This window comes from Pseudophryne corroboree, chromosome 10 (assembly GCF_028390025.1).
Source record: "Pseudophryne corroboree isolate aPseCor3 chromosome 10, aPseCor3.hap2, whole genome shotgun sequence".
Classification (NCBI taxonomy): Eukaryota; Metazoa; Chordata; class Amphibia; order Anura; family Myobatrachidae; genus Pseudophryne; species Pseudophryne corroboree.
The window spans coordinates 365961060-366033148 of record NC_086453.1 but is presented as its reverse complement, the minus strand read 5'-3'; the positions used below and the strand labels follow the sequence as shown (position 1 = coordinate 366033148).

Here is a 72089-nt window from a genome sequence, read left to right as displayed (position 1 = left end):
GCATGGGGTATCAGTGAAAATGCTTTCCGGAGCTTTCATCATTGGTTGAGAGGTTCCTTGGTCTTTTCTGCTGTTTATTTAAAAACTCGCCCCGACGAACATCTGAATGTGGTGAAATACAGTTTTTTTTATTAACAAGATGTTCCTAAAGATTCAGTTTGGAGGGATTATGATGAAAAATTCCATAAGAATCAGGATGGCAATCCAACATTACCTTTGGGTTTTAAGGATGTCGAGGTGTGGATGGAGGTTTTGAACCAAGGGGGTAGCGCGGTTGAGAGGCAGACCAAGAGGAAGTTTTCATGGGGGGGGGGGGGGGGGGGGAGGGGGGAAAGAGTGTCCCTGGGATGGCAGCGAAGGGCAAGTGTGTTTAACGACTCTAAATGCACTGGGGGTGTGAGCTGTCGTTTTCGTCACTCCTGCCTCATCTGTGGAGCCAATCCCCCTGCCAAGGATTGTAAGTCCAGAGGTTGGGTTAAGCTGGCCGACCAGGGTGCTGCTGCCGGCAGTGCAAAATAAGGCACCCTCGTCCATAGTTGTACCTGAGTTGGCTAAATGGTTGCACCGTTACCCCAAGGTGGCGGATGCCCAGTTCTTGTTAGCCGGTTTTAGTTGCGGTTTTCGTTTGCCCATTTCGGTATCAGTTCGGGTTGTGTCTCGCAGGAATTTGAAGTCAGCGAGGGAGTTTCCCCATGTGGTCAGACAGAAGGTGGAGGCAGAGGTGAAGTTCACATGTGAACCTTTGCCTGGGTTATGTGTATCTCCTTTGGGGGAAGTTCCCAAGAAGGTGCCGGGTAAATTCTGCTTGATCCAGCATTTGTCCTACCCGCATGGGGGCTCCGTTAACGATAGAGATGAGCGCCTGAAATTTTTCGGGTTTTGTGTTTTGGTTTTGGGTTCGGTTCCGCGGCCGTGTTTTGGGTTCGACCGCGTTTTGGCAAAACCTCACCGAATTTTTTTTGTCGGATTCGGGTGTGTTTTGGATTCGGGTGTTTTTTTCAAAAAACCCTAAAAAACAGCTTAAATCATAGAATTTGGGGGTAATTTTGATCCCAAAGTATTATTAACCTCAAAAAACATAATTTACACTCATTTTCAGCCTATTCTGAACACATCACACCTCACAATATTATTTTTAGTCCTAAAATTTGCACCGAGGTCGCTGTGTGAGTAAGATAAGCGACCCTAGTGGCCGACACAAACACCGGGCCCATCTAGGAGTGGCACTGCAGTGTCACGCAGGATGTCCCTTCCAAAAAACCCTCCCCAAACAGCACATGACGCAAAGAAAAAAAGAGGCGCAATGAGGTAGCTGACTGTGTGAGAAAGATAAGCGACCCTAGTGGCCGACACAAACACCGGGCCCATCTAGGAGTGGCACTGCAGTGTCACGCAGGATGTCCCTTCCAAAAAACCCTCCCCAATCAGCACATGATGCAAAGAAAAAGAAAAGAAAAAAGAGGTGCAAGATGGAATTATCCTTGGGCCCTCCCACCCACCCTTATGTTGTATAAACAAAACAGGACATGCACACTTTAACCAACCCATCATTTCAGTGACAGGGTCTGCCACACGACTGTGACTGATATGACGGGTTGGTTTGGACCCCCCCCCAAAAAAGAAGCAATTAATCTCTCCTTGCACAAACTGGCTCTACAGAGGCAAGATGTCCACCTCATCTTCACCCTCCGATATATCACCGTGTACATCCCCCTCCTCACAGATTATCAATTCGTCCCCACTGGAATCCACCATCTCAGCTCCCTGTGTACTTTGTGGAGGCAATTGCTGCTGGTCAATGTCTCCGCGGAGGAATTGATTATAATTCATTTTAATGAACATCATCTTCTCCACATTTTCTGGATGTAACCTCGTACGCCGATTGCTGACAAGGTGAGCGGCGGCACTAAACACTCTTTCGGAGTACACACTTGTGGGAGGGCAACTTAGGTAGAATAAAGCCAGTTTGTGCAAGGGCCTCCAAATTGCCTCTTTTTCCTGCCAGTATAAGTACGGACTGTGTGACGTGCCTACTTGGATGCGGTCACTCATATAATCCTCCACCATTCTATCAATGTTGAGAGAATCATATGCAGTGACAGTAGACGACATGTCCGTAATCGTTGTCAGGTCCTTCAGTCCGGACCAGATGTCAGCATCAGCAGTCGCTCCATACTGCCCTGCATCACCGCCAGCGGGTGGGCTCGGAATTCTGAGCCTTTTCCTCGCACCCCCAGTTGCGGGAGAATGTGAAGGAGGAGATGTTGACAGGTCGCGTTCCGCTTGACTTGACAATTTTGTCACCAGCAGGTCTTTCAACCCCAGCAGACCTGTGTCTGCCGGAAAGAGAGATCCAAGGTAGGCTTTAAATCTAGGATCGAGCACGGTGGCCAAAATGTAGTGCTCTGATTTCAACAGATTGACCACCCGTGAATCCTTGTTAAGCGAATTAAGGGCTGCATCCACAAGTCCCACATGCCTAGCGGAATCGCTCCGTGTTAGCTCCTTCTTCAATGCCTCCAGCTTCTTCTGCAAAAGCCTGATGAGGGGAATGACCTGACTCAGGCTGGCAGTGTCTGAACTGACTTCACGTGTGGCAAGTTCAAAGGGCATCAGAACCTTGCACAACGTTGAAATCATTCTCCACTGCACTTGAGACAGGTGCATTCCATCTCCTATATCGTGCTCAATTGTATAGGCTTGAATGGCCTTTTGCTGCTCCTCCAACCTCTGAAGCATATAGAGGGTTGAATTCCACCTCGTTACCACTTCTTGCTTCAGATGATGGCAGGGCAGGTTCAGTAGTTTTTGGTGGTGCTCCAGTCTTCTGTACGTGGTGCCTGTACGCCGAAAGTGTCCCGCAATTTTTCTGGCCACCGACAGCATCTCTTGCACGCCCCTGTCGTTTTTTAAAAAATTCTGCACCACCAAATTCAAGGTATGTGCAAAACATGGGACGTGCTGGAATTTGCCCATATTTAATGCACACACAATATTGCTGGCGTTGTCCGATGCCACAAATCCACAGGAGAGTCCAATTGGGGTAAGCCATTCCACGATGATCTTCCTCAGTTGCCGTAAGAGGTTTTCAGCTGTGTGCGTATTCTGGAAAGCGGTGATACAAAGCGTAGCCTGCCTAGGAAAGAGTTGGCGTTTGCGAGATGCTGCTACTGGTGCCGCCGCTGCTGTTCTTGCGGCGGGAGTCCATACATCTACCCAGTGGGCTGTCACAGTCATATAGTCCTGACCCTGCCCTGCTCCACTTGTCCACATGTCCGTGGTTAAGTGGACATTGGGTACAACTGCATTTTTTAGGACACTGGTGAGTCTTTTTCTGACGTCCGTGTACATTCTCGGTATCGCCTGCCTAGAGAAGTGGAACCTAGATGGTATTTGGTAACGGGGGCACACTGCCTCAATAAATTGTCTAGTTCCCTGTGAACTAACGGCGGATACCGGACGCACGTCTAACACCAACATAGTTGTCAAGGACTCTGTTATCCGCTTTGCAGTAGGATGACTGCTGTGATATTTCATCTTCCTCGCAAAGGACTGTTGAACAGTCAATTGCTTACTGGAAGTAGTACAAGTGGGCTTACGACTTCCCCTCTGGGATGACCATCGACTCCCAGCGGCAACAACAGCAGCGCCAGCAGCAGTAGGCGTTACACGCAAGGATGCATCGGAGGAATCACAGGCAGGAGAGGACTCGTCAGACTTGCCAGTGACATGGCCAGCAGGACTATTGGCATTCCTGGGGAAGGAGGAAATTGACACTGAGGGAGTTGGTGGGGTGGTTTGCGTGAGCTTGGTTACAAGAGGAAGGGATTTACTGGTCAGTGGACTGCTTCCGCTGTCACCCAAAGTTTTTGAACTTGTCACTGACTTATTATGAATGCGCTGCAGGTGACGTATAAGGGAGGATGTTCCGAGGTGGTTAACGTCCTTACCCCTACTTATTACAGCTTGACAAAGGGAACACACGGCTTGACACCTGTTGTCCGCATTTCTGGTGAAATACCTCCACACCGAAGAGCTGATTTTTTTGGTATTTTCACCTGGCATGTCAACGGCCATATTCCTCCCACGGACAACAGGTGTCTCCCCGGGTGCCAGACTTAAACAAACCACCTCACCATCAGAATCCTCCTGGTCAATTTCCTCCCCAGCGCCAGCAACACCCATATCCTCCTCATCCTGGTGTACTTCAACACTGACATCTTCAATCTGACTATCAGGAACTGGACTGCGGGTGCTCCTTCCAGCACTTGCAGGGGGCATGCAAATAGTGGAAGGCGCATGCTCTTCACGTCCAGTGTTGGGAAGGTCAGGCATCGCAAACGACACAATTGGACTCTCCTTGTGGATTTGGGATTTCAAAGAACGCACAGTTCTTTGCGGTGCTTTTGCCAGCTTGAGTCTTTTCAGTTTTCTAGCGAGAGGCTGAGTGCTTCCATCCTCATGTGAAGCTGAACCACTAGCCATGAACATAGGCCAGGGCCTCAGCCGTTCCTTGCCACTCCGTGTGGTAAATGGCATATTGGCAAGTTTACGCTTCTCCTCCGACAATTTTATTTTAGGTTTTGGAGTCCTTTTTTTTCTGATATTTGGTGTTTTGGATTTGACATGCTCTGTACTATGACATTGGGCATCGGCCTTGGCAGACGACGTTGCTGGCATTTCATCGTCTCGGCCATGACTAGTGGCAGCAGCTTCAGCACGAGGTGGAAGTGGATCTTGATCTTTCCCTAATTTTGGAACCTCAACTTTTTTGTTCTCCATATTTTATAGGCAGAACTAAAAGGCACCTCAGGTAAACAATGGAGATGGATGGATTGGATACTAGTATACAATTATGGACGGACTGCCACGGTTAGGTGGTATAAAAAAACCACGGTTAGGTGGTATATATTATAATAATAATACAATTATGGATGGACGGACTGCCTGCCGACTGCCGACACAGAGGTAGCCACAGCCGTGAACTACCGCACTGTACACTGGTTGATAAAGAGATAGTAGTATACTCGTAACAACTAGTATGACACTATGACGACGGTATAAAGAAAGAAAAAAAAATACCACAGTTAGGTGGTATATATTATAATAATAATACAATTATGGATGGACGGACTGCCTGCCGACTGCCGACACAGAGGTAGCCACAGCCGTGAACTACCGCACTGTACACTGGTTGATAAAGAGATAGTAGTATACTCGTAACAACTAGTATGACACTATGACGACGGTATAAAGAATGAAAAAAAAACCACGGTTAGGTGGTATATATTATAATAATAATACAATTATGGATGGACGGACTGCCTGCCGAGTGCCGACACAGAGGTAGCCACAGCCGTGAACTACCGCACTGTACACTGGTTGATAAAGAGATAGTAGTATACTCGTAACAACTAGTATGACACTATGACGACGGTATAAAGAATGAAAAAAAAACCACGGTTAGGTGGTATATATTATAATAATAATACAATTATGGATGGACGGACTGCCTGCCGACTGCCGACACAGAGGTAGCCACAGCCGTGAACTACCGCACTGTACACTGGTTGATAAAGAGATAGTAGTATACTCGTAACAACTAGTATGACACTATGACGGTATAAAGAATGAAAAAAAAACCACGGTTAGGTGGTATATATTATAATAATAATACAATTATGGATGGACGGACTGCCTGCCGACTGCCGACACAGAGGTAGCCACAGCCGTGAACTACCGCACTGTACACTGGTTGATAAAGAGATAGTAGTATACTCGTAACAACTAGTATGACACTATGACGACGGTATAAAGAATGAAAAAAAAACCACGGTTAGGTGGTATATATTATAATAATAATACAATTATGGATGGACGGACTGCCTGCCGACTGCCGACACAGAGGTAGCCACAGCCGTGAACTACCGCACTGTACACTGGTTGATAAAGAGATAGTAGTATACTCGTAACAACTAGTATGACACTATGACGACGGTATAAAGAAAGAAAAAAAAATACCACAGTTAGGTGGTATATATTATAATAATAATACAATTATGGATGGACGGACTGCCTGCCGACTGCCGACACAGAGGTAGCCACAGCCGTGAACTACCGCACTGTACACTGGTTGATAAAGAGATAGTAGTATACTCGTAACAACTAGTATGACACTATGACGACGGTATAAAGAATGAAAAAAAAACCACGGTTAGGTGGTATATATTATAATAATAATACAATTATGGATGGACGGACTGCCTGCCGACTGCCGACACAGAGGTAGCCACAGCCGTGAACTACCGCACTGTACACTGGTTGATAAAGAGATAGTAGTATACTCGTAACAACTAGTATGACACTATGACGACGGTATAAAGAATGAAAAAAAAACCACGGTTAGGTGGTATATATTATAATAATAATACAATTATGGATGGACGGACTGCCTGCCGACTGCCGACACAGAGGTAGCCACAGCCGTGAACTACCGCACTGTACACTGGTTGATAAAGAGATAGTAGTATACTCGTAACAACTAGTATGACACTATGACGGTATAAAGAATGAAAAAAAAACCACGGTTAGGTGGTATATATTATAATAATAATACAATTATGGATGGACGGACTGCCTGCCGACTGCCGACACAGAGGTAGCCACAGCCGTGAACTACCGCACTGTACACTGGTTGATAAAGAGATAGTAGTATACTCGTAACAACTAGTATGACACTATGACGACGGTATAAAGAAAGAAAAAAAAATACCACGGTTAGGTGGTATATATTGTAATACAATTATGGATGGACGGACTGCCTGCCGAGTTCCGACTGCCGACACAGAGGTAGCCACAGCCGTGAACTACCGCACTGTACTGTGTCTGCTGCTAATATAGACTGGTTGATAAAGAGATAGTATACAATACATACAACAATATACTACTATACTGGTGGTCAGGCACTGGTCACCACTAGTCACACTGGCAGTGGCACTCCTGCAGCAAAAGTGTGCACTGTTTAATTTTAAATTAATATAATATTATGTACTCCTGGGGGCTCCTGCTATAACAACCTGCAGTGCTCCCCAGTCTCCCCCACAATTATTATAAGCTTTGCCTTTTATACATTGATGTGCAGCACACTGGGCTGAGCTGAGTGCACACAGACTGAGTCACACTGTGTGACTGGCTGCTGCTGTGTATCGTTTTTTTTCAGGCAGAGAACGGATATAGCAGAGAACGGATATATTATATTAAAATAAATAAAAGTTAACTAACAACAACTGCACTGGTCACTGTGGTAAACTCTGTCTGACTCTGCACAATCTCTCTCTCTCTTCTAATCTAATTTCTAATGGAGAGGACGCCAGCCACGTCCTCTCCCTATCAATTTCAATGCACGTGTGAAAATGGCGGCGACGCGCGGCTCCTTATATAGAATCCGAGTCTCGCGAGAATCCGACAGCGTCATGATGACGTTCGGGCGCGCTCGGGTTAACCGAGCAAGGCGGGAGGATCCGAGTCTGCTCGGACCCGTAAATAAAACATGAAGTTCGTGCGGGTTCGGTTTCAGAGAAACCGAACCCGCTCATCTCTACTAAAAACCTCACACAAATGGGGAATGCATAAAACATTAAGGTGCTGTAAGAGCGGAAGTTCTCTTCTGCCCTCTCGTGCTGTCACTTCCTGGTCCTGATCACGAAGGAAATATAGACACAACCATTTGTTCACTGGCAAATCCGGCCAGCTCTCTTGCAAAGCACCACTGGGAGATCAGCCTAGAGCCTGCCTGAGGCTCCGTGAAGATGTATAAAAATAAAATCTGTCTGCTGCTCCAATGGATCAGCAGCCAGGGGGGTTTCTAGGTACTCAGAAAACCCCTTGGCATGCGCGTATGCCCTCAAGGAGATAGACAGATCCCTGAAGAATCTAATGACTATGGGGCAGATGTACTAAGCCTGGAGAAGTGATAAAGCAGTGATAAAGAAGTGATAAGTGGATGGTGATAAGCTAGTGCATTTTCACCTTCCACTTATGATTATTATTATTATTATTATTATTATTATTTTTATGGCGTAACATGGGATCTGCAGCACCCAGTTACAGAGTACATAAAAAAATAAGCAAAGCAAGAAAACAGTGACTTACAGTTCAACGCAATATAGGAAAAGTACAGGATATATAAACATAGCTGCCTTCGCAGATGACACTGAAATAAATAACAGGGCTACATAAAACTGGGGGATTTGGTGCCATTGTATGGAGTATTAAAAAGAACATAGGTTAACTCAAAGATGGAAAAGCAAATGAGGGAAGAGGTCCCTGCTCATGAAAGCTTATATTATACAGGGGAGGGGCACACATACAAGGGTGACACAGATGGGGCCAAAAGAGAGTGTGGGACAGAGGGCTTAGGATGAGAGACAGCTGGGTTTAGTGAAGAAGTGGGTTTTGAGAGCCTGTTTGAAGTTTTGTAGCGAGGTGGAGAGTCTGAGAGGGTGAGGTAGAGAATTCCAGAGAAAGTGAGCTGCACCTGAAAAAATCTTGGAGGTAGAGGTGCATTACCAGAATAAAGAGGACAGGCAGGAGTATAAAGGGAGACAAGGTCAGAGATGTAAATGGGAGAGAAGTGGATGAGGGCTTTGTAGGTAAGTGTGAAAAGCTTGAAATTAATTCTGAAGGGGAAGGGAAGCCAGTGAAGGGCTTGTAAGAGAGGGGAGGTGCATGCAGTACATTTGGTGAGGAAGATGAGCCGGGCAGCAGCATTAGGGATAGATTGGAGTGGAGAGAGGCATTTGTCAGGGATGCCAGATAGGAGGAGATTACAACAGTCTAGTCTGGAGATGAGCAGTAAGTGTATTAGTGATGAGCGGGTTCGGTTCCTCGGAATCCGAACCCGCCCGAACTTCAGGTTTTTTTACACGGGGCCGAGCGACTCGGATCTTCCCGCCCTGCTCAATTAACCCGAGCGCGCCCGAACGTCATCATCCCGCTGTCGGATTCTCGCGAGGCTCGGATTCTATCGCGAGACTCGGATTCTATATAAGGAGCCGCGCGTCACCGCCATTTTCACACGTGCATTGAGATTGATAGGGAGAGGACGTGGCTGGCGTCCTCTCCGTTTAGACTAGAGTACTAGAGAGAGACACTAATTTTGGGGAGCATATTATTAGGAGGAGTACTACTTGCTGCTGATAGTGTGACCAGTGACCACCAGTTTAATTAATCCGTTCTCTGCCTGAAAAAAAACGATACACAGTGTGACACAGTCACATACCATATCTGTGCTCAGCCCAGTGTGCTGCATCATATGTAATACTGTATATCATTATCTGACTGTGCTGAGTGCTCACTGCTCACACAGCTTAATTGTGGGGGAGACTGGGGAGCAGTTATAGCAGGAGTACATATTTTAAGTACAGTGCACACTTTTGCTGCCAGAGTGCCACCGCCAGTGTGACTGACCAGTGACCACTGACCACCAGTATATTGTGATTGTCTGCTGACCACCAGTATATTGTGATTGTCTGCCTGAAAAAGTTAAACACTCGTCGTGTGGTGTTTTTATAAACGCATTCTGCAGACAGTGTCCAGCAGGTCCGTCATTACATAATATATACCTGTCCAGCTGCAGTACTAGTGTGATATATATATATATTTTAATTTTATCTCATTATCATCCAGTCTATATTAGCAGCAGACACAGTACGGTAGTCCACGGCTGTAGCTACCTCTGTGTCGGCAGTCGCTCGTCCATCCATAATTGTATACCACCTACCCGTGGTTTTTTTTTCTTTTCTATCTTCTTGATACTAGTAGCTTACTTTAGGAGTCTGCAGTGCTGACAGACAGTGTCCAGCAGGTCCGTCATTACATAATATATACCTGTCCGGCTGCAGTACTAGTGTGATATATATATATATTTTAATTTTATCTCATTATCATCCAGTCTATATTAGCAGCAGACACAGTACGGTAGTCCACGGCTGTAGCTACCTCTGTGTCGGCAGTCGCTCGTCCATCCATAATTGTATACCACCTACCCGTGTTTTTTTTTTTTCTATCTTCTTGATACTAGTAGCTTACTTTAGGAGTCTGCAGTGCTGAGTCTGACAGACAGTGTCCAGCAGGTCCGTCATTACATAATATATACATGTCCGGCTGCAGTACTAGTGTGATATATATATATTTTAATTTTATCTCATTATCATCCAGTCTATATTAGCAGCAGACACAGTACGGTAGTCCACGGCTGTAGCTACCTCTGTGTCGGCAGTCGCTCGTCCATCCATAAGTATACTAGTATCCATCCATCTCCATTGTTCACCTGAGGTGCCTTTTAGTTGTGCCTATTAAAATATGGAGAACAAAAATGTTGAGGTTCCAAAAATAGGGAAAGATCAAGATCGACTTCCACTTCGTGCTGAAGCTGCTGCCACTAGTCATGGCCGAGACGATGAAATGCCAGCAACGTCGTCTGCCAAGGCCGATGCCCAATGTCATAGTACAGAGCATGTAAAATCCAAAACACCAAATATCAGTAAAAAAAGGACTCAAAAATCTAAAATAAAATTGTCGGAGGAGAAGCGTAAACTTGCCAATATGCCATTTACCACACGGAGTGGCAAGGAACGGCTGAGGCCCTGGCCTATGTTCATGGCTAGTGGTTCAGCTTCACATGAGGATGGAAGCACTCAGCCTCTCGCTAGAAAAATGAAAAGACTCAAGCTGGCAAAAGCACAGCAAAGAACTGTGCGTTCTTCGAAATCCCAAATCCACAAGGAGAGTCCAATTGTGTCGGTTGCGATGCCTGACCTTCCCAACACTGGACGTGAAGAGCATGCGCCTTCCACCATTTGCACGCCCCCTGCAAGTGCTGGAAGGAGCACCCGCAGTCCAGTTCCTCATAGTCAGATTGAAGATGTCAGTGTTGAAGTACACCAGGATGAGGAGGATATGGGTGTTGCTGGTGCTGGGGAGGAAATTGACCAGGAGGATTCTGATGGTGAGGTGGTTTGTTTAAGTCAGGCACCCGGGGAGACACCTGTTGTCCGTGGGAGGAATAGGGCCATTGACATGCCTGGTGAAAATACCAAAAAAATCAGCTCTTCGGTGTGTAAGTATTTCAACAGAAATGCGGACAACATTTGTCAAGCCGTGTGTTGCCTTTGTCAAGCTGTAATAAGTAGGGGTAAGGACGTTAACCACCTCGGAACATACTCCCTTATACGTCACCTGCAGCGCATTCATAATAAGTCAGTGACAAGTTCAAAAACTTTGGGCGGAAGCAGTCCACTGACCAGTAAATCCCTTCCTCTTGTAACCAAGCTCACGCAAACCACCCCACCAACTCCCTCAGTGTCAATTTCCTCCTTCCCCAGGAATGCCAATAGTCCTGCAGGCCATGTCACTGGCAATTCTGACGAGTCCTCTCCTGCCTGGGATTCCTCCGATGCATCCTTGCGTGTAACGCCTACTGCTGCTGGCGCTGCTGTTGTTGCTGCTGGGAGTCGATGGTCATCCCAGAGGGGAAGTCGTAAGACCACTTTCACTACTTCCACCAAGCAATTGACTGTCCAACAGTCCGTTGCGAGGAAGATGAAATATCACAGCAGTCATCCTGCTGCAAAGCGGATAACTGAGGCCTTGGCATCCTGGGTGGTGAGAAACGTGGTTTCGGTATCCATCATTACTGCAGAGGCAACTAGAGACTTGTTGGAGGTACTGTGTCCCCGGTACCAAATACCATCTAGGTTCCATTTCTCTAGGCAGGCGATACCGAAAATGTACACAGACCTCAGAAAAAGAGTCACCAGTGTCCTAAAAAATGCAGCTGTACCCAATGTCCACTTAACCACGGACATGTGGACAAGTGGAGCAGGGCAGGGTCAGGACTATATGACTGTGACAGCCCACTGGGTAGATGTATGGACTCCCGCCGCAAGAACAGCAGCGGCGGCACCAGTAGCAGCATCTCGCAAACGCCAACTCTTTCCTAGGCAGGCTACGCTTTGTATCACCGGTTTCCAGAATATGCACACAGCTGAAAACCTCTTACGGCAACTGAGGAAGATCATCGCGGAATGGCTTACCCCAATTGGACTCTCCTGTGGATTTGTGGCATCGGACAACGCCAGCAATATTGTGTGTGCATTAAATCTGGGCAAATTCCAGCACGTCCCATGTTTTGCACATACCTTGAATTTGGTGGTGCAGAATTATTTAAAAAACGAGAGGGACGTGCAAGAGATGCTGTCGGTGGCCAGAAGAATTGCGGGACACTTTCGGCGTACAGGCACCACGTACAGAAGACTGGAGCAACACCAAAAATGCCTGAACCTGCCCTGCCATCATCTGAAGCAAGAAGTGGTAACGAGGTGGAATTCAACCCTCTATATGCTTCAGAGGTTGGAGGAGCAGCAAAAGGCCATTCAAGCCTATACAACTGAGCACGATATAGGAGGTGGAATGCACCTGTCTCAAGCGCAGTGGAAAATGATTTCAACGTTGTGCAAGGTTCTGCAACCTTTTGAACTTGCCACACGTGAAGTCAGTTCAGACACTGCCAGCCTGAGTCAGGTCATTCCCCTCTTCAGGCTTTTGCAGAAGAAGCTGGAGACATTGAAGGAGGAGCTAACACAGAGCGATTCCGCTAGGCATGTGGGACTTGTGGATGGAGCCCTTAATTCGCTTAACAAGGATTCACGGGTGGTCAATCTGTTGAAATCAGAGCACTACATTTTGGCCACCGTGCTCGATCCTAGATTTAAAACCTACCTTGGATCTCTCTTTCCGGCAGACACAAGTCTGCTGGGGTTCAAAGACCTGCTGGTGAGAAAATTGTCAAGTCAAGCGGAACGCGACCTGTCAACATCTCCTCCTTCACATTCTCCCGCAACTGGGGGTGCGAGGAAAAGGCTCAGAATTCCGAGCCCACCCGCTGGCAGTGATGCAGGGCAGTCCGGAGCGACTGCTGATGCTGACATCTGGTCCGGACTGAAGGACCTGCCAACGATTACGGACATGTCGTCTACTGGCACTGCATATGATTCTCTCCCCATTGAAATAATGGTGGAGGATTATATGAGTGACCGCATCCAAGTAGGCACGTCAGACAGTCCGTACTTATACTGGAAGGAAAAAGAGGCAATTTGGAGGCCCTTGCACAAACTGGCTTTATTCTACCTTAGTTGCCCTCACACAAGTGTGTACTCCGAAAGAGTGTTTAGTGCCGCCGCTCACCTTGTCAGCAATCGGCGTACGAGGTTACTTCCAGAAAATGTGGAGAAGATGATGTTCATTAAAATGAATTATAATCAATTCCTCCGTGGAGACATTGACCAGCAGCAATTGCCTCCACAAAGTACACAGGGAGCTGAGATGGTGGATTCCAGTAGGGACGAATTGATAATCTGTGAGGAGCGGGATGTACACGGTGATATATCGGAGGATGATGATGAGGTGGACATCTTGCCTCTGTAGAGCCAGTTTGTGCAAGGAGAGATTAATTGCTTCTTTTTCGGTGGGGGTCCAAACCAACCCGTCATTTCAGTCACAGTCGTGTGGCAGACCCTGTCACTGAAATGATGGGTTGGTTAAAGTGTGCATGTCCTGTTTATACAACATAAGGGTGGGTGGGAGGGCCCAAGGACAATTCCATCTTGCACCTCTTTTTTCTTTCATTTTTCTTTGCGTCATGTGCTGTTTGGGGAGTGTTTTTTGGAAGGGCCATCCTGCGTGACACTGCAGTGCCACTCCTAGATGGGCCAGGTGTTTGTGTCGGCCACTAGGGTCGCTTAGCTTACTCACACAGCTACCTCATTGCGCCTCTTTTTTTCTTTGCGTCATGTGCTGTTTGGGGAGTGTTTTTTGGAAGGGCCATCCTGCGTGACACTGCAGTGCCACTCCTAGATGGGCCAGGTGTTTGTGTCGGCCACTAGGGTCGCTTAGCTTAGTCATCCAGCGACCTCGGTGCAAATTTTAGGACTAAAAATAATATTGTGAGGTGTGAGGTGTTCAGAATAGACTGAAAATGAGTGTAAATTATGGTTTTTGAGGTTAATAATACTTTGGGATCAAAATGACCCCCAAATTCTATGATTTAAGCTGTTTTTTAGTGTTTTTTGAAAAAAACACCCGAATCCAAAACACACCCGAATCCGACAAAAAAAATTCGGTGAGGTTTTGCCAAAACGCGGTCGAACCCAAAACACAGCCGCGGAACCGAACCCAAAACCAAAACACAAAACCCGAAAAATTTCAGGCGCTCATCTCTAGTGTGTGTGTGTGTGTGTGTGTGTGTGTGTGTGTGTGTGTGTGTGTGTGTGTGTGTGTGTGTGTACACATATAATTAAATATCCTCACCAGACCCCAAATGCAGATGCATTTCTCGGCACTTAGCGAAAATGTAAAATTGGCCTCAGTGAACTATACAATACCGAACATGCCGGCTAGCTTGTATACATGGGCAGAAAGAATGGTCGCCACTCTAGGATTTGAAAGTGAAAGCATACTGTGATTAAAAAGTCACAAAATGTTGTGACTTTGTTTACAATATACTTTTTCACCTTAAAAGTCCTTGAGTGTTGTCCCTTTTCTCTGTATATGTATAATGATGCAATTCACCCCAGCCCACCTAGTGGCCACCTGCATCTCCCCTCCGAGAGGTGGTGGTGTTTTTGTATTTTTGCAGGTTAGGGGGCGCCAGGCTGAAGCTTTGCCTAGGGTGCAGAGAGACCTTGCACCGGCCCTGAGCGCAGTATGGTGGTGTGGGAAGGTAGCACAATACCGTGGTGCGGGAAGGTAGCGCAATAACGTTGTGCAGGAAGGTAATGCAGTAACATGCTGTGGGAAGGTAGCGCAGTAGTGTTGTGCGGAAAGGTAATGCAGGACAGTGGTGTGGGAGGGTAGCACAGTACAATGGTGTGGGAAGGTAGTGCAGTAAGATGGTATGGGAAGGTAGCACAGTATGGTGGTGAGGGAAGATAGCACAGTAATGTGGTGCAGGAAGGTAGCGCAGTACCATTGTGTGGGACGGTAGTGCAGTATCGTGGTGTGGGAAGGTAGCACAGTACCATTGTGTGGGACGGTAGCGCAGTACCGTGGTGTGGGAAGGTAGCACAGTACCATGTTGTAGAAAGGTAGATGTTGTGTGGGAATGTAGTCTATGTAGGTAGTGCAGTGAAATAGTGTGGGGAGGTGGCGTGGTGATATTCTGTCGGTATGTAGTGCAGTGATGTAGTGTGGATAAGTATCATAGTGACATAATGTTGGGATGCAGTGTGGGTAAGTAGCACAGTATTGTAATGTGGGTTGGTAGTTCAGTGATGTAGTGTGGGGAGGTAGTTCAGTGAAATACTATGTCACCACACCCCCTCTTCCCACCTGGGAGAACCTGATCACACTAACTGCGGTGGAACACAATAGGCCAGGCATGTCCAAACTGCGGCCCTCCAGCTGTTGAGAAACTACACATCCCAGCATGCCCTGACACAGCTTTAGCATTCTCTGACAGTAAAACTGTGTCAGGGCATGCTGGAATGTGTAGTTTCTCAACAGCTGGAGGGCCGCAGTTTGGACATGCCTGCAATAGGCCCTTCCTAAAACTCATCTCCAGGCCCATGTGGTCCTTAATTTGGCACTGTGTGGGACAGAGGGCTTAGGATGAGAGACAGCTGGGTTTAGTGAAGAAGTGGGTTTTGAGAGCCTGTTTGAAGTATTGTGAAGAGACTGAGAGGGAGAGGGAGAGAATTCCAGAGAAAGTGAGAAGCACATGAAAAATCTTGGAAGTAGAGGTGCATTAGCAGAATGAAGAGGACAAGCAGGAGTATAAAGGGAGATAAGGTCAGAGATGTAAGTGGGAGATAAGTGGATGAGGGCTTTGTAGGTGAGTGTGAAAAGCTTCATATTAATTCTGAAGGGGAAGGGAAGCCAGTGAAGGGCTTGTAAAAGAGTGGAGGTGCATGCAGTACATTTGGTGAGAAAGATGAGCAGGGCAGCAGCATTAAGGATAGATTGGAGTGGAGAGAGGCATTTTTACAGTGATGCCAGATAGGAGAAGATTACAGCAGTCTAGTCTGGAGATGAACAGTGAGTGGATAAGGGTCTTTGTGGTATCCTGGGTGAGAAAGGGTCTGATCCTAGAAACATTTTTGAGATGAAAATGACGTTTGAGAGAACTGCTGAGTGTGTGGTTGGAAAAAGAGGGAGGAGTCAAGGATTACTCCAAGAAAACATACTTATATAATGAAATTGTGGGAGGTGAGAGAGTGTGAGAGGGTGGGAAGATGATCAGCTCAGTCTTAGATATTGTATGTTTAAGAAAGTGCTGGGACATCCAGGAAGAGATAAGCCCCATACACACTAGACAAGATTTTGAAAGATCTTGCTCAGAATAGCTGATCTGAGCGAGATCTTTAACAATCTCGTCCAGTGTGTACACTAAATGACTTTAATGATCCGCGCTCTATCTCAGAACTATGGTGGTCATTTTGAGTTGATCGCTAGCTGCATTCGTTCGCTGTGCAGCGATGAGGCAAAAAAACGGCACTTCTGCGCATGCGTATGCGCGACATACTATTACAATGAACGATGTAGATTCACACAGGGTCTAGCAAAGCTTTTCAGTAGCACGGGTGGCCACAGAGTGATTGACATGAAGTGGGCATTTCTGGGTGGCAACTGACCGTTTTCAGTGAGTGTTCGGAAAAACGCAGGCATGGCAGAAAAAAATGCAGGCGTGGCTGGGCGAACGCAGGGCGTGTTTGTGACATCAAAACAGGAACTGAACAGTCTGAAGTGATCGCAAGCGCTGAGTAGGTTTTGAGCTACTCTGAAACTGCACAAACTTAAAATGTAGCCACTCTGCGATCCTTTTGTTTGCATTTCTGCTAAGCTAAAATACACTCCCAGTGGGCGGCGGCATAGCGTTTGCACGGCTGCTAAAAACTGCTAGCGAGCGATCAACTCAGAATGACCACCTATATCTCAAGGAAGCCTAACATCAATTAGAGGACAAACTGTGTTACCGACACATTACCTTTAACCTCACTGAGAATTTCTCCATCATCTATAATCAGATAATCAATAAGGCCAAAGTAGTCAGCATTATAATAAAACCTGAAAATGTATTTCTCCATGTAGCACACCCCAAGATACCCACATTTTACTTCCTGCTAAAGATGTATAGATATCTCACTGGCCCACTGGGTTGGACAATTGTGTCTGCATACGAGGACTCTCCAAACAGGTGAGCATCCGTGTGGATAACATTTCAGGCATCATGTAACAATCTTACCCTTTTATGCTCAGGATACCGCAGACTTTCTCAAGAGGATAAACAACCTCGTACTGAACAAAGATCACATGCTAGCCAGTATAGACAATGACATCAAATCCCTCTACACCATCAGCATTCATCTACAGGGAATGGAAGCCATCATTTTTTCAGGATAGAGAAAAGACATCGGACTTCCATAAGTTAATTGTGGATCTACTGGAATTCATACTAAACAGGAATTATTTTGTTTTTAATATCATTTTTTTCCTCCAAACCAGGGCATTGCATGCTCACCCACTTATGCAAATCTGTTTATATGGTGGTAGGAACATGTTTATGTCTTCAATGATGCCAATTATGAATTTATCACACTTTTACCAATGTTGATTCATTACATCAATTACATTTTACTAATTTGGTATGGAACAGAACAGATATTCCATGACTTCATGATGCAGCGCAACAGGAAATTCACCTATGCCATTCATTTTCTAGACCTTTTACTTAATATTTATGAAGAGGTAATTCTCTTTTCTTACTTATATAGGAAGCCAACTGCAACAACAGCCTTTTTTTTACTACAAAAGACATCACTTTTCACCACCAATACAAAATGTCCTGAAGGGTGAGTTTATAAGATTATGGAGAAATTGCCCAATGATATCACCTTTAAAATGCAAAGCAAGGACTTATTTATTTATTTATTAGCAGTTTCTTATATAGCGCAGCATATTCCATTGCGCTTTACAATTAGAACAATTATAGAACAAAACTGGGCAAAGACAGACAGACAGACCGACAGAGGTAGGAAGGCCCTGCTCGCAAGCTTACAATCTATAGGGAAATAGGCATTGATACACAAGGATAGATGCTACCTGTCACATAATGGTTCCCCAGGTTGCTAGGTTCTTAATGGGTTGTATATGATATGTTCACCCAGCAATGTTGGAAGACAAAATGTGAGTTTATGTGGACTGTACAGAGGGGATGTAACTTGATAGGGAAGCTGTGAAGGTTATGTGTGTGGATCTGAAATTTGGTAGGCTTGTCTGAAGAGGTGAGTTTTCAGAGAACGTTTAAAGGTTTGGAGACTAGAGGAGAGTCTTATTGTGCGTGGGAGTGCATTCCACAGAGTGGGTGAAGCCCGGGTAGAGTCCTGTAATTTTGAGTGGGAACAGGTAATACATGTGGATGAGAGACGCAGATCTTGTGCAGAGCGGAGAGGTCTGGTAGGGAGATATTTTGAGATGAGTGAGGAGATGTATGATGGTGCAGTTTGGTTAATAGCCTTGTTAACAGACTTGGCTAAGATATTATGCAAGAGAGGGTACCATAGTATACTGTTCAAAAAATCCCAATGCATGGTTGCCAAAACAGCAAGGAACTCGCTTTTCTTCACTCATAAAAAGACTGCTGAGAAAAAAAATGAAGGTTTATTGATAACTACTGTAACAAACGGAAAGATTTGAAGGACTATAATTATCACTGTGATGATATTATTTGAATTATATTATTTGATTATGCACTTACTCTTTTTTTATTTCTTTTCTATTTCTACTTTCTTTTTTCATCTTACTTCTCTTTTTGCCTTTTTCTTCTTTTTTGTATTCCCCACCTGCATCCACTCTCTCTCACAATTATATACTGGTTGGATCATATAATAGGATTTTGGTACCTACCGGTAAATCCTTTTCTCGTAGTCCGTAGAGGATGCTGGCATGCACATTAGTACCATGGGGTATAGACAGGTCCACCAGGAGCCATTGGCACTTTAAGAGTTTGAGAGTGTGGTTTGGCTCCTCCCTCTATGCCCCTCCTACCAGACTCAGTCTAGAAACTGTGCCCGAGGAGATGACATACTTAGAGAGAAGGATTATACAGATAGTGGTGAGATTCATACCAGCTCACACATACAAGGCACAGCAAGCCAACTAGCTTGAACCACTCAGCAACAGCTGAAACATTACTTACCAAGTAACAACGCAGTACTCAACTAAAACAAAGTTGTACTGAACCAAATAGCATTTGCCGGCAAACAAAGCGCTGGGCGGGCACCCAGCATCCTCTATGGACTACGAGAAAAGGATTTACCAGTAGGTACCAAAATCCTATTTTCTCTTACGTCCTAGAGGATGCTGGGGTCCACATTAGTACCATGGGGATGTACCAAAGCTCCCAGAACAGGAGGGAGAGCGTGGAGGCTCCTGCAGAACTGATTGACTGAACTTCAGAATATGAGCAGCCAAAGTATCGAGGTTGTAAAACTTTGTAAACGTGTTCGACCCAGACCAAGTTGCAGCTCGGCAAAGTTGCAATGCCGAGACACCCCGGGCAGCTGCCCAGGAAGACCTCACCTTACGAGTAGAGTGGGCCTTAACAGATTTTGGACACAACAGTCCTGCCGTAGAATAAGCGTTCTGGATAGTGAACCTAATCCAGCAATAAATAGTCTGCTTAGAAGCAGGACACCCAATTTTCTTGGGATCATAGAGGACAAACAGAGAGTCCGACTTTCTGTGATGAGAAGTTCTGTTCACATATATCTTTAGAGCCCTTACAACATCCAAGGACTTTGAAGTAATTGAGGAGTCAGTAGCCGCTGACACCACATTAGGTTGGTTGATAAGGAATGCCGACACAACCTTCGGAAGAAACTGCTGACGAGTCCGGAGCTCAGCTCTATCTTCATGGAAGATTAAGTAAGGGCTTTTACATGATAAAGCCCCCAGCTCGGACACACGTCTAGCAGAAGCCAAGGCCAACAATGTGACCGCCTTCCATGTAAGAAATTTGACCTCTACCTCCTATAGAGGTTCAAACCAATCCGACTGGAGGAACTGCAACATGACATTAAGGTCCCAGGGCGCCGTAGGCAGTACAAAGGGAGCTTGGATATGCAGAACTCCCTTCAAAAAACTCTGAACCTCATTGAGGGCAGCCAATTGTTTCTGAAAGAAAATGGATAGGGCTAAGATCTGGACCTTTACAGATCCCAAAATCAGACCCATATCCACTCCTGCTTGCAGGAAGAGGAGGAAACGTCCCGGTTGAAACTACACCATAGGAAACTTCTTGGACATACACCAAGAGACATATATCTTCCAAATACGATGGTAATGTTTAGACGTTACCCCTTTCCTAGCCTGTATGAGGGTAGGAATAACCTTCTTCGGAATGCCCTTCCAAGCAAGAATCAGGCGCTCAACTTCCATGCTGTCAAACCTAGCCATGATAAGTCTTGATAGGCGAACGGCCCCTGCTGCAGCAGGTCCTCCCAAAGAGAAAGAGGCCTTGGCTCTTCTTGCAGAAGATTCAGAAGGTCTGCGTACCAAGCCCTTCTTGCCAAGTCTGGGGCTCTTATAGGAGAGTCTGCCTGAAGAAGACCGTTGCAGACGGCTCTTAGTTCCAGAATGTTGATGGGCAGGCCGGCTTCCAGGCTTGACCACCTTCCTTGGAAGATCACCCCTTGAGTGACTGCTCCCAAGCCCCGGAGGCTCCCATCCGTTGTTAGAAGGACCCAATCCTGAATTCCGAACCTGTGGCCTTCCAGGGGGTGAGGTAATTGGAGCCACCAGAGGAGTGAGATCCTTGCCCTTGGCGACAGACAAATTCTCTGATGCATGTGGAGGAGAGAACCCGAACACTTATCCAGGAGATCCAGTTGGAAGGCCTGAACATGGAACCTCCCGTACTTGAGAGCCTCGTAAGAGGCCACCATATTTCCCAATAGGTGAATGCATTGATGAACCGACACCCGGGGTGGCTTCAGGACATCCTGGACCATGGATTGGATCACCAACACCTTGTCCCGTGGAAGAAACACCCTCTGCACTTCCGTATCCAGGATCATTCTCAGAAATAACAGCCTCTGGGTTGGTTCCAAATGTGACTTTGGAAGGTTCAGAATCCACCCATGACTCTGGAGCAGTCGTGTTGGGAGAATAATGGACTGCTGTAGCTTCTCCTTGGGTGATGCTTTTATCAGCAGATCGTCCAGATACGGAATGATTTTCACACCCTGCTTGCGGAGTAGAATCATTATTTCCGCCATCACCTTGGTAAACACCCTCGGTGCTGTAGAGAGGCCGAATGGCAGGGCATGGAACTGAAAATGACAGTCCAGCAATGCGAAGCGGAGATAAGCCTGATGCGGCAGCCAGATCGGAATGTGAAGTTATGCATCCTTGATATCCAGTGATACCAGGAATTCCCCCTCTTCCAGACCTGATATTACCACCCTGAGAGACTCCATCTTGGACTTGGACTCCTTTAGAAAGGGGTTCAATGATTTTAGGTTCAGAATGGGCCTGACCGAACCATCCGGTTTCGGAACCACGAAAAGGTTAGAATAGTAACCTTTGGTCAGCATGTGAGGTGGCACTGGCACAATGACCTGTGCCTCCACCAGCTTTTGGACAGCATATTGAAGCACTGCTCTGTCCTCCAACAGAGTTGGTAAGCCTGACTTGAAAAAATGATGAGGAGGGAGACTTTGAAATTCCAGCCTGTGTCCCTGAGACACAATATCTACTAACATATATATTGGTAGATGCTCAATTAGCTTAGTGATATCATTTAGGTGCTCGAAAGGGAGGGGTATTTCTAAGCAAGAAAAAAAGGCAATTGTTTACCCCAGCACCCTGAATGATAACCATAACCAGATATAAATTCCACATGATAATAGAATTCAGAGATCTTCATTACACATATTTGCGCAAATGTGTGAATAAGCCCCAAAGCCGCATCAAGGCATCTCTGTATATTTGGGGTCCCTAGCGCTATATCTAGGTGCAGGGTGTGGCACCCCAAAACACCAGCATAAGCCAGAAAGCCCAGCGTAGCATACCAGTGAAAAAACTATAGTGTTAATAAATTAGTATTTAGGAAGCCGAAGCTATAGAGAAAGTGATACAAAAATTAAATGCAATTAAAATAGAGAAATAGTGTTAAAAAATGAATAAGTGAAAAGTGTTAATAGAATGTAAAGGTATGCCACACTAAGGCCATCCAGCTCAGCCAGTCCAGAGGCACCACACCTCACACCTCCATTACCCCAATCTGGGTCTAAGATTAACCAGCAAGGAGCCACATAATACGGTTATCATTCAGGGTGCTGGGGGAAACAAATGCCTTTTTTTCTTGCTTAGAAATACCCCTCCCTTTCGAGCACCTGAATGATATCACTAAGCTAATTGAGCATCTACCAATATATATGTCTGTTGTGAGAGGCAGAGAGGTTCCTGCATTAGGAGGAGGTGCAGGCCCTGACATGCCACATGGAGCATTATGGGGTTGCTCTAAGGTAGGTAGCTCTTAGCTTAGACAAATTGTAGTAAGGAGCCATTATCATGTGGCTCCTTGCTGGTTAATCTTAGACCCAGATTGTGGTAATGGAGGTGTGAGGTGTGGTGCCTCTGGACTGGCTGAGCTGGATGGCCTTAGTGTGGCATACCTTTACATTCTATTAACACTTTTCACTTATTCATTTTTTAACACTATTTCTCTATTTTAATTGCATTTCATTTTTGTATCACTTTCTCTATAGCTTCGGCTTCCTAAATACTAATTTATTAACACTATAGTTTTTTACACTGGTATGCCACGCTGGGCTTTCTGGCTCATTCTGGTGTTTTGGGGTGCCACACCCTGCACCTAGATATAGCGCTAGGGACCCCAAATATACAGAGAGGCCTTGATGCGGCTTTGGGGCTTAACCACACATTTGCGCAAATATGTGTAACGAAGATCTCTGAATTCTATTATCATGTGGGATTTATATCTGGTTACTGTTATCATTCAGGGTGCTGGGGAAACAATATCTACTACCCAGGGATCCAGGCTGGACGATACCCAGACATGACTGAACTGTCTGAGTCTCGCTCCCACAGGCCCCACCAACAGGCCGTACAGTCCACCGTCATGCGTAGGACTTTGGGGTACCTGAAGCAGGATTTTGTACCTGGGAACCTGCAGTGGCAGGTTTCCAGGACTTAACCCTACCTCCTCTAAAGAAGGTATTGGATGATCTGGCCTTTCAAGACTTGTTAGGCCGAAAGGACTGCTGCACAGCTGAGGAGAAGGATTTCTTCGGAGCAGGTGCTGCTGAGGGATGAAACGTAGAGTTACCCGCTGTAGCAGTGGATAACCATGCATCAAGCGCTTCCCCAAAGAGAGCCTGACCTGTATAGGGTAGCAACTCCACGCTCCTTCTGGATTCCACGTCGGACGACCACTGGCCCAGCCACTGGCCCTGATGATCTGAAACAGACATGGAAGAAATTCCCACAGCCATGGAACCCAGGTCTTTCATCGATTCTACTACAAAACCTGCAGAATCATGTACAGATGGGTCCACGTTTATCTTGACTTCTTTGCTGCGCCTAGGCATACCATGGTTTATTAACATAAGCGTTTCATCTATTGTTCTCAGCTGCAATACAATACAGAGAACAATACAGCAGGGGATTAAGTCTGACTGACCTGGCTCACTTAATCCTATTAAAGGCCAAGATAAACATGGATCCATCTGTATGTTGCGTAAATATAATGCAACGTCATCCCTATTCATCGTATCCCAATCCTCAAGCAAGGTAGCCGACCACTTCACTATTGCCTTTGCAATCCATGCATTAGCAATAGTGGTATGTAATATGGCCACAGACGCAGTATACAGTGATTTAAGTGTGTTATCAATCTTTCTATCTGCCGGCTCCTTTAAGGCGGTAGATCCCGGAAAAGATAAAACCACCTTTTTTGAGAGGCTGGATAAAGATGCGTCAACAATCGGCGGGTTTTCCCACTTTTTCCTGTCCTCTTCAGGGAAAGGAAAGGCCACCAGAACCCTCTTAGGGATCTGAAACTTATTTTCGGGGTTAACCCATGCTTTTTCAAGTATAGCATTCAGCTCCTTTGACGCAGGGAAGGTTAGCGAAGCTTTCTTATTTTCAGAGAAAAAGCCTCCTCAACCTGCTCAGGTGTGGTATCATTAACATTTAACACATCCCTGATAGCCTCTATCAACAATTGCACCCCCCTTGCAAGAGATGCGGACCCCCGCAACACATCCCCATCACCATCTGTGGTGTCAGAATCGGTATCCGTGTCGTCTTGTGTGACATGTACCAGCGCATGTTTGTGGGGGTATATAGCAGGGTGTCCTGAGGTAGCAGACATGGTCCATACAGCCATAGAGCTCTGTAATACCTGGGTTGCAGACTCATTACTGGCAACCCTGTCATAAATCTGAGAAATCCAAGTTTTGATAGAGGAAAACCACTCTGGTTCCCTTGCTGGTATCTGTGCTAAACCAGTGCTACCCTGATTACATGGAATGGGATCATCCTGGGAGGATAAATCCTCTGCAGCATATGGCACAGTGTCCCTGGACTTAGCTAAAGGAGACCTCCAAACACTCCACACACATACACAGGTGGGGGAAGACAGAGTTTCCCCCCCAAGAATGGCAAGCGAGAGAGACAGAGATTGGAGCAAACACAACACACAGCGCTTTCTAGCAAAGGGAGACCCCTTATTAGCGCTGGCTGTGCTCCTTAATAGGACACACAGTCTAATTACAACCTCCACTCCCTTCTACAACCCCCTGGTACCATATACAGTAAGCTGGAGTTGCTGTGGAGGGACCTGTTCTTCCTCCCAGTGCTGTGAAGGCAGGAAAATGGCGCTGGAACGCTGCTGGGACCGCTCTGAGGAGAAGCTCCGCCCCCTTAATGGCACTGTCTTCCGACTCTTCAGATGATTATACTGGCCTGAGGACTTTTGCTGGCTGAGATCCGTGGACCCTGACAGGCTTGCTGACCAGTGTGGGTGGTAAGCGCTGGCCTAGGGTGCCCCTCACAGCGCCGCACTATGTGCCTCTGGTACCTTCCTGGAGCGCAGTTAATACTGTGCTCCCTCCCCATTGCCGCCATCTTCACACCGGACCCCCGCTTCCTAGGGGGGTCGGTGACTCACCACTTCTTCAGCTCTGTCAGGGGTTGGCGACATGCTGCTGGGGCGAGCGTTCCCCTGTGGCGGAGAACGATCCGATCCCTCTGGAGCTCAATGTCCAGTCAGTGGAGTCAGTGGCTCAGATCCCACAGGACGGACACTGCTCCCCCCCTTAGTCCCTCGGTGCAGGCAGGTTGTTGCCAACAGCCTCCTGTAAAAAAATAAACTCTAAAATAAACTTTTCTAGAAAAGCTCTGTAGAGCTCCCCTAGCTGTGACCGGCTCCTCCGGGCACATTTTCTAAACTGAGTCTGGTAGGAGGGGCATAGAGTGACGAGCCAGCCCTCACTCCCAAACTCTTAAAGTGCCAATGGCTCCAGGTGGACCCGTCTATACCCCATGGTACTAATGTGGAACCCAGCATCCTCTAGGACATAAGAGAAATATTATTAGTATTATACATTCACTGTTCAAACTTCAAACTTGCTTTCAAACAAATGACTATGGCTTTGAATTTTAATTTCACAATGTCAGGCCCAATATCTGTATACAGTATGTGTTTGCACTAGAAATATTTAAATTAAATTGCTTCAATATTTTACAATATTTACATATAAATTAAAAAATAATTAGTATGATGATTTATTTTGCTTTAGGAGATGATCACTCTGTCACCAGCATTCTCAAGACAGCTCCTGAGGCTGATAAACCATCATGTGATAGCACTGATATCCTGGTTACTGAAGAATATAAATAACTGGATCCTGGTGCATATAAACAGAATTCCTGAGCCAGTAAATTAATACCCGTGAGCGTCAGACAACCTGTGATACAGTAATACAAAATGGATTCCAGCGCCCATAAATTCTATCCTGTACATGGCGTTGATTCTAGAGAACTTCTGGAAACATATTTTTCTAACAAACCAGACATGACCTTTGGAGACGATTCAATTAAATTTCCAATGGAATGTTTACACCGTGCATTCAGTGAGGGTATGTATATTATACTGACAGTATGTATACTATACTGACCAACTTACCTTAGTGTGAGTGATTGTATGTGCACAGGTGTGTGTTGGGGAATTTAGACTGTATTCTCTAATGGGGCAGGGACTGATGTGCATGACAAATATATTCTCTGTACAGCGCTGTATAAAATGCTTGGACTATATAAATACATTTTTATAATGATACTTTATGATGGATCTAAGATTATATATGTCTATGCAGTTGTTAAAGTGAAGAATTACTTTTTAATTTGCTAAATGCAATGCCTATGACTCTTTCTTTGATGACGGAACATGACTGTGTACAGTACATACTGATTACCATTGAGTGTTAGGAATATGCATTACATCATTATATCTGTCCACTGACATGTCTATGTAACATACAGTACTGTACAGAAAGTAGTTCTTACACTATAGTGTATTTCAATGGAGACCTCTCGCATGTGCAATGGTGATTCTTGCACTATAATATTTTATTTGACACCTTATACATGGGCAACAGTGATTTTTAAAAGCAAAATCTGGTGGATGATCACTAGTATTACACTCGCCAGTAATGCCATACGCCAAATTCCAGAGACGGATAGATGAGCGAGGCTCCATCTGTATGCATTACGTCATTAGATCTGCCCACTTACATATTGTAGTTACAGTGTATTGAGTGAGGATTGAAGAACCCTGTGTAATCACACTATCAGATGACAAGGACTAGAAGGGCAAATTGAGAACTTGAAATGGCCTCAGACAAGACCAACTAAAAAGTAGGTGGGGATGACCAGGGCCAAAACTAGGATTTTTGTCACCAAGGGTAAGGCAGCAATTTGGCACCCCCCCTTTTCTAACATAAAATTATTATCATTCCTCCTCCCTACCACACTTTTTATATAGGACAGAGTGCACTGCAAACAGAGTGGTCTTACAGTAGGGTGGGAGGATCCCTGGCAGCGATGATACCCCCAGGTCTTATAGTTGGGTGGGAGGATCACTGGCAGCCATGACACTCCCAGGTCTTACTCCAGGGTCACAGGATCCCCGGCTGCACAGCACCAGACCCCAAGACATGATGCAGGATCTCCTCACCTATGTGTAGCCACCAGCCCATGTGCAATCTACTGTAACTCACCAGCTGGTTCCCTTGTTGGATGTAATTTTTGGTCACACCATCTGTGTCCCCCCTCAGAGATCAAAGTCAGGGCAGTTGCAGTAACAGGGCCACCATGATGCTGCCAGAGCAGGATGTGGGACTGTACCATCGCTAGGGAGTACGGAGTAGAAGATAGTTTACGTAAGAGAAGGCAAATCACATGAGGGTAGAGGGCCCTGCTCATGAGAGCTTACATTCTAAATGGGAGGGGCAGCTAGACAAGGGTGACACAGATGGGGTAAACTGTGGGTGTGGGAAAGAAGGACTAGAAGGGGAGTTTGCTGGGTTAGGTAAAGAAGTAAATAAACGGGTGCAGGGTGTACAGTTTTAGCCCCCCTTAAGCTGCATGGTCCCCATAACAGAATGAAAAACAATGCTCAAAAAGATTCCTACATAGAGTAGAGCTGAGATGGGAAGAACTGGCAAAATATATGTGGGCACGGAAGATACAGGGGGTGTGGCCAAATCCTGGAGGTTTGGCCATGCACCTCTAAAAACAATGAACGAGTAACAATATGCATAAACTATGGACAGGAGCATTCATCCTTCTCAACAGCTGGCCCAGGTCTCTGCCAGTATCCTCGGACAAGTCTGTGTCCAGAAACATGTAAGAGGGAAGATTCCACACCAGTTACAAAATGTATGAAAGACCAAAATAAGACAATTGGGGGGAATATTCCCAGATAAAGTCTATGTAGCGGTGAACCCTGAGTCAACAATAGTACTGTAGAGTAGAGAAGGAGTAAGACTTTTTTTTGGGTGCACTCTTAGGCTGATTAACAGTGATCAAGAAATAGGTAAGTATATTAAAACTTGACTTTTAATGAGAATAATTAAAAGCTGGTATCCAAAATGACACACACAAACATACAAATAACATAAATATAAAAAAATATATCTTTGGTCCTCAATTATAATAGGAGGACTGACGGCACTGTGGCTGCAGAACCTGTCCGGTGGGAGATAGGGAGGCCGTGAGTCTGGGAGCCAGCTGCAGGAGGGCAGGATAGCTGATCGGTGACACTTAATTTCCACATATTAGAACAGGCATTTTTTCATTTCCCAATATTAAGGGTTGTTACCTCTAGCCATTGTGCTGCTAGCAAATGTTGATGCCGACCATTATTTGTGTCTCATTTAAGGACCTTATCAAAAAAGATTGTACATGCATTATTTTTCACAGATGAATATACTGCTTAATATTGCTATTTTCTTGAAGGTCTGAATTGCTGTATATTTGATTATACAGGCCAGCAATCATTGTGCTCATTTCTTTTGATAGATCTCTATATCTGCATACACAAGTGTACAATTTACTTTATTCTATTTGTTATCTAAAACCAGCATCTTTTCCTCCATCCATGGACTCTCACCAATGATCTGGAGTACCTATACGGGCGATTGTAATACTCCAGTCTCATCTCCGCCTAACATTGGCAGCAGATCCACCTTTATTCTATTTTCTCACTTTATCTGGTACAAATAATTTCCTTATAGTGATCTCTCATCAGTGATCCAGGGAGCTGATGAGTTCGGACAACCTACTATCATACCACACTGTAAGACGCCCAATACCGTCCGCTCTTGGAAGCTAAGCAGTGTTGGGCTTGGTCAGTACTTGGATGGGTGACCGCCAGGGAATACCGAGTTTAGTAGAACTCTCTTATTCCTTGCCTAACACTGACAGCAGAATCACTGCTCTTATCTTCCTTCAATCTATTCACTTTTCTACATTATTATTTGTCCTGCACAAAAAGCTATCATTTGTGATTTTGGGGGCTGAGCTAACTGGCACAAATCCAGTGCCTCTATTTTTGATACCAGCATGCGGAATTGGCAGCTTTGGTCTCATAACTCAATTTAGGATCATACCTCCTATCATACTTGAAGACCAAAGATATATTTTTTATATTTATGTTATTTGTATGTTTGTGTGTGTAATTTAGGATACCAGCTTTTAATTATTCTCATTAAAAGTCAAGTTTTAATATACTTACCTATATCTTGATCATTGTTTATCAGCCTAAGAGTGCACCCAAAAGAGAGTCTTACTCCTTCTCCAATCACGTTCTACAAGTCTGTGTCCAGGTAATGAGTCTCTAAATCTGTTTTATAAGTGCTACAATGCAGTGGCAACACTTTGTTTAAATGCCAAGTTCTGTTGTTCTTCACATACAGACTCATTTGCACACAGCTATACAAGTGTTGTATATCATATTACTTAGCACAGTCTCCTGGAATGGGCTAGGTGCATTGCATTGTAATAGACACTAGCAGAGGGAACTGGTAACTCACACACGCCAGGCATCAGTGATATATAAGTGTGCATGTTTCCTAAGAGTTTACATTATGGCAAATTATGGACACTTCTGAGGTCTGTAAATGTCTGTGTGAATATGCTGGAAAGGTGACTCCAGTTACTGGAAATGCTGATCAAAGAAGTACTTACATACCTCATACATTACAGTGAAGCAGCAACAGGTGTGTTGTGAGGAAGTGGCTTACCTGTATCTAGGGATGTGCAGGTTCCCACTTGTTTTGAATAACCAATAAGATAAATCTGGATAAATCCGAACTTTAAATACATTTTGCAAAAATAAAGGGTAAATCTGTACCCGCACTCCTCTACCAGTAACAGGACATTACAGAGTGATGCATAGTAGAGTGCTGTAGATGCTACATATTACAGTATATTACACTCTGTAATCACTGGGATCTTTCCCTGCAGGTTACATTAAGGGAGACCTTTTGATTGACATCAGTTTTGGATCCTTCATTCATCATCTCTATACAGCCAGTGGATATTTCAAACAGATCATTGTGCTGAAGTGCTCTGAGCGATGTATTATGGAGCTGAACAAATGGATTAACACACGTACCGGAGCATTTGATTGGTCTCACGTAATGGAATATATTAAATGTCTAGAAGGAAACAGGTAAGAAAACATATTTTCCAAAACATTTATCAAGTGTAACCCCAGTGTCAGTACTCAGTAACCTATTCCAAATGCTTTACACTGACCCTTATTTATCCTGGGATGAAATAAATATCTGTTGTACAGCTCATGCCATTGGGGGTAATTCAGATCTGATCACTGCTGTGCGTTTTCGCACAGCGGCTATCAGGTCCTAACTGTGCATGTGTATGCACCGCAATGTGCATGCGCATCGGACAGCAACAAAGGGAATCGTCTGTCAGTGACGGGATTGTGCAAAAAATCCATTTGCATGGGCGTTCGAAAGGTGATTGACAGGAGGAAGCAGTTTGTGGGTGATAACTGACTGTTTACTGGGAATAGTCTGGAAAACGCAGTCATTCCCAATCATTTTCAGTGAGGGTATCTGACATCAGCTCTGGCCCCAATCGCACTGGAAGAGTAAGTCCTGGGCTGCGCAGAGACAGCACACACAGAATTTTAGCAGCTCGGCGTACACATAGCATCGCACACTTGCACAGCAAAAATACACTCCCCCTGTAGGCGGCGACAATCTGATCGCAAGACAGCAAAAAACACAGCCCAGCGATCAGATCTGAATGACCTCCATGGTCTCCTGTTATATGTATTTCACCAGACTTAGCTAATACAGGTTGAGTATCCCATATCCAAATATTCCGAAATACGGAATATTCCGAAATACGGAATTTTTTGAGTGAGAGTGAGATAGTGAAACCTTTGTTTTTTGATGGCTCAATGTGCACAAACTTTGTTTAATACACAAAGTTATTAAAAATATTGTATTAAATGACCTTCAGGCTGTGTGTATAAGGTGTATATGAAACATAAATGAATTGTGTGAATGTAGACACACTTTGTTTAATGCACAAAGTTATAAAAAATATTGACTAAAATGACCTTCAGGCTGTGTGTATAAGGTGTATATGAAACATAAATGCATTCTGTGCTTATATTTAGGTCCCATCACCATGATATCTCATTATGGTATGCAATTATTCCAAAATACGGAAAAATCCGATATCCAAAATACCTCTGGTCCCAAGCATTTTGGATAAGGGATACTCAACCTGTATTACTAAACACATTACTGTTTAACTCTTTCATTTAAAATAAACAACTTGCCCAAATCCCTGGGTTTCTATTTCATTCATCGCCTAAATCTATATGGATTCTTCTTCTCTTCTCTCCTGAAGGAGAGCAATAGGTAAAAATAAAAAACCTTTACTGAGGGACATGAAGTTGCTCTTTGCAGAATATAGACATTAATTAACTAGAAGGAGCCTTATAGCACATACCCGTCATGAGTCTGGCTGCAGTATGGGGAACCATTCTGTTGGGTTTTCGTTATTGGTCTCTTGTGGTCAATGAATGAACATATTATTAAGTCAGATCAATTAAAATACTGGCATCTACTTTTATAGGTGGTATGCAGCCAGTGGCGGGCTGGGATGGGGGGCATGGTGCTATCTGCCATCTTAGCTCCGGGGCCACCTGCATCCACACTCTGCTTGCACATGGCCAGCTGTGGGAGGCAGGAAGGAGGTAGGTAGAGAGGATGCTCCCTGCCTGGCTGCTCTGCACTATAACACAATAAGAGAAGCTAGCCTGGTAGCTCCGCCTCCCTGAGCTCCTCTCTCTCTCACTTACAGTCAGGTGTGACTACATATATGCATCAGGCTGCTGTGTACTGCTGCTGGGGTGCTGAGCAGCAACAGGAGACTAGGCCAAAGTAGAGCAGAATAACAGGTTGGTAGGGGAAATAGAAATAGCGCACTGGGTTACTTAATTACAAGAACCGGTATCATAAATAAAATCTGAGACAAGAATTTTTAATTCTGCGATGAACACTTAATTATGAATGATCAACTTAAGCCGGCGTTGCTCCAGGAGTTGTAGAGTAAATTGATACAAACAGAAAGAAGACAACTCTCTATGTTGGGGCACTCATTATGAAGGTAAAACTTAACTTTTATTGACTTCAAAAGACTCACATAAACATTACAACATATAACATAAATAATAAGGCACCAACAGAGGCCTTATACCATTAGCCCTCTCCTGTTAATCAATTTGTATTTTACCTATAAAGGGTAATTAATCTAAACAACATTTCAGGTAATTTATTAGAAGGGTTTAAAGCATAGTAAATATTCTCTATTTGCAGATCTTCCTATGGCAAATGATTACTTTGTATCTTATATTGTAGCCACTAATGTCCTGTTGTGACAGGATGTGGCTTTTTTATCAAATTCTAAACCAATTCTCTGTAGTATGTTGCTGTTCAATAGTAACTAATATATCGTAACACTGTTACTTATTCTGCTGTTGCCTGAATAATATCTGGCAAGGATTGTTAATATATGCCATATTATTTGGAAATAACTTACTAAATTGTTGCCAAAGATATGGTAAAGTTCAGAAGGAAGAGGGTAACTGGTGTGCCCAGTTTCTGCTTTTGTAGAACTGCTAATAAGCATTGAATCCATAATGAGAGATCTGTAATTGGCACATATGTATTCCCCAAGAGCTGTATCTGCTTTCAACAAAAATATTATTACTACTGTAAAACACCTTGTTAATCATTTCAATTGCCTTGGATGATATTAATCTCTAAGTACCCCTAAAATAGGAAAACTAGAAAGAAGTTTCCCAAGGAGGTGGCATCACCGATTTCTACTGTCTGCAATCATATCAAATGACATCGAATTGCTAATGAAAGAATGTATAGTGCTTCTCCAAGGAAGAAGTGTGCTTCTACTGTTGGTGTCTCTGAATCAGATTACCAATGAGAGGGCATAGAAATAATGAGGAATTTATATCATAGGTATTGTCCACAAAGGTCCTAAGGTCCTAAAAATATGGCAAAATGACAATTGGTTGGAGGTGGGTATTACATATGAATTGTACAATTGCACAATAATTCAATTTAGAATTGTGCTATATATATTTAATACATCACGAAGAAGAGTTTGTTTCCACTTGTATGAATTATTACCCTGTTCAGGAATACCTGGATATTAGGGCAAGAAATCATTCATGATAATGCTGGAAATTATGGTACAGAAATAAGAGGCATAATTGACTGTTCCACACAGTCAAAGCTTAATGGAATCCAGGAGTTAGGGCTTACACAGTCGCTGTTCACTCCTTGAGAGTTACAGATTGGGATAGGGAGCTTTTACTTTCCTAAAATAGGACACTAAATACTGTATGAAAAAAAGGTTATGTTAAGCTTGCCGCTAATAGGGAATTTAATTTTAAGTTCTCTATACTTGTAATATCTCTCTGTACTACAATCCCTTTAATAAGTTGGTATTCACATTCAATTTATCATGAAGAAAAGATGCATGTACTTGTATGTAAATATATGAATTGTTACTCCTGAGGTCTATTCTTTTTATAGACTTAGCCAGTTGTGTCTAACTTAGGTGATGCAGTTCCTTGGTACGTTTTGACATGTGATTATCCCTAAGCATATTCCTGAAAAAACATCTATATATCAGATAACATCTGCAGGGATAAGGACGCAGAGGAAAAATATCATTTTCAGTTAGTTCCAAATATCAGCTGGAGGGGATTGATTGAGTGTTAATATTTAATGAAATCATAAAACTTCTTTCTAGTTTTCCTATCTTAGGGGTACTTGGAGATTAATTTCATCCAAGGTAATTGAAGTGATTAACAAGGTGTTTTAGTAATAATATTTTCATTGGGAACTGATTTGAATCCAATTAAGGACCCCTATTAGGGGCCTCTCCCCTGTACTCTCATCATTCTTTGCCAACTCAGGAACTCAGGGAAGGTTGAAAGCAGATACAGCTCTTGGGGAATACATATGTGCCAATCACAGTTCTCTCATTGTGGATTCAATGCTTATTAGCAGTTCTACAAAAGCAGAAACTAGGCACACCTGTTACCCTCTTCCTTCTGAACTTTACCCTATCTGTGGCAACAATTTAGTAAGTTATTTCCAAATAATATGGCATTTATTAACAATCCTTGCCAGATATTATTCAGGCAACAGCAGAATAAGTAACAGTGTTAGGATATATTAGTTACTATTGAACAGCAACATACTACAAAGAATTGGTTTAGAATTTGATAAAAAAGCCACATCCTGTCACAACAGGACATTAGTGGCTACAATATAAGATACAAAGTAATCATTTGTCATAGGAAGATCTGCAAATAGAGAATATTTACTATGCTTTAAACCCTTCTAATAAATGACCTGAAATGTTGTTTAGATCAATTACCCTTTATAGGTAAAATACAATTTGATTAACAGGGGAGGGCTAATGGTATAAGGCCTCTGTTGGTGCCTTATTATTTATGTTATATGTTGCAATGTTTATGTGAGTCTTTTGAAGTCAATAAAAGTTATGTTTTACCTTCATAATGAGTGCCCCAACATAGAGAGTTGTCTTCTTCTTTTTTACAAAGAAACATAGAAACATAGAATTTGTCGGCAGATAAGAACCACTTGGGCCATCTAGTCTGCCCTTTTTTATTTTTTTTATTTTATTATTTTTTATCTCTAACCTTATTTGATCCTTATTTCTTTGTAAGGATATCCTTATGTCTATCCCATGCATGTTTAAATTGCTCTACTGTCTTAGCCTCTACCACCTCTGATGGGAGGCTATTCCACTTGTCCACTACCCTTTCTGTGAAATAATTTTTCCGCAAATTTCCCCTGAACCTCCCCCCCTCCAGTCTCAGTGCATGTCCTCGTGTCCTTTTGCTTCTCTTCATTTGGAGAATGTTTCCCTCCTGGACTTTGTTAAAACCCTTGATATATTTGAAAGTTTCTATCATGTCCCCCCTTTCCCTTCTCTCCTCCAAACTATACATATTGAGATTTCTTAGTCTTTCTGCGTATGTTTTGTGATGTAGGCCATGCACCATTTTAGTTGCCCTCCTTTATACAGTTTCTAATGTATTAATATCCTTTTGAAGATATGGCCTCCAGAACTGAATACAGTATTCTAGATGAGGCCGTACCAATGACCTATACAGTGGCATTATTACTTTCTGTTTGTATCAAAAGTAGAGCGGGTAAGTTTGTTTGTGCTGATGATGGGTGGTTATTGGAGAAACCAGGGAGATTGCTGGTGTTGGAGAGAGGGAAAGTGCTATTGGGTGGACACTGATGGGGCCTGCTGTGGGGTGTTGATGTGAGGTGGACATTAAAAGGGTTAGGGAGTGCTGTGGGTGGTTGTTAGAAGGGGCTGTGGAAGGGTGGTGCTGTGAAGTGGATAGTAGAGGAAAGGGGAGGGCTGTGAGGAGAACTTTGAAAGGGACAAGGGTGACACATGGTAGACAGTGAAGGAGAAAGTGAATGCTGTAAGGGGACAGTGAGGGTGTCTCTGAGATGGACAGTGAGTGTTGTTGTTGTTGGTACAGTGAGGCCAGTGTGTGCTGTGTGGTCAGTGAGTGAACTGTGGGGGAGGGGGTCAGTTGGTGAGTTGTGAGGTCAGTGAGTGCTGCAAGGGGCTCATGTTATATGGAAGGAACTGACTGAGAATGAGAGCTATAGAGGGGGTAATGAGAGGCAGCTCTGGGGGAGGAAATTATGATATATGCAGGGAGGACTAAGTGGCCTATTTATCACCATATGCATCCTTGGATGCGGTTGTCATCGCCCAAAGTCGCACCACGATAATTGATTACATCGCAGGGATGTATCAATTATCGCATGTAGGTACACAGCTTGTGAGCAAAGCTCAGTCTCTGCGATGACACTCCGCAGCATCATCTGTGTATTTTTCATAAAAAATACCCCAATGTCCTGCTGTGCATTTGCTGCCCCCACCAACAGGGTCAGAGAAAGCTGGGGAAATGACTGCCTATCAAAGTGCTGCCCTGTGATCTCACCAGCCTGAGCTGGGAAAATTATCACAGGGCACACTGCGGTATTTTTTCACATTTTTTTTAGTAAATTCGGTCAAATCGCATTTTCCATTACAAGTATGGGGATTGCTATGTGGGTTATTAAAAAAAGTGATTTAAAGGGTTTGGAGTAGCTTTTCATGAAAACTGCTCCAAATGCCCTTTAATACATTCAGGTGATACTAAAATAATGTGAAAGGGTGTGAAAACAGAAAACAGCCCTTTTCACAATATTTTTGTAAAAATAATGTTAATAAATGGACCTCTAAATGAGGCAGCTATGGAAGGGACAGTCAGGAAAATATGTGGTACCCCACCAAAAGATCACTTTCCCTTTTCATATTCACTGTGGAAAGTCTTATTTGTACTCATATATTTGTCTTATGTGTTGTTGTGGTATATTTATTTATTAATATCTACAAATGCATAGAGTGTCCCTCGTACATTGGTGACAGTGGACAGGCGTGTGCAGTGCTGAAAGTAGGGTGGTACAGAGTACCATTAAGAAATATGGTGTTAGTATTCACTACCACCAGCCCAGCTGGGGCATAATTTGTAAGGGGCATTTTTGTGTGTGAGACATAAAATGGTGTCACTGGCATAACTGTGTGTGGCATAATATGTAATAGGCATTATGGTGTGTGGTATAATATGTAAGGCATTACAGTGTGTGGCATAATGTGTAATGGGTGTTACCGTGTCTGGCATAATGTGTAATGGGCTTTACGGTCTGTGGCATTATGTGTAATAAGCATTAAGGTGCGTGGCGTAATGTGTAATGGGCATTTTGATGTCTGTCATAATGTGTAATAAGCATTACGGTGTGTGGCGCAATGTGTAAGGGGCATTACGGTGTGTGGAAGTGTTGCAACTAGACATTATAGCGCTGTGTGCAAGAAACAGCATCGGCGCACCCCCCCTCCTTATTAACAACAGAGCCAGTGCACGCCTCAGATGCGCTTTAAAAATCTAGGGGTGTGGCTTCACGGTGAAGGGATGTGGCCACAAAATCATACCAATTCATATTACGCTGCACAGTAGTCTCCATTATTCAAATTACGCTGAACAGTAGTGCCACTACACCAGATAGAGTCCCTATTTTACACAGTATGGCAGACAGTGTCCCTCTTTTTACACAGTATGGTAGACAGTGCCCCCTATTTACACAGTATGGCAGACAGTGTCCCTCTTTTTACACAGTACGGCAGACAGTGTCCCTCTTTTTACACAGTACAGCAGTGTCCCCATTTTACACAGTACAGCAGAGTCCATCTTATTACACATTACAGCAGACAGAGTCCCTCTTTTTACACATTACGACTTACAGAGTCCCCATTTTACACAGTACGGCACGTAGAGTTCCTCGTTTTACAGCTTACGTCAAGCCAGGGGCGTAAGTTCATACCAGATCCCTGGAGGTGGAAGAGACAATGTTGCCTCCCTCCCCCACACACATAACCACATATATGCACACAGTCACATATATACATATACACATAACCACATATATACATATAAAATAAAAATAGAGGAATTGGCGCCCCCAGGATATGTTAACCCCAGAAATGAGAAAAACCCTTTTACGGTTCCACAACTAAGTGTCAACAGGTTTAAAACATAATGGTCAAAATGTTCCTTCATAAAAGTTATTAAAACAAAATATTAAGATTAGTGTCCATAACATGTCAATAATGGCATAGTATGAATCTCCCGCATTAATCAATTCATTGAAGACAAGGAAAGGTATGGGTAGATCTCTACTCTTCTTCCTCCTTATCAAAGAATTCGGGAGTTACATCAGATACAACAGAATGATAAACCAACGCGTTTCGTCTTGTACCAAGACTTCATCAGGGGTATATCTAAAATAGTAGGGCAACTTAATCAACACATAAAAATGTTTATACAAGTGTTAAGTTTGAAATTACATTTGGTACACTACCACATACAGAAAATATACAAGACAAGGAATAGTTGAATATTAAAATAATGAACATTTAAGATAATGATCATAAACAATATCATTTAAAATGGAGAATAAGTAAATGAAGAAGGAGAAAAAGTGGAGAGTTGGACAGTGTCACAATAGTTCGCAAGACATACCTCTGATAATGGCAAATTAGGATCGACAGACTAGAGTGGACTTGAATAATCAGTCAGGGATGTTAGAAGGAAGAATTCCACATCACTTGTAATATCAATCCAGCCTAATTGAGAATTAATTAATTTTAAAACTATCACATTATACATTAGTGCCTAATTCATAGGGCTTAATGTGACACTACATACCCAATAGGTCCAATCTTCATATATCAAAAAAGCTCCAATGTTGGAGATATTAAGACGGACAAATGGCGCAAAAGGCTCATAAATAGCGAACCTAATGGACCAATTAATTGGTATTATTAGTTACATAGTGGACCTTAATAAAAGGAAAATTAGGAGAACTACTGCTACACATTAGAAAAATTGATCACTTAAGGAAGTATGTGAACACAGAAATTATCTAGTCAAATCCAGGATGATAATTCACTCCATTAAAACTAGCGGACAAAAAGAATCTTAGAACTATGTAGGATTTCATATTATAATTAGTTTAGAATTATACTACTAATGTGTAATAATTTTTACACATTAGTAGTATAATTCTATACCAATTATAATATGAAACCCTGCATAGTTCTAAGATTTCAAGCCAGTAATTATTGTTCCAATCACGTAAGTTCAAGGAAGTGATGTCACTACCTTTTCACTATAATAGGGTGGCCAGGACCCATATGCTTCATTGCATTGATGCTGGGCCACCACTGACTTTCTTTTGGAGGGTAAGGATTTCTTTCACATTTTGAATTGAACAGGGCTCCATTTATTTAATCTATTACACATGTTTTTGGATCTATTATAGTATGTTATATGAAATCATTATAAAAAAAAAACGTATGTATGGATATGGAATTTATTATATATTGCTATTTTTAACACATTGTTCACTGTGAAAGCACTACTCATCTGATAGTTTGTGTTTTTTTCAATTCACAGTATGCCTTGTAAAGGTTTCTGGATGTTAAATATTCTGCCATTCATTTAACCCATTAGGTTCCACATCTTTATGAATTGGTGAGGATAGTTGGTGAGGATAATTTCTCTCCATATAGGAATATATACCCCTAGTTGTTTATAAGGTATGTTGGTTTTGCCTACAAATGCAAAATTGTAATTTTATGATTCCATCTAAATAGATTATTTCATAAGGATTGTTCACATATAGAGAATTTAGGTAAAAGAGGTACTCTATTCTCTAGTGCTTTGGACCATTCTTTTTGTCCGCTAGTTTTAATGGAGTGAATTATCATCCTGGATTTGACTAGATCATTTCTGTGTTCACATACTTCCTTAAGTGATCCATTTTTCTAATGTGTAGCAGTAGTTCTCCTCATTTTCCTTTTAAGGTCCAATATGTAACTAATAATACCAATTAATTGGTCCACAAGGTTCGCTATTTAAGAGCCTGTCAAGCCATTTGTCCGTCTGAATATCTCCAACATTGGAGCTTTTTTGATATATGAGGATTGGACCTATTGGGTATGTAGTGTCACATTAAGCCCTATGAATTAGGCACTAATGCATAATGTGATAGTTTTAAAATGAATTAATTCTCAATTAGGCTGGATTGATATCATTACAAGTGATGTGGAATTCTTCCTTCTAACATCCCTGACTGATTATTCAAGTCCATTCTAGTCTGTAGATCCTAATTTGCCATTATCAGAGGTATGTCTTGTGAACTATTATGACACCGTCCAACTCTCCACTTTTTCTCCTTCTTCATTTACTTATTCTCCGTTTTAAATTATATTGTTTATGATCATTATCTTAAATGTTCATTATTTTAATATTCAACTATTCCATGTCTTGTATATTTTCTGTATGTGGTAGTGTACCAAATGTAATATCATACTTAACACTTGTATAAACATTTTTATGTGTTGATTAAGCTGTCCTACTATTTTAGATATACCCCTGATGAAGTCTTGGTACAAGACGAAACGCGTTGGATTATCATTCTGTTGTATCTGATGTAACTCCCGAATTCTTTGATAAGGAGGAAGAAGATTAAAGATCTACCCATACCTTTCCTTGTCTTCAATGAATTGATTAATGCGGGAGATTCGTACTATGCCATTATTGACATGTTATGGACACTAATCTTCTTAATATTTTGTTTTAATACATTTTATGAAGGAACATTTTGACCGTTATGTTTTAAACCTGTTGACACTTAGTTGTGGAACCATAAAAGGGTTTTTCTAATTTCTGGGGTTAACATATCCTGGAGGTGCCAATACCTCTATTTATATTCTATTTTACACTTCTAGTTCCTCCTAACAAGGAACTTAGCCGAATTAGACAGCGATCCTTTAGAACCTTTTCTACTAGTCTTATCTTTCTATATATCGAATTGCGCAGGAGGGGAGTATCCATTCTTCTATAACATATATACATATATGCACAGTGCACATAGCCACATACATTATATATACATACACAACAAGACATACAAACACACACACACACACACACACACACACACACAGCCACATGTACTCATATAGAGGTAAATCCCACATCACTCACCCCCGTCAGTCCTCTCTCTTCTCTCACCAGATCCTCCTCATGTCTGCAGCCACTGTTTTCGCTGCTGGACCGCCTCTGCATGCGGGAGCCGCTGCTGGACCTGTCTTTGCCAACGTGTCAGGATGCAGGAGCCAGAGAGTGGGTGCGGGGATCCATAAAGCGGGATCCAGGCCGCCAGAATGGCAGGAGGTAGGAAGCTGGAGACAGGAAGTGGGAGCCGGACAGTAGGGGACAGGAAGCAGGAGACAGGCAGCGGGGAATCAGGAGGTGGGAGTCAGGCAACAGGGGTCAGGATGCGGGAGCTGGGCAGAGGAAGATCTGGAGGCGGGAGCCGGGCAGTTGGGGATCAGGAAGCGGGGGTCAGGAGGTGGGCACACTAACACTGCAAACATCACCTCCCCTGTAGATGCTGGCTGCGGCTGCTGCCCACAGTACAGGCGGGTTGTAATGAGTCAGTCTGACTCATTACAATGCTGCAAACTTTGGGGTAGCAGGCAGTTGCACCCTCAGGGCAACTGTGCTGTGTGCCAGGCACACCTGGCACACACATAGTTACAGCCCTGGTGTGTGGCATAATGTGGCCATGCCCTATTGTCATGTAGCCTCTCCTCTAGTTTTGTGTGGCCATGCCCCCTCATGACATGTGACCACGCCCATTTTTACTATAAGTACCACTAAGAAAAAAATTCTACTTGGAGCACTGGTAGTGTAACCCGTGTTATATGCACTGTACATTGGTGGCAGTGGACGGGCAGGAGCAGGAGCTGGCACGTGATTGAAACTGGTAGACTCTACATGCACGTTGGCAGTTCCGAAACACGTGGCCCCCTGAAAAATCAGTTGGGGGAGCTATGCACTTACCACTGGAATGGGGAATGGCCATGGAGGTGTGTGCTGCGCCAGCTACGACCTGGCTGCACAAGTTGTGCGGCTACGGTAACCAGGGTCGGACTGGCTCACAGGGGTACCAGGGAAACCACCAGTAGGCCCCACTGCCTAAGAGCCCACTCTTTCCTCTAGGGATCAGGTTCCAGACTGTGCACTTTTATTATACATGGTAGATATGTTGCATTACACTGCACTAAACTATTGTGTATTGCAAGCCTCTTGGGAGGCTGGCAACACCACGTTTGTAGGCTGGCCACAACCATAAGTATGGCCCCCAATAACTGCATTCCCCCGGTGGGCCCTTCATGCCCCTGTCTTACACTGACAGTAACCCTGGTAAATGAGGCTCAGAGCGGTAGGACTTAAGTATCACCCTGGCAGCATGAGAGAGAGCAACTCCAGTGACAGTTAGGCGGGGCTTCCCTGATTGGTGGCAGCGGTGAGAAGCTGCCATGGTGATCGGCCAGTGGGGAGGAGAGGAGGCACAGATTTACGGCAGTAGTCACACTACGAGGCGGTGAAAAGGCGGTGCCCTCTTTGCCTAAGCCATCCCAGAGGTGTGGCCCACCAGATATTGACAGTGGAGGGAGAAGTAAGCCTAAGGGATATCTTATCTCCATACAGCTGAGGCAGACTGTGAGACAAGGCTGGGAACGCCATATAAGGGCATTGCTGTCTACAGAAGAGGTAGTACAATAAGCACCACACATCACACCTGCACAGCTTAGTGGAGGAGAGAGACGGTGATCTATCACCTATTACGTTATAAAGCTATCTTAGTCAGCACTAGTACTATTGCAGACAATATTCTCAGCTAATAACTAGGCTGTAGTAAGGTAAGATAAGGAGAGTGCCTGGCTAGGCACGAAATCTATATAAGAGTCTTACATTTTTATGTTTAGTTGAAGATGTCCTCTGTTGCTAGGCATATCAGAGTTTTGAGTGAGTTGTAATTGGTTATGGCCAGCCTATCAGTGAGTGTAGGGGAGGTTATTAAGTGCATGTAGAGTAGAAGCTTCCAGATTTGCTTCCTCGTGTCGGTTGGAAGTGATAAGTGAAGGCTGTATTATTGCTGTCTCTCTCACTCTTTCTCCCCTTGAGTTTTTTTGTTTTTATTCTCTCTATTTCCTGTTTCAGTTTATTCTTTATTCCTCATTTCTTTATTCTATCCCTTTTCTTATCTACTTTCCTTATATACTTTTATACATTGTTAATATCATTTGTTCCCCCCTGCTGCCTTCTTTTTGCCTCACTCCCTGCCAGTTTCACTCGCCCAGTGTGTGTCCTCCTCACCACTTCAGCATGCCCAGGCGCTCTGCTCCCCGTCCCCAGTGGCTGGTGGACACAACTCCCACACAGGGTGCTGTGCGCCTCTGCCGCCCTGCTGCTCTCCCTGCCAGGCCCGCTGCCAGCTCGGGAGCGGGAGGTGCGACGGTGACTGATCCATCAGCGCATCCCGTCTCTGCGCACACTGCAGCGCCAGGCGGCTCTGTGCGTTACACTGTCAGCAGGTCTGGCACAGCGGCCACCAGCGCTGGGGGGCTGGTGTCTCGCAGAGGGGATTCGGCACCACCAGCCGCGAGTGTCTCTGGTGGTGCGAAAAAGTGGGTTGTACCAGCGTACTGGGAGCTAGTGGTTTGGCGAGCTGTTAACAACTAGGGGTGACTAACCTCTGAGGTACAAATTAGCAGGGGAATACAGCGCTCAACCTGGGAGAAATTGTATCTAGTGCTCAAAAAAATCACTATGTATAACCGTAGGATGAAATGTAACTATTGGTTTTTATTGATCCCGATAGTAAGTAATTACTACCGTCTAGAATGCTAACGAGTAAGGATAATTGTATGATTGCCACTATATGACTGTTGGCAAACCATCATAATCCATATTATTAAACACAATATAACATACAATGATAGAAATGAAGTAAATGAATTGCAGGTATTACTAAAAAGCATAGATCACCATTTATACTCGCCGTCAGAGAGTCTTACTATGAACTTTCAATTGCGACTGATCTACCATTGCGATCACAGCACAGTGCACAAAACTGTTTAAACTGTCTATGCTTTTTAGTAAAACCTTCAATCCATTTACTTCATTCCCATCATTGGGGGTCATTCCGACCCATTCGCACACAGCGGTTTATCGCTGCGGTGCGAACGGGTGCAGAATGCACATGTGCGTCGCCCCCAGTGCGCGTACGGGAGGTTGCCCAGCAACAGGGGTCGCTGGGTTACGTCGCGTCTAGAGAACAAAGCGGTTGCAGAGCGGACAGCTAAGAAGATTGACAGGAAGAAGGCGGACCTGGGCGTCTCCACAGCGTTGTTGGACATTTCGGGGAGTGCATTGGAAAATGCAGGCGTGTCCAGAACAACAGTGGGTGGATGTCTGACATCAGAAGCAGCTTCAGTATCGCAGGGATCATCACACAGGGTAAGTAGGTATAGGGCTGGTCAAGTTCTGCTTGAATTTTTTTAAGCTTAGCAGGGCAGCACAAGCGATCGCAGCCCTGCTAAGCTAAAACACACTCCCCCATAGGCGTGGACTATTGATCGCAGCAGCAGCTAAAAGTTGCTGGCTGCGATCAACTCGGAATGACCACCATTGTATGTTATATTATGTTTAATAATATGGATTATGACGGTTTGCCAATAGTCATATAGTGGTTTGCCAATAGTCTGATTCCTCTGTTGTATCATCATCTGAATCCTCTGCTAGCAGCGAGGGGTCTGATTCTCCCAAGCACCCGCGTAAGCTTGCAAAATTAGTTGCGCGCGAGGTTGACAATGTGGTGGGCAAGGCCATGGTGCCGAAAAAGGCGGCGGCTTCTGACGAACCGCTGTTGTTTTCAGAGATGGTGCGCTGCACCAACACTGCTGTTACTTGGGGCTTACGGAAGAGGATGAAGGAAAAAATAGTTAAAGGGAAATTTGTCGACCTGTTCACCCTCACGGACGACATGAGAAAGGACTTCGATAAGGCTAAGAAGGCATGGGGTATCAGTGAAAATGCTTTCCGGAGCTTTCATCATTGGTTGAGAGGTTCCTTGGTCTTTTCTGCTGTTTATTTAAAAACTCGCCCCGTCGAACATCTGAATGTGGTGAAATACAGTTTTTTTATTAACGAGAAGTTCCTAAAGATTCAGTTTGGAGGGATTATGATGAAAAATTCCATAAGAATCAGGATGGCAATCCAACATTACCTTTGGGTTTTAAGGATGTCGAGGTGTGGATGGAGGTTTTGAACCAAGGGGGTAGTGCGGTTGAGAGGCAGACCAAGAGGAAGTTTTCAGGGGGGGGGGGGGTAAGAGTGTCCCTGGGATGGCAGCGAAGGGCAAGTGTGTTTAACGACTCTAAATGCACTAGGGATGTGAGCTGTCGTTTTCGTCACTCCTGCCTCATCTGTGGAGCCAATCCCCCTGCCAAGGATTGTAAGTCCAGAGGTTGGGTTAAGCTGGCCGACCAGGGTGCTGCTGCCGGCAGTGCAAAATAAGGCACTCTCGTCCATAGTTGTACCTGAGTTGGCTAAATGGTTGCACCGTTACCCCAAGGTGGAGGATGCCCAGTTCTTGTTAGCCGGTTTTAGTTGCGGTTTTCATTTGCCCATTTCGGAATCAGTTCGGGTTGTGTCTCGCAGGAATTTGAAGTCAGCGAGGGAGTTTCCCCATGTGGTCAGACAGAAGGTGGAGGCAGAGGTGAAGTTCACATGTGAACCTTTGCCTGGGTTATGTGTATCTCCTTTGGGGGAAGTTCCCAAGAAGGTGCCGGGTAAATTCTGCTTGATCCAGCATTTGTCCTACCCGCATGGGGGCTCCGTTAACGATGCTATTCCTGAGGAGTTTTGCACAGTCAGGTATCAGTTATTTGATGAGGCACTGGAGTTGATTCAGGGTTTTGAGCCTGCAGCACTGTTAGCCAAGTTAGATGTCGAGTCCGCTTTTCTCCTTCTTCTCCTTCACCCCGACTCGTTCAGGTTTATGGGTTTTCGGTTAGGCGTTTTGTTTCTATGTTGACAAATGTTTGCCGATGGGTTGTTCTGTCTCTTGTGCCTATTTCAAGAAATTTAGCTTGTTCCTGCATTGGTACATTTCTGCTGGAACTGGGCACGAGGGCATCGCCCACTATCTCGATGACTTTCTCTTTGTAAGTCCAAGAGACAGCAACATTTGACAGGAGCTCCTTTTTTTGGCGGGCGCGTTGTTCAGAGTTCTTGGAGTGTCTGTTGCCCACAATAAGATGGAGGTACCCATGTGTTACCATTCTTATCTGGGTATTAAGGTTGACACTAGCGCGAGTTGTTGTCGCATCCCTGTGGACAAGGTGAGGAAGCTGTTGTGACAGATCGAGGACTGCTTGAGTAAGCATAGAGTTAGACTTCGTCAAGTGCAGTCTCTTTTAGGCTCCTTTAATTTTGCTTGCCAGGTCATCCCTATGGGGAGGTTTTTTGCTGTAAGCTTGAGAGGGCAACAGCTGGAGTGAGCGCATCAGACTATTCGTTCTTTCTCGGGAAATTAAGGACGACCTTAGAACTTGGTCGACCTTTTTGGTTACTTTTAATTCAGAATTGTTGTGGCCCCTCCGGCCTGTTGCTAATTCTTTCCTAGAGCTGTTCACAGACGCTGCAGGTTCTACAGGTTTTGGTGCTTTTTTCCAAGGTGAGTGGTGTGTTACGGCCTGGCCCCAGTCTTGGGTATCTCGTGGTTTTACTGCTAACCTTTTATTGGAACTGTTTCCGATAATTGTGGCAGTGGAGTTGTGGGCCTCCAAGTTGGCGAACCGGACGATTGTATTTTGGTGCAACAATTTGGGGGTTGTGCAGGCGGTGAACATTCAACGTGCATCATCGCCACAGGCTTTGCGGCTGTTGAGGTTTTTGGTGTTACAATGTCTCTGTTTTAACATCAATTTCATGGCGAGGCATGTGCCTGGGGTCGATAACGGCATCACTGATGCGCTGTCGCATTTTGACTTTGCCAGGTTTTGCATGTTGGCCCCCCCAGGGTAGAGGCCCTGGGCTTGACATGACCAACTTCTGTCTGGCAGATTATAGAACTGGCATAGCCGGCTTGGCGCTGAACTCCTTGGCTCCTTCGACCCTTCGGGCATATGCTGCGGCTTGGCGTGATTGGCAGGCACACCAGCTTGGGTGTGGGGCCGAGGGTAAGTCAGAGGAGGATGTTTTGTTGGCCTTTGTTTGGGAGTGTTACCAGAGTGGTAGGTCCAAGGCATCCATGTGCGTGGCTTTAGTGGGGATTTCATTCCATGCTCGGTTGCAGCATGGGATGGACCCCACCAGGTCATTTACTTTATCCAAGGCACTCCGGGGCTGGGCGAGGTTAAGTCTGTCCCAGCCAGACAAGCGCAGACCTATTGACACGCAATTGTTGCGCAAGCTCATGTCGATTCTGCCTGCGTTTACTGATTCCGCATTTGCGGTGTCCCTTTTCCGTGCAGCCTTTTCCTATGCATTTTTTGGGGCTTATTGGGTTGGGGAGCTGGTAGCTGCTAATAAACAGTCCACTGATACGGGCAGGCTTTTCAGGGACCTGGTGCTCAAGGAAGGTGTTGTTATGTGTAGGTTGCCCCGTTCCAAGACCGACCAGCTGGGGCGAGGACGCTGGGTGACATTGAAGGCTCAGGAGGATGACAAATTATGCCCTGTACTGCTTGCGCAAATTTATTTGCCCTTACGGCCTAAATGTGGTGCTCAAGTACTGCTGCACGGGGATGCATTGCCTCTTACTCTGTTTCAGTTTGCCACTGTGTTGAAGCACTGTTTGGCTGCCCTGGGGCTTAATAGTGTGGAATACGGGATGCAATCCTTCCGCATCGTGGCCTTTCACCGTCAGCCATTCAAGAAATGGGTTGTTGGAAGTCTGCTGCATTTAAGTATTAGATTGGATAAGGTTTAATGTTGCGATACTTGCGCTAACCCAAATAGTTGTTTATCTGCCAATTTTGGAATGGTTAGCGTTCCACAATTGGAGGTGTGAAGGGATTTTTTTTATTTTTCCTCCAAGGGGGCCTAATTACAATTGGCTGACACTTCAGGTCCATTGGACGTTTTTTAAGTTTCATCCTTCACTTGGGTTTGTTTCCATTACTAACTGTTCGGTTCGGTGTAACTTTCCTACTTTCCCATTTTTTGTGCAATGTCTGACAGCTAGGTTACATTTTCTATTACAATGTCCACTGATTCCACCGAACAGATTTGGGTAGTTGGCCATTCTTACGTGTTTTGGGCCGAGCGTCATCCCCTTGATGATAGGGCGTCTGAATTGTTAGGTGGTCGCAGAGTACGATGGTTAGGTGTGAGAGGTCTCAGATGGTCTGGACTTTTGGTTTTGTTGTTTCAGCAGGAGCAGCGTTGGGGGCATCCACAATGGTTGCTGCTGCACCTGGGTGGTAACGATGTAGGTCACCTTAAGGGTATAGATCTTATCTTTAGGATTCAAGCGGATTTGGGTGAACTTAGCTTGCTTTGTCCTGGTGTACGTTTGGTTTGGTCTGACATTATTCCTTGGTTTGTCTGGAGGGGATCCCGGAACATCACAGCACTTGACAGGCCTAGGAAGAAGATTAACTTTGCTGTGTCGAAGTGTGGGTTGGCTGCTGGTGGTTTGGATGTTAGACATCCACTCTTGGTGCTCCAGAGTCTCTTTTATTTTAGGAAGGATGGTATGCATCTCTCCCATCTAGGAATTGGAGTTTTTCTGAGGGCTCTTTTTTCTTGTCTGGATTAGTTTGTTGTCTTTGCAGTTAGGGATGGGAGTTGTTTTGATGGGTCTTTTGTTCTTGTTTGGTTGGTTTCATTTGGTTGGATTTCATTTCATATTTGGTTGGCGGGCTGCGTTTCTCTGAAACTGGCAGTGGCGGGAAGGCGCTACTGGCCAGCAGTCACTTGTAGCATAAGTGGTGTTGTGGAGCACTTACCCCTTTTGAAGGATGGCGAGTGTGTCCTGCCCTTGTGGGGGGGATGGGGAGCATCCTCACTCTACTATAGGAAGGGATGGTGAGACCTTCACAACACAGGTTATGCTGATATATATAAAGATGGGGTGTTTCAGTCGTACTCATTCCAGTTGGGGCGTTTAGCTGCTGCCATTTTGTAAGATCTGTGACTAGAGCTGGTTAGTGGTAGCGTCTACCTTGCCACCCACTACGAGTGAGGTCATTCCAATTAATAAATTCAATGACCATTTAATCCAACGCAGTTGTGTCCGTGTCTTTATTTTAGTTGATAAGCTAGTTTCAAGTGTATAGTTAATCTCAAGCACAATAAATTAATAGATGGCATTTATACTATCTCCATTTCACAATAGCAGCACAGAAATAGTAACATCAGTAAGATTACAGAAGAAGCAATTAACAGACTACAGGTTATAATTAGTGATGAGTGGGTTCGGTTCCTCGGCATCCGAACCCCACCGAACTTCACCCTTTTTTGCACGGTTCCGAGCAGACTCGGATCCTCCCGCCTTGCTCGGTTAACTCGAGCGCGCCCGAACGTCATCATTTCGCGGTTGGTTTCTCGCGAGATTCATATTCTATATAAGGAGCCGCGCATCGCCGCCATTTTTCACTCGTGCATTGGAGATGATAGTGAGAGTACGTGGCTGGCGTTCTCTCAGTTTCTATGTTCAGTGTGCTGCAAATATCTGTGCTCAGTGTGCTGCAAATATCTACGTTCTCTGCCTGAAAAATGCTCCATATCTGTGCTCAGTGTGCTGCAAATATCTGTGATCAGTGTGCTTTATTCTGGGGACTGGGGACCACCAGTATTATATAGTAGGAGGACAGTGCAGAGTTTTGCTGACCAGTTTTGGTTCCGCGGACGTTTTTTGGATTCGGACGCATTATGGCAAAACCTCCCTGAAAATGTTTTTGTCGGATTTGGGTGTGTTTTGGATTCGGGTGTTTTTTTACTAAAAACCATCAAAAACAGCTTAAATCATAGAATTTGGCGGTCATTTTGATCCCATAGTATTATTAACTTCAATAACCATAATTTACACTCATTTTCAGTCTATTCTGAACACCTCTCACCTCACAATATTATTTTTAGTCTTAAAATTTGCAACAAGGTCGCTGGATGACTAAGCTAAGCGACCCAAGTGGCCGACACAAACACCTGGCCCATCTAGGAGTGGCACTGCAGTGTCAGACAGGATGGTACTTCAAAAAAATAGTCCCCAAACAGCACATGATGCAAAGAAAAAAAGAGGCGCAATGAGGTAGCTGTGTGACTAAGCTAAACGACCCAAGTGGCCGACACAAACACCTGGCCTATCTAGGAGTGGCACTGCAGTGTCAGACAGGATGGCACTTCAAAAAAATAGTCCCCAAACAGCACATGATGCAAAGAAAAAAAGAGGCGCAATGAGGTAGCTGTTTGACTAAGCTAAGCGACCCAAGTGGCCGACACAAACACCTGGCCCATCTAGGAGTGGCACTGCAGTGTCAGACAGGATGGCACTTAAAAAAAATTGTCCCCAAACAGCACATGATGCAAAGAAAAAAAGAGGCGCAATGAGGTAGTTGTGTGACTAAGCTAAGCGACCCAAGTGGCCGACACAAACACCTGGCCCATCTAGGAGTGGCACTGCAGTGTCAGACAGGATGGCACTTAAAAAAAATTGTCCCCAAACAGCACATGATGCAAAGAAAAAAAGAGGCGCAATGAGGTAGGTGTGTGACTAAGCTAAGCGACCCAAGTGGCCGACACAAACACCTGGCCCATCTAGGAGTGGCACTGCAGTTTTCTAGTGAGAGGATGAGTGCTTCCATCCTCATGTGAAGCTGAACCACTAGCCATGAACATAGGCCAGGGCCTCAGCCATTCCTTGCCACTCCGTGTCGTAAATGGCATATTGGCAAGTTTACTCTTCTCCTCAGACGCTTTTAAATTTGATTTTTAGGTCATTTTACTGAACTTTTGTTTTTTGGATTCTACATGCTCTCTACTATGACATTGGGCATCGGCCTTGGCAGACGAAGTTGATGGCATTTCATCGTCTCGGCCATGACTAGTGGCAGCAGCTTCAGCACGAGGTGGAAGTGGATCTTGATCTTTCCCTATTTTACCCTCCACATTTTTATTCTCCATTTTTTAATGTGTGGAATTATATGCCAGTATCAATAGCAATGGCCTACTACTATATATACTGCGCACAACTGAAATGCACCACAGGTATGGATCGATAGTATACTTGACGACACTAAGGTAGGTAGAGAAGTGGCCTACTGTACCGTACTGCTATATATTATATACTGGTGGTCAGCAAACTGTGCAAAACTGAAATGCACCACAGGTATGGATGGATAGTATACTTGATGACACAGAGGTAGGTAGAGCAGTGACCTACTGTACCGTACTGCTATATATTATATACTGGTGGTCAGCAAAATTATGCACTGTACTACTATATACTACAATGCAGCACAGATATGGAGCGTTTTTCAGGCAGACAACGTATAATACAGGTGGTCACTGGTCAGCAAAACTCTGCACTGTACTCCTCCTATATAATATACTGGTGGTAACCAGTACCCACAATAAAGCAGTGTGAGCACAAATATATGCAGCACACTGAGCACAGATATGGACCATTTTTCAGGCAGACAACGTATACTGGTGGTCACTGGTCAGCAAAACTCTGCACTGTACTCCTCCTATATAATATACTGGTGGTCCCCAGTACCCACAATAAAGCAGTGTGAGCAAAGATATATGCAGCACACTGAGCACAGATATGGAGCGTTTTTCAGGCAGACAACGTATACTAGTGTTCACTGGTCAGCAAAACTCTGCACTGTACTCCTCCTATATAATACTGCTGGTCCCCAGTCCCCACAATAAAGCAGTGTGAGCACAGATATATGCAGCACACTGAGCACAGATATGGACCATTTTTCAGGCAGACAACGTATACTGGTGGTCACTGGTCAGCAAAACTCTGCACTGTACTCCTCCTATATAATATACTGGTGGTCCCCAGTACCCACAATAAAGCAGTGTGAGCACAGATATATGCAGCACACTAAGCACAGATATGGAGCGTTTTTCAGGCAGACAACGTATACTGGTGGTCACTGGTCAGCAAAACTCTGCACTGTACTCCTCCTATATAATATACTGGTGGTCACCAGTACCCACAATAAAGCAGTGTGAGCACAGATATATGCAGCACACTGAGCACAGATATGGAGCATTTTTCAGGCAGACAACGTATAATACTGGTGGTCACTGGTCAGCAAAACTCTTCACTGTACTCCTCCTATAATACTGCTGGTCCCCAGAATAAAGATATTTGCACTGCAGCCCCCTGAAACAAAGTGAGAGGACACCAGCCACGTCCTCGCACTATCATTTCCAATGCACGAGTGAAAAATAGTGGCAACGCGCGGCTTTACATAGAATCCGAGTCTCGTGAGAATCCGACAGCGGGATGACGACGTTCGGGCACGCTCGGGTTAACCGAGCAAGGCGGGAGGATCCGAGTCTGGCTCGGACCCGTGTAAAGAGGGTGAAGTTCAGGGGGATTCGGATTCCGACGAACCGAACCCGCTCATCACTACTCTTTTATTACATTCCAGCTTTCATCCAGCACCTTTGAAAAAGGGTTTGCCTTTCTCCCAATTGCTGAGGGTGATACGCATCACCTCTAACCCAACTGAATTACCAGGGGCCCTGGCATCTATGTGCCAGAGATTCTTGAACAGAGGGTACTCTAAGAACGAAATTGACAATGCTTTATCTAGGACTGAGAAACTCAACAGAACTGAACTTCTACATGCAAAGACTGACCCTACCAATAAAGATCGGGATAGGCTCAACTTTTAGGGTTAACTGTGACTGGCCAGTCAGACTTAATCCCCTGCTGTAATGACATAATCCCCTGCTGTATTGTTCTCTGTATTTTATTGCAGTTGAGAACAATAGATGAAGAGTTTATGCTAATAAATCATGTTGTGACTTGGATCAGAAAACTAGTCAAGATAATTGTGGACACATCTGTATGTTCACCACGGCATCAGCCTTTATTCGTTACCAAATCAGAGAACATTGGCACTTGATCTCCAGTGATCCAATATTGAAAAAAGACTTATCTTCAATACCAAGATTTGCTTATAGACGAGGACCGAATCTCAAGGACCTCTTGGTCAAAACCGTCTTTTCTGTCTTCCACTTTTGGTGTTCACAATTTAGTAGCACCAAAATCCAGCTGCCTGTATGAGGTTCCCCAGCACAAAATATTTGTTGGTTTAGTGATATTTACAGCCACACCACACTGGCAAACGTCCAATTCCGGCCGATCTTGGAAACGAAGCAATGTTGAGCCCAGTCAGTACCAGCTCTAGCGACGGTCTGGGAATACTGGGTGTTGTACATCACTCACTTAATACCACAATGGACCGGGCATTGTGCTTCGTGTGGGGTTTCCCTTCAACAGCCAGGCTGCTGAGACCACCCGCTGCTTTTTATGCCGTGTTTTGGAGCCGTTGCTAAGCACGGCGCCGGGTTTGTGTACCTTGGTTACCAGCATCACGGAGCGGGAGGAGGAGATGCATTAGGCATGTTATGTTCTGTCTCCGCCCACGTCATGACGCTTCTGTGTTGATTTTGGCGCCATTTTAGGTTTATATGCATACTCTGAGAACAGTGCGGTTAACCCCTGAGGAAGACCAGTCAGTTGAAACAGCTGTCGGGCTGTGTTTGCTGTATTTGCTGTACTTCAACGTGCCGTTTGGTTAAGGAATAAATCCTATTTTTCTTTTCATCTACACGTGAGTGCTGGCTTGTTTACTTTTTCTGCATCGCTTGAGAAGTGAGTATCTTTGTATATATATATATATATATATTATATATATATATATATACACATATACATACTTCCGGCACTCGGCCCTCTCCTTTCCTTTGGTTCAATGTAGCCGGGTGCCCTCAGTGAAATTTGTATAAGCAGATATTGTGGAGCGGCACTCACAATATTATTTAGAAAGAAATAACTAAACTCAAGGTTTCTCTATATAGTTTCTGTTAGGATCTCCTGTTCTGTGCTGCCACGTCGCCATGGCAACCGGGAGGCAAGTGTTAGCAAAGTAACCTGAGCGCAGCTTATACTCCGGTCTGGGTTTTTACTGTGTAGTGATTACAGGCTTTGTGCACGGCAGGGAATCCGGCGCTGGTTTTTTGCTCACAGTCTGTGAGGTCTGAGTGGGGCGTGGACAGCACCTGCTATATAAACCATCCTCTCAGGCTAGGCAAATGCTGCTGAATCTTTGTTTGTTAGTCAGTTCCAGAGAGTTAGCTAGTACTGTGTGACTTTGTATTTACTTGTTGCTTACTGCGAATAGGCCTTGGGATTCGGTACTTCATTCTGCCAATCCGGACCTAGCAGTAAGACTGGAGTCAGTTGTTTAACCTGCTGGGGTTCTTTTGCTATTCTGTGAACCCAGCAGGTTTGCGGCTGTACTCTCAGACCTGTTTGCTTAATCCTCCCTCACTGTGCAGGGCGTCCAGGTGTCAGTTTAGTGGCAGTAAGCTGAACCTGTACCCTGCAAGTGGGGGTAAGGATTGTGTATACTCTCCTTGTGTATTTATTTCTATCTCTGACCAAGGAGTTTATTCCCACACCCGTTGGTAACCCTTTGGGTTTTTTTCTGTTGCTCTTAGCAACATCATTTTGGGTGCTCCACATGTTAAATCACTACATCTCGCTTCATTGTCCGCTCTATTCCATCTGAGCATTCCTGACACTAGGGAGACACCCAATTCCTGAGCCCTTGGGCTTCCCCGTTCACTTTGTGTTTATTAGTTATTCCATCACCTCCTGTGTATGTTGTGTTATACTGTCTGTAAGTTCGTTTGCTTTGCATCCCTCTCTGTTCATACACCGGTATACTCCTGTAAGCACTGGTGCGCGTAACAGTTTCCTTCTTGTTTCTTCCTAAATAATGCTGTGAGTACCGCTCCACAATATCTGCTTTTATATATAGTCTTTAGAAAAAAGAGGGCACTCACCAAATTTTCATAAAAGAAAGTCAGAAGGTCATTTATTAGTACATCCGCAGGTCAACGTTTCGATCACATCCAAGTGATCTTTGTCAAGATAGCAAAACAGTGTTGTTTGGTGACAGAGCACCAGAAGCAGCATGTTCAGCAAGTTCACATACACAGGTATTTATACCATCACCAATCTGAGTTAGCCAGCCCCACCCACATATGTCACTTCCTGTCAGGTTATGAGCTGTAATAGAGCATTACATAGCAAACAGACATACATTTTATAGTCACAAGTGAAGTATATATTGGTCCTGAACGCTACACCCAAAAACGAAGGCACCATGTACTTTAAAAATGTGTTTACATCCCTAATAGAATCGGGCAGATAGAAACAGGAAGTGTATGTGCGTTCCATACACCAGATTGGTGATGGTATAAATACCTGTGTATGTGAACTTGCTGAACATGCTGCTTCTGGTGCTCTGTCACCAAACAACACTGTTTTGCTGTCTTGACAAAGATCACTTGGATGTGATCGAAACGTTGACCTGCGGATGTACTAATAAATGACCTTCTGACTTTCTTTTATGAAAATTTGGTGAGTGCCCTCTTTTTTCTAAAGACTATTATCAGGAACCCAAAATTCCTTGGAGTTGAGCACCACCGTGTTGTCTTCTACTAATACAGCTCTGTGCGGATGTCCACAATCTCTGCTTTTATATATATATATATATATATATATATATGTACCTGTATAAAGGTATCCTGGAATATTTCCCTTTCAGTGGGGAGAAGTGAGAAGCTGTGGAAACAGGCAGCATGGAGCAGCAGTGGCCAGTGGGCGAGCAGACATGAATCTGATGTGCGGTGCATGGCCAGGCCTGCTCTCATGGAAGTGCAGAGCTATGCTACCCATGCTGATTACTAATGGCGGCAGCCGGGCAGGCATCTCTGGCCAGAGGGAGCAGCGGGTCTCTCTGGTGGATGATGGTGGCAGGCATCACGGGCGGGCCACAGAGACTCCAGTGCTTCCAGCATTCAACATGTCTCTCAGCCACAGAGACTCCAGTGCTTCCAGCATTCAACGTGTCTCTCACACACAGAGACTCCAGTGCTTCCAGCATACAGCGTGTCTCTCAGCCACAGAGACTCCAGTGCTTCCAGCATTCAACGTGTCTCTCAGCCACAGAAACTCCAGTGCTTCCAGCATTCAACGTGTCTCTCAGCCACAGAGACTCCAGTGCTTCCAGCATTCAACGTGTTTCTCAGCCACAGAGACTCCATTGCTTCCACCATTCAACGTGTCTCTCAGCCACAGAGACTCCAGTGCTTCCAGTATTCAGCGTGTTTCTCAGCCACAGAGACTCCAGTGCTTCCAGCATTCAACGTGTCTCTCAGCCACAGAGACTCCAGTGCTTCCAGCATTCAACGTGTCTCTCAGCCACAGAGACTCCAGTGCTTCCAGCATTCAACGTGTCTCTCAGCCACAGAGACTCCAGTGCTTCCAGCATTCAACGTGTCTCTCAGCCACAGAGACTCCAGTGCTTCCAACATTCAACGTGTCTCTCAACCACAGAGACTCCAGTGCTTCCAGCATTCAACGTGTTTCTCAGCCACAGAGACTCCAGTGCTTCCAGCATTCAACGTGTCTCTCAGCCACAGAGACTCCAGTGCTTCCAGCGTTCAACGTGTCTCTCAGCCACAGAGACTCCAGTGCTTCCAGCGTTCAACGTGTCTCTCAGCCACAGGGACTCCAGTGCTTCCAGCATTCAACGTGTCTCTCAGCCACAGATACTCCAGTGCTTCCAGCATTCAACGTGTCTCTCAGACACAGAGACTCCAGTGTTTCCAGCATTCAATGTGTCTCTCAGCCACAGAGACTCCAGTGCTTCCAACATTCAACGTGTCTCTCAGCCACAGAGACTCCAGTGCTTCCAGCATTCAACGTGTCTCTCAGCCACAGAGACTCCATTGCTTCCAGCATTCAACGTGTCTCTCAGACACAGATGGGTATATTTACTAAGATTCGTAGTTGTCGGGATTTGGAGGGAGATTAAACACGAATGACATCGGTAGTGTGAATTTGCAACTTTTGTTTTTTTTACGCCTCATTTACTATGCTGTCGTATTTTGAATTTTCGTGTTTTCTGATATCGATGTCATTCGTAATATCAGGCAGTGTTTTATGGGAGTGATTAGTAAAACACTGCCGGACTTAACACAATGAATCCCGGACGGATCAGTGAGATCCGTGCAGGGCATCATTATGTACCTTAAAAGAAGTCTATAAAGTGTTAAAAATGTAAAAAAAAATTGTGTGGGGTCCCCCCTCCTTAGCATAACCAGCCTCGGGCTCTTTGAGCCGGTCCTGGTTGTAAAAATACATGGAAAAAACTGACTGGGGTTCCCCCATATTTAAACAACCAGCACCGGGCTCTGGTCCTGGTGCCAAAAATACGGGGGACAAAAGATGTAGGGGTCCCTCGTATTTTTAACACCAGCACCGGGCTCCACTAGTCAGAGAGATAATGCCACAGCTGGGGGACACTTTTATATTGGTCCCTGCAGCCCTGGCATTAAATCCTCAACTAGTCATCCCTGGCCTGGGTACCCTGGAGGAGTGGGGACACCTTAAATCAAGGGGTACCCCCCTCCAGCCACCCAAGGACCAGGGGTGAAGCCCGAGGCTGTCCCCCCATCCGTGGTGTGGATGGGAGGCTGATAGCCTTTTGTGTAAAAAATAATAATAATTTGTAGCAGAACTACAAGTCCCAGCAAGACTCTCCCACAAGCTGGTACTTGGAGAACAACAAATACCAGCATGCGGGGGGGAATGGGCCCGCTGGTACCTGTAGTTCTACTACAAAAAATACTTAAATAAAAACAAAACACAGACACCGTGAAAGTAAAAGTTTAATGCACATACATGCACACTTACATACACACATACTTACCTATGTTGACCCGAAAGCAGTCGGTCCCCTTGTCCAGTAGAATCCACGGGGTACCTGTAAATAAACTTATACTTACAAAGAATCCAGTGTAAATCGCTCCTCTTCTTAAAAGTTATAATCCACGTACTTGGCAAAAAAACAAACAGCTCACCCGACCCACAAACTGAAAGGGGATCTATGTTTACACACGGATCCCCTTTCCCCGAATGTCGGAACCCCTCATGACTCCTGTCAAAGAGGGTCCCTTAAGCCAATCAGGGAGCGCCACATCATGGCACTCTCCTGATTGGCTGTGCGCTCCTGCACTGTCAGTCAGGCGGAGTACTGTGGATACAATGTATCGTAGCTGCGCTACATTATATCCAATGGTGGGAACTTTGCGGTCTGCAGTAGACCGCGAGGTTAAGTGGGGTCACTCTTGTGGTTACCATGATACCATATGGCACATTTTTCCGAACTCCGTAGAAGACATAAAAGGCAACTTGTCTGAATGGAAGACACTACTAATCTTGTGGTTCATGACATACCTCAGCTGTCAAATTAGATATTAGACTCAATTAATGTGCACAGTGGGTTGTGGGTGTGATTGCCACCGCGGCCCTTTGTGGAGTTTGTATGTTCTCCCCGTACTTGCATGAGTTTCCTCCAGGTGCTCCGGTTTCCTCCCACACCCCAAAAATATATTGGTTGGTTAATTAGCTCCAAACCAAAATTAACCCTAGTGTGTGTGTGTGTGTGTGTGTGTGTGTGTGTGTGTGTGTGTGTGTGTGCATGTGTGTGTGTGTACATGGTAGATGAGATGGGCCAAGTGCTCCTTATCTGTCATCACAATTCTACAAGAGGCTGTCTAGCGCTTGCTTTGCTGCCGGCATAATGGTGGCCAGGATGCTGCTGTCGGTATCTTGGCAGCCGGCATCCCAGCCGCCGGTAACGCTACATATTTTGTCACAACGTATTCACATTTTCTATGTGTAAATAGTGCCATTTAATATTTAATAAGTGGGACAAACATAAGAAAATATACTGAATTAGTTACTGCAGATGGTAATAATAAATCACAGCAAATGTAATACCACATGTGGAACAGCAAGTTCAGCAACAGGCTACATTATGTAATACATTTTCAGATAAAGATATTATTGCATTATTTCAAAGTAGCAAACTGCATAATTAAAGATACTACCATGTAATCAGCAGATGTCACAGAAATCTAGATAAGTGAGCAAGGAAATTCATTTATGAACTAAAAATAAAAATACAAAAGCCACAGATATGGTGTAAAGAACAGGTTCCTGTGCATGTGCGGATCTGGGACAGCGACTGCACTTAGGGGGTAATTCAGACCTGAACGCACGCTAGATTTTTTTGCTGTGCTGCAATCAGGTCAGAACTGCGCATGCATATGCACCGCAATATGCAGGCGCGTCGCTCGGGTACAAAGCGGATCATTGCTGTGCGATGGGTTTGACAAACAATCTTTTTCGCACAGCCGATCACAAGGAGATTGACAGGAAGAAGGCATTTGTGTGTGGCAACTGAACATTTTAAGGGTGAGGTTGGAAAAATGCAGGTGTGTCCAAGCGTTTGCTGGGCGGGTGTCTGACGTCAATTCCAGTCCTGGACAGGCTGAAGTGATCGCAGCGACTGAGTAAGTCCTGGGCTACTCAGAAACTGCAAAAGATCTTTTTGTACCGCTTGGCTGCAGATGCGATCGCACACTTGCACAGCTAAAATATACTCCCCTGTAGGTGGCGACTATCTGATCGCAGCGCTGCAAAAGACCGCTACCGAGCGATCAGGTCTGAATTAGGCCCTTAATCTCAGGGGAAAAAAACAATTCCCAGATAACTTCCACAATCCCACATCAGCCACTTGCATTTCAAAATGAAAATATATTTGGTTTGGGTTTGATATGCCGGCAGTGAGGATGTCAGCAGTCAGAATACCAACTGCAGCTTCCCAATGGTGTGATCCTGACAGGAGCAAGGTAAGCACACAGCCTAAACCTAACCCTCCCTCCCCTCAGCCTTAACTCTCTGGTGGCCTAGCAGTTACTCTTTCAGGATCCCAGCTGTCAGAGTGCTGGCACCAGGAATGTGATGCCATTCGGGATGTTGGCACTGGCATTCCGAGAAGTGTCGGGGATTCCGGCATCAGTATTTTGGATAAATGGGATCTCAACTGTTGGGAACCTGATTGGATCCTCTATCTTCTTTATCTTTCATATGCAACTCAGACACTGCCCTATCCCTAAAATCCTTCCACATGCCCTCAAATCACCACTGAACACAAATGCCCCCACATATAGGGGCTAAACTTCCATTAAGCAGGTTTAGGCAGCTGCCTAAGGGCACTAGTACCTGAAAGTGCAGCCTGTTGAGGCTGCCTCCTTCCCTTTCCCTTTCCTCCCCTTTCCTCTCGCACAGCCAATTGTTAAACTCTGACCCATAGGCTGTAAAAGAATGAGGAGCTGAATAAACAGCCAGAGCTAGGCAGGTAAGGGAACCTTTAATGGGTTCTTCATGAGTGACTGAAGTTAATGGCTGCTGTGAGAAGAGGAGTTAATGAGTGGTGGGGGTGAATTGATTAATAAGTGCTAGATAACAGGGTTAATTGGTGTTGAGCATGAATGGATAAATAGGTGCTGGGAGGGGTAATTTTTGCTGTAAGGGGGATTAATGTGTGCTTGGAGTGAAATGATTAATATGTGCTGGGAGGGTGTTTGGTAGGAGGTAATTTGTGGTTTGAGAGGCTTAATGAATTCTCAGGGTGAATGGATTAGTAGGTGCTGGGTAGCGGGAGGATAGGGGTTGCAGACAGTGTTTACAAATGTGTTAATGGGTGCTGTGAGGGTGAGTTGATAAATGGATGTGCATATGAAAAATGACTCCACCCCAACTGTCATAGATGAAGTGTGGTTTTATGTAAATGGACTGAAGGATTGTATTGGGGAATTAGGGCAGTAATGTAAATCTTTGTCTAGGGTGCCTAAAACCCTCACACCAACCCACAGGCCTATCTTAATTGTACATGCCATTAAATGCATCCACTAACCCAAAAGTGGCACAAATGCTCTGAGATCCACATACACTCCTTGTATTGTATGAGGCTAAGCAATAAAGAAATCTGATGCTCTGATCATCTTCAGTCTTATTCTCTGCTTTATAATTGATTCTAGATGGGTTTTATGCAGAGAATAAGTCTGAGCAAAGGAATAGAGCTGGAAGGAGATGAGTGTTCCAGATAGAGGTATCCAATGGCCACCTGTTTCCCACCACTGCCATATAAAATGCACCTGAAAGATTAAAGGGGTGTCTGATTGAAAATGTAGAATAATGTCCAATCTCAGACACTTTCAAGGAACCCTTCTAGAAAACAAACAATGCCTCTCTAAGTTATACCTTCCCACCCATTCAATCTCCATATAAAACTATATTATATTTCTCATATGGCGGCATGTCTAGTCCTAGATCCCAGTCAACCTTATTGTGTTTGTATATTTCAGTGACCAGTGTCAGGATAAACATATGACATTGAAGACGGCAATAACAAACATCATGAAATATGTCATTGACAATGAGAATCTCACAGACCCGGAGGTGCTCCCACCAGCAGACTGTGTCATCAGTGCATGGATTTTGGATTACATCAGCAAAGACGAAGATGATTATATAGGGAATTTCAGAAAATTTGTGAAGCTGCTAAAACCTGAAGGACACCTGATATTGTTGGGGATTTTAAATACAACTTATGCGATGATTGGGCAGGACAAGATACATGTGTTCAAATATGATGAGAACTTTGCAATAAAAGTTCTCACTGATGAAGGATTTGTCATTGATCACTGTGCAGTCCAGAAAAGAACATCAGTGATTGACCATATAGACTATGAGGCTGTTATATTTATCACAGCTCACAGAGAGTAATAAGGGCCTGATTCTGAGTCACATGCTGTGTCGGGTGCAGTTGAGCATTTTCTTTATACTGTGCATGTGTCTAAATTGCACTGTGTATACATCCTGATTGTGTTTGTACAGAGATGATGTAGCGCTGACACACTTAGAAGTGTATTGAAAATGCATTGGGTTTTCCCAGGGGTGGTTTCAGAGAGGATGGGGCCCGTGTGCAGCTTCTGTGTGGGACACCTCCTCTCTGGCAGTGCAGTAGACTCTGGCTTTGTGCCTTAATTTACTCTGCATGCACAGGTCTCTGGGAACATGGCACCTGCGCCTTGTTCCCAGGGAAAATCTCTACTGTGCGTGCGCAAATCACAAGGATAATGGCCATGGTGGACACTTTCACAGTGATTTCTGCAGCTCTGCAGCCAGTGCGGGGATAGGGGAGTGATAAGTATAATTATATGGGTGCAGGGTGTGCGGTGTGTGGGCTTGAAAACAGGGGGCGTGGCTCATGATCACATCATTCCTGTGAAGCCATGCCCCCTTTTTGCCCAGTCCATGTTGCCTTTTTGAGTGCAGAAGTCCTTTCTTCACCATGGAGAGTGTTGGATGGTATGTATGAGAGCGTCATGGAAGTGTTGCAGGCATATTACTAAAGTAGCAGCATACACAGACATTTAGTCGCTCACATTGGAAGTCACACTTCGATGGAAACTCTGCACTTAGCATGGGGCTGGGGTAAGTGTCTATGGTGAGACTGATGGTGACATGTAATGATGTACTGAGAGGTGTTACAGTGTCTACAGCTGCTGGAGGTCAGCGTCTCAGTCCTGGCACAGTCAGACGCAGCTTGTACACCAGGGGAAGGGCTATTACCCGCATTAGCATATAGTCACAGATACAACTACACCAACAGAAGCGGCCGCAGCGTGTGACTCAGATCAGCCCCTACTGTAAGTCTGAGATGCAAATTGACATAGATATACTAGTTCTTCTTGTCAATTTTCATATGATAAACTTTAACATAGAATACTGTACATTTATATTGAGCTGATCAACAGATAAAGTGATTCATAATTTTTTTGATGTTTACTGTTTGATTAAAGAGTCTGAGATTCATGTGTGATCTGTGAGTGGTTCGGTAACCCAGGAATCGGCTGTCGGGATCCTGGTGCTTAGCATACTGGAGCTGGGATATCGGTCGCCAGGATACCAACAAATATTCTCCCTCTTGGGGTGTCCACAACAACCCTAAATGGAGAATAAATAGCTAGCCACTGTGCCCACAGCGTGCGAGCACAGTGAGCCCACAATAGGCTCTTTTGAAATCACCCCAATGCGGGAATTCCGGCGGTCGGGATCACGGTGCCAGTATGCTGGGCACTGGCATCCCGACAACAGGGTTATCATAGTAGACCCCTGTCAAACACCAGGGATCATTGTTGTCATTCGCACAGCAGACTCGTAGTTACTACAATAACCAACATATCATTTTATTCTCCCCCTGATGGGTGTAGTATGGTATGCCAGCGGCCGGGCTCCCGGAGACCAGCATACCAGCGCAGGGAGGCTGACCACTGGCATACCGACAGCTTGGCGAGCGCAAATGAGCCCCTTGCAGGCTTGCTGCACTCACCACGCTGCGGGCATGGTGGGTCATGGACCCCCATGAGGGAGAATATGTGTCGGTATGCTGGGTGTCGGGATTCCGGTGCCGGTATATTGTGCGCCGGGATCCCGACATTTGGCATCCTGAAGACCACCCTTGCTGATATATGACATAGAGACCAGCAATAGTGAGGATTCATGTCACAGAGAACAAGAGACTGTTTGTGGATTACTGTAATGTAACCTTATAATATTTTCAATTGAAATATGTTGTCAAAACAAACTGTAGAACTTTGATTCTTCTAAGTAACTCCCCGGTTCTTCCAGCCAACGTACATTTACAGCAAGACCCCACGTCTTTATTTATTTTTTCCTGCAATTTTTTTTAAAAATGAATAATGGAAAGATGTAATATACAATGATACATGGTATTGATCATTTCAATGTTTACAGCCAATCATAACATAAAAAAAGATATGTAACAATAGTACAGACATTTGAAACACTATGCGTAATAAAATATTAGAAAACGTTTCAATACAGTATATGTGACATGGTAATGTGTGAAAAACCAATTAAATCATCAAGTATCTGAATACCTAGTGGAGTAGAAAAGAGGATAAATAGTAACTTACAGATGTGTCCACTATTACCTTTCTGAAAACAGAGCTATGGTAGTAAATTTGGCATGACATATATTCCTTGTGCTTTTGTGCCGTCATATTGTGCCGTGACAATTCGTGACAATTGATAGTTTCACCACTGGGTGGCCAGTGCATCACGTAACATAGCTTTGCACTAACATTGCTGTTAAATAGACACTGTAATCAGTATGGCCAGCTTTAAAGTCTAATTGCTAATTGTGTAGGTGTGAAAATCTCAGTGTGAGAGGCCTTTGAAGTAGACTCCTTGGGGGGTACAGATTTTATCCTGGCTGGGGGATGTTACTATCAGTGACGTGCGGTGGGCACGTCCCTGCTTACTATACAGTATGTTGCTCAAAGCACAGAGGTGAATGAAATCTAAAGTGAAATTAAATAATAAGTTAATAAAAACCTTAGTGCTATAGAGTAAAAGAACATATTATAAGATTTTACAATGATAAAATATTTCCAAATAAAGGGCCTCATTACGAGTTGATCAGACGAAGATGCTTTTTTCAGCCCGTGCGACAAACTAACCTCCGCCTATGGGGGTTGTTTTTTTCCCCATACCAAGGCTTTGATCACTTGTGCAGGCCTGTTATGGTAAAAAATGTTGTGCAGTTTCTAAGTAGTTCTGGACTTAGGTGGTCATTATGACCCAATCGCAGCGTGTTGTCGTTCGCACAGCTGCAATCGGGTCCCTACTGCACATGTGCGACGGGAAACGACGCTGGAACCGAAAAAAGCGATCGCTGCAATGATCGCACGAAGATTGACAGGCTGAGGGGGTACCTGGGCATCAACTCACCGTTTGCAGCCGTTTTCGGGGAGGGGGGGTAAGAAAACGCGGGTGTAGTGAGAGAAACGTAGGCGTGTCCAGGACGGGTGTTTGACGTCAGAGCCAGGACCGAACAGGCTGAAAACGTTGCAGCAGGTAAGTAAGTCACCGGCACCCCTGCACTGAGGACACCGCTGGCACTGCCCACACTGCCGGCACCCCTGCACTGGGGATGCTGCCAGCACTCCTGCGCTGAGGACACCCCCTGCACTGCCGACACTGCCGGCACTTTTGCACCGAGGACACTTCCGGCACTCCCACACTGCCTGCACCCCTGACTGCTGACACTTCTGGCACCCCTGCGCTGGGGATACTGCCAGCACTCCTGCACTGAAGACACCTCTCGCACCAAGGACACTTCTGGCACTCCCACACTGCCGACACCCTTGAACTCCTGCACTAAGGACACCTCCAGTACTCCCGCACTGCCGACACTGCCGGTACCCCTGCACTGAGGACACCGCCGGCACTTCCCGCACTGCCGACACTCCTGCACTGGGTATACTGCTAGCATTCCTGCACTGAGGACACCTCCTGCACTGCCGACACTGCCGGCACCCCTGCACAGAGGACACTTCCGGCACTCCCACACTGCTGGCACCCCTGAACTCCTGCAATGAGGACACCGCCCTCACTGCCAGCACTCCTGCAATGAGGACACCTTTTGCACTGCCGACACCCCTGCCCTGCCGGCACACCTATTGCTAGCACTCATGGACTGAGGACACCTCCAGCACTGCCGGCACTTCTACACCGAGGACACTTCCGGCAACCCCACACTGCCGGCACCCCTGAATTCCTGCAATGAGGACACCTCCCGCACTGTCGACACTGCCGGCACACCTGCACTGGGGATACTGCCAGCGCTCCTAGACTGAGGACACCTCCCGCACTGCTGGCACCCCTGCACAGAGGACACTTCCGACACTCCCACACTGCCGACACTGCCAGCACCCCTGAACTCCTGCACTGGGGACACCTCCCACACTGCCAACACTGCTGGAACCCCTGCACTGAGGACACTTCAGGCACTCCCAAACTGCCGACACCCCTGAACTCTTGCACTAAGGACACCTCCAGTACTCCCGCACTGCCGACACTGCTGACACCCCTGCACTGAGGACACCACCGGCACTGCCTGCACTGCTGACACTCCTGCACTGGGGATACTGTCAGAATTCCTGCACTAAGGACACCTCCCGCACTGTCGACACTGCCGGCACACCTGCACTGGGGATACTGCCAGCACTCCTAGACTGAGGACACCTCCCGCACTGCTGGCACCCCTGCACCGAGGACACTTCCGACACTCCCACACTGCCGACACTGCCAGCACCCCTGAACTCCTGCACTGGGGACACCTCCCACACTGCCAACACTGCTGGAACCCCTGCACCGAGAACACTTCTGGCACTCCCAAACTGCCGACACCCCTGAACTCTTGCACTAAGGACACCTCCAGTACTCCGACACTGCCGACACCCCTGCACTGAGGACACCACCGGCACTGCCTGCACTGCTGACACTCCTGCACTGGGGATACTGTCAGAATTCCTGCACTAAGGACACCTCCCGCACTGTCGACACTGCCGGCACACCTGCACTGGGGATACTGCCAGCACTCCTAGACTGAGGACACCTCCCGCACTGCTGGCACCCCAGCACCGAGGACACTTCAGACACTCCCACACTGCCGACACTGCCAGCACCCTTGAACTCTTGCACTGAGGACACCTCCCACACTGCCAACACTGCTGGAACCCCTGCACCAAGGACACTTCTGGCACTCCCAAACTGCCGACACCCCTGAACTCCTGCACTAAGGACACCTCCAGTACTCCCACACTGCCGACACTCCTGCACTGAGGACACCACTGGCACTGCCTGCACTGCTGACTCTCCTGCACTGGGGATACTGCCAGAATTCCTGCACTAAGGACACCTCCTGCACTGCCGACACTGCCGGCACCCCTGCACTGAGGACACTTCCGGCACTCCCACACTGTTGGCACCCCTGAACTCCTGCAATGAGGACACCGCCCTCACTGCCGGCACTCCTGCAATGAGGACACCTTTTGCACTGCCGACACCCCTGCCCTGCCGGCACACCTATTGCTAGCACTCATGGACTGAGGACACCTCCCGCACTGTAAAGCATGAAATGCCAAATATTCCATTTTTAAATTCTCTCCCTTTATTGACTTTTCACAGATCACCGGACATGAATCCTATCGAGCTAGTGTGGTCTCAAATGAAAAGTTATATTCGTTCTCAATGTAAGCCAAGGACAAAAGAGCAACTGATTGATGGCATCAATACATTTTGGAAAAACGTACTTACATTGGAGACCTGTAATAATTATGTAGACCATTTATTTTCTGTGCTGCCAGTGATTATAGAAAGAAATGGACAAGCCAGCTGCATGTAATTGGAATGGATCATATTGTCGACAAAAAGAAGGTCAACAGTCATTAGGTCGACCAATATTGGTCGACAGGCCATATGTCGACACATCAAAAAAGACAGTACGCAAACGAATAATGCATAGAATTTGCATAAAGGGCCCTTTACCTATCGTACTCATCCTTTCTGCAAATGCTTGAAATATCAAAATTAGACTACCTGCTTAAATTAATTAATTTGTTATATTTTATCTGTAACATGTACTTCACCCTAGTATTACATTTGTTATGCAATCTTGAAAATTGTTTAAAAAAAAAGTAGTCACCTCTGCAACACTGTATACTGTAATTGTGTATTGTACAAAGCATCCAAGTGATTGCATTCAGTTTTGTCTAACTTACAGTATATTTATACTATTTAGTTGGAATTATTTTATCATTGCAAAGTCTTATAATATGTTCCGTTACCTTGTAGCACTATTAGGTTTTAATTAACTTATTCTTTAATGTCACTTTAGACTTCATTCACCTCTGTGCTCTGAGTAACAAATAACTCCAATTTTTGCATTAATAAACTGAGGCTCTGAATTGCTAAAAGTTCACTGTTTATTTCAAATTCCAGGACAGCAGCCCTTCCCCCACCCAGAATACATGTTACTGTGCTGTATCTCTATTCCCCAAGGAATCTACTTCAAAGGCCTCTCACACTGAGATTTTCACACCTACACAATTAAGAACTGGACTCTAAAGCTGGCAATACTGTACATCAGAACGACCTGAATACAATCACACACACAGAGCGATTTGGGCTGCTTTTCTAATTGATTTGCTGAGTCACTTAGAAATACAGCACAAATCGCTATGTGTGTATGGACTATAGCGATAGTGATGTGCATCCCTGCATGCTTGAAAGATCTAGTAATCACCCATGTTTTCTCTATTGCAAACACGGGCAGTGACAGATCGCTCAGCACACATCGCTGGTGCAGCTCTGTGTGCTGAGTGATCTTGCTGAGCCCGTGTGATCACCGATATCGCTGGGCAGAAAACCACTCAGCGCATACATACTGAGTGATTTTCCGCCTGCCCAGCGATGTCAGCGGGAGTGAATGGGTTTGCATAGCAGGACGCTTCCTGCTGAGGTGTCCTCAGTGCGGGAGTGCCAGAAGTGTCCACGGTACCATTAACCAAGTGCAAGGAGGACATCTCCCGCACTACTGACACTCCTGCACTGGGGATACTGCCAGCCCCCCTGCACTGATTACACCACCTACACCTCTGCACCGAGGACACTACTGGCACTCCCACATGTATTGGAGATATATTAATACTTCACAATTAGCTGCCGCTGCTGATATTCCCGTGTGCCTGATGGATAAATTGCCCTGCACATATGGATGTCCATGTTGCTGCCCACGGTGCTTTTGGTGGCTAGAGGTGGGAGGAGAAGCCACCGGCATCCTTGATTCTGCTGACCGGAAGTCTGACCCGGTCACATGCTCGTTGCCAGGGGTTACATATGCTTTTTGCCATAGGGGTTATATGCTTAGAGCCAGGGGGTTACATGCTCATTCTGGGTAGCGCTGGGTAATGGTCTAGTAATACCCCTGGCATCTGTCTCCTATAAGGGCCGTCTTCCATGCTGTCTGCATGGAATCTGCAGCTTCCAGTAGTAGGTAGAGCCTAAGCATCTATTGTGCCGGTGCCCCCCCAGGACTCAGCCATTCCGGCTTCAGGCTTATGGCTGATCAGGCCCTGGGTCTCATGTTTCTTCACCCACTTGTATGGCAGGCAGAGCACCCAGTGACTCATTATGGAGCACAGCCCAAGCACAGGACTGATTTGTGGCAGACAGGCACAGCACCCACTTGTATGGCAGACAGAGCACCCAGTGATTTATTATGGCAACACAGCCTCAGCACTGGACCGATTTGTGGCAGACAGATGCAGCACCCACTTGTATGGCAGACAGTGTCGATCTTCAGACCGGATCCCAGTGAAATATATGTGGTATTGAAATACCAAAAATTCTCTCTACTCGCACCTTAACCACCAAACAATTGCAAAAAATGACAAGTATCAATAGTGCCTTTTAGTTAGTATCATAATTTCTATATTGAATCTCTGTGTGGAGTTTGTATGAACTCTTCATCAGCACATTATCAATCACAAGGAAAAAGATTTTTTTTAAACATATAGGCAACATTGAGCCAGGTACATGTTGGAAGTTAGTATGAGAGATGTATTGGAAAAATATTAATACTTCACAATTAGCTGCTGCAGCTGATATTCCCGTGTGCATGATGGATAAATTGCCCTGCACATACGGCTCATGGGGGTCATTCTGACCCGATCGCTGCTGCTGACCAGCCGCTGCGGGCCGTGTAGTAAGGAGTAGCTCCCGGCCAGCACGCTAAAGCTGCGCTGGCCGGGAGCTACTCCTGAAGTACAAAAGCATCGCCGCTGTGCAATACTTTTGCACTTCTGCAGGGGGGGGGGAGGGGCGTAACTGACCTGCAGGGTGGACTGGCCTTGTGCTGGGCATCCCCCACATGTCTCTGTTCCTGATCGTAGCCCTGCAAAATTTTGCAGGGCTACGATCAACTCGGAATGACCCCCCCATAGCTGCAATTTTGTTAGCAGATGGGCAAAACCATGGGGGTCATGCAGGCCTGATTGCACGCTAGGTTGTTTTGCTGAGCTGCGATCAGGACATAACTGCGCATGTGTGTGCCCCGCAATACGCAGGCGCGTCGCACAGGTACAAAGTGGATCATTGCTGAGCAATGGATTTAATGAAGAATCCATTCGCACAGACAATCGCAAGGAGATTGACTGGAAGAAAACATTTGTGGATGTCAACTGACCGTTTTCAGGGAGTGTTTGGAAAAACGCAGGTGTGTCTATGCGTTTGCAGGGTGGGTGTCTGATGTAAATTCGGGGCAAACACTTTAGCCTGTTCGTGTCCGGAATTGACGTCAGACACCTGCCCTGCAAATGCTTGGACACGCCTGCGTTTTTCCAAACACTCCCAGAAAGCGTTCAGTTGCCACCCACAAATGCCCTCTTCCTGTCAATCTCCTTGCGATCTGCTGTGCGAATCGATTCTTCGTTAAATCCATTGCTCAGCAATGATCCGCTTAGCACCCGTACGACGCACATGCGCATTGAGGTGCATACGCATGTGCAGTTTCGACCTGATCACAATGCTGCAAAACAACCTAGCGTGCGATCATTTCGGAATGACCCCCATGGTTTTGCCCATTTGCAAATAAAATGCTGCTAGAATCAGGTCTGAACTACTCCCTCTAGAATCTCTTTATCAGACTTTCTGCTTGCTCAGTTTCTGAAAATGCCACCTGCTGTCTGAAAAGTGGTACTGCACTATATTTCAGAGGAGATACACATGGCTTGCCGTGTATATCTTAAGAGGAAAGCTTATCTCGTGCCATGAACGGCAGGCCATGATACTTTTTTCAGAAAGGTAATAGTGGACACATCTGTATCTATTATTAGTATTCTTCTTTCACTCTTCAAACTTTATTTTTTTTTCAAACAAATGACTATGGCTTTTAATTTGAATTCCACAATGGCTGGCCCAATATCTGTATACAGTATGTGTTTGCACTAGAAATATTTTAATTCATTTGCTTAAATATTTTACAATATTTAAATATAAATGTAAAAAATAATTAGTATGATGATTTATTCTGCTTTAGGAGATGATCACAATGTCACGGTCACCTGCATTCCCATGACAGCTCCTGAGGCTGATAAACAATCATATAATAACACGGATATCCTGGTTACTGAGTAATATAAATAAATGTATCCTAGTGAATATAAACAGACTTCCTGAGACAGTAAATTAATAGACATGAGTGTCAGACAGCCTTCTTCACTACAAAAGCCATCACTTTCCACCACCAATACAAAAAGCCCTGAATTGTGTGTTTATAAGATTATGGAGAAATTGCTCTAATGATCTCACCTTTAAACTGCAAAGCAAGTACTTGGCTAAGATATTACGGAAGAGGGGGGTACCATAATAAACTAAACAAAAAAAAACACAATACATGGTTGCCATAACAGCAAGGGACTCACTTATCTTCACTCATAAAAAAAGACAGCTGAGAACCCAAACTATGGTTTATTAATAACTACTGTAACAAGTTGGAAGATTTGAAGGACTATGATTATCATCACCGTGATCTCTTAGGTATTGTTTTATATTATTTGAATATGAACTTACTCTTTTTTTTCTTTTCTATTTCTACTTTCTTTTTTTTCAATATATATTTTATTGAGGTTCGTACAATACAGCAGTACGCAGTAAAAACAGGAACTTGAGACATATTCAATAAATAAACAGTATAGCATACTAGATATATCGAGGCCATAAATATCAACCAGTACCTCAAAATGTTGTCATTTTTCAACATACAACATATACAGAAATAAACCATTCCAAAACACAGTAGTAAACATAAAAGTCATTGACAGGTCTGAGTTAGCAAAAAGATGGACCTGAAAGAGCATCCATCCACGTGAGGAACAGAACCAAAAACATAAACAATAACACAAATAGATATACATTTCCTACAAGGAGACGCGCGATTGGCCACGAGGATCACATGACTCACTAGGAAGTAACCGATTGGACACCGGTTGCCAATATAGGGTAACCAGGGTAAACAATCGGGTCAGCCATGAAAAAGTCTAAATTGCACGAAACACGTGTCGGCGGCGTCATGGCCGCTACCTGGTCATATTATATATAACATAAATGAATGTATCTAGATTTAAAATAGCATTTAATTCAATGTTTAATGGCATAGTTTATGTATTGTAGAGAAGGAATAGGAAACACAGGATACTGAAGCATTATCATTGTTGTGAATGTGTAGCATATCATATATGGGAGACATTGCACATAGGGCACTATTGTAATAGAGGATCTCCATCAAAATTAATGAGAGAT

The 72089-nt window shown here is 44.9% G+C and overlaps 1 protein-coding gene and 1 pseudogene across 1 annotated transcript; both read left to right on the top strand.

Moving 5' to 3' along the window:
• The first annotated feature begins 26071 nt into the window (after positions 1–26071).
• LOC134965385 (indolethylamine N-methyltransferase-like) lies at positions 26072–62128 on the top strand. The gene is made up of 3 exons (XM_063941849.1): positions 26072–26222; positions 30112–30319; positions 61223–62128. Exons 1-3 carry the CDS (start codon positions 26072–26074, stop codon positions 61641–61643), a joined length of 780 nt encoding a protein of 259 aa, XP_063797919.1. The 3' UTR covers positions 61644–62128.
• LOC134968090 (5S ribosomal RNA) lies at positions 28923–29042 on the top strand (annotated as a pseudogene).
• Positions 62129–72089: the final 9961 nt, after the last annotated feature.

Bases quoted from the DNA above. Each gene is read 5' to 3' on its own strand.
- LOC134965385 (XM_063941849.1), top strand. From the start codon at position 26,072: ATGGATTCCAGCGCCCATAAATTCTATCCTGTACATGGCGTTGATTCT. The intron at 26,223-30,111 runs GTATGTATATTA...CTTTCCCTGCAG, and splicing joins ACACCGTGCATTCAGTGAGG to GTTACATTAAGGGAGACCTT. The intron at 30,320-61,222 runs GTAAGAAAACAT...TGTATATTTCAG, and splicing joins AAATGTCTAGAAGGAAACAG to TGACCAGTGTCAGGATAAAC.